This window comes from Perca fluviatilis, chromosome 24 (genome assembly GCF_010015445.1).
Source record: "Perca fluviatilis chromosome 24, GENO_Pfluv_1.0, whole genome shotgun sequence".
In the NCBI taxonomy this organism is placed as follows: Eukaryota; Metazoa; Chordata; class Actinopteri; order Perciformes; family Percidae; genus Perca; species Perca fluviatilis.
This window is the reverse complement of record NC_053135.1, coordinates 8,933,815-9,005,361: the sequence shown is the minus strand read 5'-3', so window position 1 is coordinate 9,005,361 and position 71,547 is coordinate 8,933,815. Positions and strand designations below refer to the sequence as shown.

The 71,547-nt window shown below is 43.6% G+C and overlaps 4 protein-coding genes across 10 annotated transcripts in view; all 4 read right to left on the bottom strand.

The window, feature by feature from the left end:
• cyyr1 (cysteine/tyrosine-rich 1) overlaps positions 1-6,509 on the bottom strand; it is a 7,837-nt gene extending 1,328 nt beyond the window's left edge. The window contains exons 1-3 of the mRNA XM_039793637.1: positions 6,425-6,509; positions 2,635-2,734; positions 1,396-1,553 (exon numbers count right to left, since the gene is read on the bottom strand). Coding sequence (XP_039649571.1) covers positions 1,396-1,553; positions 2,635-2,734; positions 6,425-6,509 — 343 coding nt within the window. The remainder of the gene's footprint in view (positions 1-1,395; positions 1,554-2,634; positions 2,735-6,424) is intronic.
• Positions 6,510-10,374: 3,865 nt separating this feature from the next.
• On the bottom strand, positions 10,375-16,701 carry adamts1 (ADAM metallopeptidase with thrombospondin type 1 motif, 1). Its single transcript, XM_039793636.1, has 8 exons — positions 15,569-16,701; positions 14,407-14,747; positions 14,149-14,281; positions 13,567-14,024; positions 13,240-13,426; positions 12,829-13,007; positions 12,387-12,562; positions 10,375-12,264 (listed from the first exon to the last, which is right to left on the bottom strand). Exons 1-8 carry the CDS (start codon positions 16,191-16,193, stop codon positions 11,523-11,525), a joined length of 2,841 nt encoding a protein of 946 aa, XP_039649570.1. The 5' UTR covers positions 16,194-16,701; the 3' UTR covers positions 10,375-11,522.
• Positions 16,702-22,281: 5,580 nt separating this feature from the next.
• Positions 22,282-35,071, bottom strand: LOC120554621 (A disintegrin and metalloproteinase with thrombospondin motifs 5). Its single transcript, XM_039793635.1, has 8 exons — positions 33,764-35,071; positions 27,443-27,575; positions 27,000-27,167; positions 26,132-26,415; positions 24,622-24,805; positions 24,328-24,503; positions 24,067-24,242; positions 22,282-23,633 (listed from the first exon to the last, which is right to left on the bottom strand). Exons 1-8 carry the CDS (start codon positions 34,868-34,870, stop codon positions 22,928-22,930), a joined length of 2,934 nt encoding a protein of 977 aa, XP_039649569.1. The 5' UTR covers positions 34,871-35,071; the 3' UTR covers positions 22,282-22,927.
• A 4,525-nt stretch (positions 35,072-39,596) lies between these two features.
• LOC120554379 (sodium- and chloride-dependent GABA transporter 2-like) lies at positions 39,597-63,861 on the bottom strand. 7 transcript variants are annotated; one of them, XM_039793261.1, is made up of 15 exons: positions 63,793-63,861; positions 52,781-53,002; positions 50,427-50,561; positions 47,701-47,841; positions 47,528-47,618; positions 47,281-47,413; positions 46,440-46,574; positions 46,092-46,195; positions 45,525-45,649; positions 44,793-44,905; positions 44,512-44,649; positions 44,283-44,385; positions 40,616-40,716; positions 40,119-40,289; positions 39,597-39,885 (listed from the first exon to the last, which is right to left on the bottom strand). In XM_039793261.1, exons 2-15 carry the CDS (start codon positions 52,992-52,994, stop codon positions 39,730-39,732), a joined length of 1,860 nt encoding a protein of 619 aa, XP_039649195.1. In that variant the 5' UTR covers positions 52,995-53,002; positions 63,793-63,861; the 3' UTR covers positions 39,597-39,729. The 7 variants fall into 7 exon arrangements, with proteins under 7 accessions (XP_039649195.1, XP_039649193.1, XP_039649198.1 ...); XM_039793259.1 differs by lacking the exon at positions 63,793-63,861 and adding an exon at positions 59,689-59,840; XM_039793264.1 differs by lacking the exon at positions 63,793-63,861 and adding an exon at positions 54,616-54,735.
• Positions 63,862-71,547: the final 7,686 nt, after the last annotated feature.

The window sequence follows — 71,547 nt, the reverse complement described above, 5'->3', positions numbered from 1 at the left end:
GCAGTGGCACAGGAAAACAACAGCATCTCACATTCTTTGTCAAGACAGAAAATAATGCATAATCACTGTGGCTACATACATATGCATTCATATTGCATGGCTCTGTGTGTTTGAGCAACAGGTTAATAAAACATGATCAGAGCTGCAGGGCAAAGGAAAGAGTGGCGGTCCAGCGTAGCATGAAGGCGATACACAGAGGAGAATGAAACATGATTAATAAATGATGAGCCCCAGAAAAAGCAGCATATTCCTGGAGTGTCACCGAGTACAGACCAATGTACCTACGATGTGGGAACATTGTCGACCGGTTTGCTCCCTTTCAAGCAGGAACAGGGTGTAACAGACATGAAGACCAGAGTGGAGGAAAAAGAAAATCATGCTTACAGGTGATGTGGGTGTTTTTAGGAGCGTAAATTGCTTGAAAAGAGCTCATGGTTAAGTCTAAAGCCTTTCCCTTCTGAAAGAATCAGCTCTCTGTCTTTGTGTTACTGGTACAAGGTGGAGCCTGTAACACAGTACACCTATTCTGCTTTTTTCTTTTCATATCGGGTCGCCATGCAGAGGAAAGGAGATGAGCCGTCACTGTGGCAGAATGGACCACTGTGTGTAGATTGTAGTTAATCATCATGTAGACACTGATAAATCAGTTGAAACCACTGTCTGATTAATCATACTATATGAAGTTGGTACTATTGCATTATAGATATATTCATCAGTTAGTAATACTTTAAACATCAGTAAGAAGTTATCATCCGGTGTATGTCCTTTAAAAGTGTGTGTAATAAATTGGTGCCACTTTTTTTTAATAAGTTTATAAGTTGTGACTAATGCTTTACTAAGAAATAAATTATTAAAAACATACAATCTGAATACATCTGAAATAATAATAATGAAGGACAACTCTTATTGTGAAATAATATTTGGTTTGAGTGCATCCTTTAAAAGTGTCTGTTCTAGATAAGTTGGTATCACTTTCTAATAAGTCATACTTTATATAAAAAAAAATAAAAAAAGGTTTATAAGTTGTCACTAATGCTTTATTATTATTATTAAGTAAATTAGTCATGCTTAATAGACCACTGATCAGTGAGTTTTTTTATGAAAAAATCTTTTGGGTGTATGTTCTTTATGTGATCGACATGTTGGCACTACTTTCTGATAATTTGTATTTTAAAGGGTTATAAGTTGTAATTATTTCTTTATTAGCAAATAATAAATGCTCGGTGCTTTTAAAAACAATGGTAAGAAATCATTTATAATTCTTAATAGATCAGTAATAAATTGTTGTGAAAAATCCTTTTGCCTCATCTATCTCCTTTAAATGTGTGTGTGTGTGTGTGTGTGTGTGTGTGTGTGTGTGTGTGTGGGGGGGGTGTATATAAATGTTAGACTCACCTGGGTAGCCCTGGGTCACAGTGTTGATGTAGGAGGTGCTGAACACGCCGACCCTCGCGCCCCGCCCGTTCTTCATGCACATACACACGCACAGGAACAAGGCCGCCACCGCCCCATCAGAAACAACACACAACGAAAACGAAGAGATGGCAGTGCCCCTGGAAACCACACACACACACACACACACACACACACACACACACACACACACACACACACACACACACACACACACACACACACACACACACACACACACACACACACACACACACACACACACACACACACAGCCACCCAAGTGTGAGAGGAGGCAGCTGTCTTAAACTGACATGCTACCAATACTTCTGAGTTGCTGCCATGGAGACGGACTAGAGCATCTGATGGCTCTAACTCAGCTGTGTGAAGTCTTTTCGCTTCGACAGCAGTACCTCTCTCAAGGTGTGTGTGCGTGCGTGTGTGTTCACTGCAGAGGCGTCTGTTAATTGGCACTTTTAAATATATTAAACACTCGTCATTACGAGGTCGGTTACGTCTTCATAGCCAGCGTTAGTCAGCATGTCAGAATCAGCACACGGTTACTCATAGGCTTTTTGGAAAGATGTTGCATTAACTGAACTTCAAAAACAGCGAAACAGATAAACAAACTTGAACTGTGACATTTCCCATTAATCATTGTTGCCATTTGAACTCTTTTCTCAAAATACGAGAGTACTTGCAAAACGCGATGTGCAAAATAATTGTTATTCTCCATTACATTGTTGTTGTGATAGTTAGGAGCCTGAAATAGCAATCCAAATTCAATTAATTGGGGCGATCGTGGTAGGTCACCTTGTTCAGCATGCGCCCCATGTACTAAGGCTTGGTCCTACCCGCAGGGGCCCAGGGTTCGATTCCGACCCGCGGCCCTTTGCTGCATGTCACTCCCCTCTCTCCCTCCTTTCCTGTCTTCAGCTGTCCTATCCAATAAAAACCCCCAAAAATAATCTTTAAAAAACAGCCCAAATACAAACTTTAACTTAAAGGAAAGAGAAGTCTGAGAACTAGGTGAGAGTGTTAAAGCAGCTGAGCTGAATCAGGGCAAACTGAAGTCAAAGGTCAGATCCTCTGAAGGGGCTTCTGGCTTGTTAAAAGACAGCTGCTGTTCTCGCTCATTTGAACCGTACTGCCAGAACTCTACCAAACCTAAAGGCGGTTGACAGGGCTTATTTTGCTTGTCGTGTCTGTGCGTTAACTTACGAGAGGACGTCCCCCACGTAGGCGTAGTAGGAGCAGCAGAAAGGCGGCGATCCATCGCAGCAATACTCTATACAGCCTTCACACTCGGCTTTAGTGCCGCCTGCAACACACACACACACACACACACACACACACACACACACACACACACACACACACACACACACACACACACACACACACACACACACACACACACACACACACACACACACACACACACACACTTTAAAAGCTGCTAATGCAGAATGTTACACCAGAAATCACCAGCAATTCCCTGAGTGCTGGTGGAATAAAAAACAGAAAGGACAGCGCCATAAAGCAAGAAAAGAACCGTCTTTAAAGAAACAATTATGGTCTTGTCATATGGGAATTTTGTTTAACCTCTCCTTAGATGAAAAAACAACTATAATGAAACCTTTCATGAACTTACACCTCAAAGCACACAACCTCAACCAGCAGCCTCTATTTATTTCTTCAAAGACAGTTTTAAAAGTCAATTTATTATGCGTTCAGAGACCCGGAGAAGCAAGTCGGTTGAAAAAAAAAAAAAAGAGCAATCAATACCTGTGGAGCATCTGGGGAAATAAGAATTAAAAAAAGATCTCTGCAATTAACTCACACAGGGACTTTTTGTTTGTTTTTTGTTGTGTTCTAATAAACCCCGCCACACCTGCTAGCCTGTATTATCGATGTTTAAATGATGTGTTTTATTCTTTGTGATTTTTTTTTCTTTTCTATTTGTAAAGCACATTTCAAAACACAGTTAATGCCTCACAGCAAAAATTAAAACAAAGTCCAATAAAATGGTGATAAAATAAAGCATAATAAATAGAAAGACAAAAGAATAAACTAAAATAAAGTATACGATAAGTTACATGGCAACAATCAACCGTTGCCATGTAACGGCTATGCAGCGTTTCACTCACACAGAGGCATGCATGATTTATTTCCCCATGTCCATGCTGACGGAGGCAGCAAATCAGCCCACATGGCTGAACAGCCGACTCAAACCCTGTAGGCTGCAAACTGGCTGAGTCTGACAGACAAGTCTCTGACACAGCCGGGAAAATTAGCACATTACTGATGAGTTTGGACCATCGTTTAGTTATCTTTTTGGAATGTAATGGCATAAATAGCTGAAAAATGGGTTCAGTCCTATTTTTCTGTATTTTTTTGTAAAAGCGTTCACACATTTGTTGGTTGGTTTGTTTTGTCAGGAGGATATCTTGAGTAGCCTATCTAGGACAGTATTTGGAGAAACCTTAGATAGATAGATTTGGTTTAGTTTAGTTATGTTGTAGCATGTTTAAAGGAGCGGTGTGGAAAAAAATGCAGAAAGGTGCAATGGTATCATAGTGCAAGATAGTGTCAGTAGACAGATCAGAAATATAGTTTTGAGCTGCAACGATTTGCCGATATGTCATGCGAGTCATTTGTCAAGCAAAAATGACAAACATTCACTGGGTCCAGCTTCTCAGATTAATCAATAATGAAAATAACCGAGATAAAGACTTGATTCTAGAAGATTTCTGAAAGATCATCACATAATTTCAATCTGATTTAAAGGACAATTCCGGCGCAAAACGAACCTAGGGGTTAATAACAGATGTGTACCCACTCGATCGTTCTCTGGGATAAGTTTTCTTGCTTAACGAATGTGTTTGTAGCTTTAAACAAGCTGTCGCAGACCGCTGATTAGCTGACACGGGAAAAGTAAAAACAAATTGCTATTTATACCACTAAAAAGGCTCAAATTATCACCAAACTTCAACGGTAGCATAATGAGGGTCCCTAAATGTTAACCGAAGCATTGAGAACATTGTGAGTGTACGGAGTTTATTAAAAAGATAGTTTAGAAAGACAGTAGCTCCCAAGACGGCAGCCAACTGTATACGAGAACGAGGTCCGCGCTAGCTTGTTTCAAGCTACAAACACATTCGATCAGAAAACATGTCCCAGAGAACGATCGAGTGGGTACACATCTATTATTAACAGGGGTTTATAGGAGAATTTAGAATTTAGCCCACCCATGAGAGAGAGACATCATGGCTTTCAAACGAGCAAAGTGGCAGTTGGTCAAGGCCACACCCCCACCCTCCACCTTGCCCCCCCTCTCTCCTCCTCAATAGCTACAGACACAGAAATGGCACATCTTAAGGAAAGCCATTGTGGGACTGGCTCTAGTGGCTGTAATTCTGCACCAAGGCTGAATTTCGGGAAAGAGACTTCAGATACAGTATTAGGGGACCACTGAGCACCATGTAATGGGACCTTTAACGGTAACACAGAGATCTGTTCAGGAGTTGATGTGGGTTACTCTCAAACTGTGCCAAGATACAGAAAATGTCAAATCTGTGCACGATGGACACAGGATGTGAGCCACAGTGATCCAGCATCTGAATTAATTACTTTGAGTGGGAGGTCATTAGAATGGGATGCAGTATGACTGACGTGTGGGGTTAAATTAAAGATGATATAAGAGCTAGCATTTAGCATTTCTGCACAGATTCATGATCCAGCATGATAATTTTACATCTTTATTCCTGCCACGGGCAGACGTGACATTTGCAGGATCTATTACATGCTTTTGTGCGGGTGTGTGATTAATGTAGTTCATTAGCCCCCCCTCCCCCCCCCACCCCACCACCACCACTCTCCTGCTCTGCCAAAGCCTCCATGTTCAAAAGCATTGTACACACAGCTGTGCCTCACTATGTACTCGTCTCAACCTGCTGCCAAGACACGAGCCTTTTTCATCTGAAGGTTTCTCTCCATGTGAGCTGCAATTTTTAGGTTTTTCACTGTCGTGTGGAAGGTTGGCAGTAATTAACAATCCAGAGCGTGCACTTCAAATGGACACTGCAAAGAAAACAAGCTATCTGCAGGTGTGTGTGTGTGTGTGTGTGTGTGTGTGTTTTTGCTAAAGATCTGCTTTCTCTCAGCAATCGCTCACACTCAAATGATGTGTGCCTGGAGGCTTATACAGGCTTGGATTCACATACAGGTAAACAAGTGTTGCCTTTTAATTACTACAGAAGGATGCTTTTCTCAAATAACTTGCACAGCGTTATATAAAGTGGGGATGCAGTGGAGAAAAACGGAGTGTGTACGCGTTTATTCTGCAAATAAGTCTAAAACACAATTTCACGGTGCACTACAAAGGTTTTTTTGGGCACTTTTAAGACAGAAAGTGTTTTTTCTGATCAAAGCAAGTTTTGATGGCTGTTTCCTTTATGATGGAGGCCACAGCCAACCTACCATTTTAGATTTAACACTACATCCCTGCAGAAAAACATTGATATCTCCATGTAAAAGGCCTACAAGAGGTCCCACCAGCAGACTGCTGGCTCTGTATGGGTGGTCCACGGAGGTCCTGGCTCCTGTCTTTCCACACACTGAGAGTCAATGTCCCTTACCCCCCCACACACACACACACACACACACACACACACACAAGTCCTCTCCCCTAACCCCCTTCACAGCACTGTACCGCAGGCTTGACTCAGTTTTAAAAAGTTTCCACCAGTTTTCCTGTTTGGTGTGTGTTTAGTTTGGAGGAAAACGCAGCTAAAGTGGAGGTTCCCAAAAATGGGATCGGAATAAAATCTCTATATTATAACATCATCACTGAAGGATTTTCTTGACTTTGCCAGCACCGCAGCAGCCCATCTGAGTCTGGAGGAGTCACATCATTAATAAAAACATATAGAAACGGTACAATATATGGTCATGTGGCTGCTTAAAAAGCGGGAAGAAGAGTATTTAAAAGGATTGACCCGAAACTCACCGGTGAATAAACAAAGCAGCAGCGAGTTCCTCAGCAACTTCCATCTGACCGCCTGCGTCCTCCTCCTCCTCCAGGGGTTTTCCATGACCCTTCTCTCCCCGTGCCTGCGCCCACTTTCCGGGCTGCTTTTTATTTTCTTAATCAATGGCAGAAGATGACAAAAAGCGCTTCTTTCCAGTCACCTATTTGACTCTTTCGTGAGCATTATTGTGCCCCCCCACCCACTCCTAAAGACAGCAGCCGACTGCTCGTTATGACTTTGGGTTCCTTTAATATTTCCCCTTAAAAGTTAAGCTCCGTTTGTTCGTCCGCGTGTGCGCGTCTTTTCTTTGGCTGTTCCGTATGTTTCCCACACCTCTGACTGACTGCTGAGGTTTTTATTCAACTCCACTCCCCTCCCCTCCCCCGACGCTCCCAGTTTGCTCAAATTACCCTGTTGAGTTTACACCATTATACTGAGGAGGGAGAGAGAGAGAGAGAGAGAGAGAGAGAGAGAGAGAGGAGAGAACGAGAGGGAGAGAGCAGTATGAAGTCAGCCACAATATGAAAAAAACTGGTTGATATTTTCAAAGTAAGACTCTAATTGATATGGCGGTGTAGGCCTACATTATTTTTTAAATAACTCAAATAAATTGATACTTTTCTAACATGCTTTGTCAAATGAATGATTATAAACATTTAAAAAATATATTTAGTAGGTTAAAAGTTTATAGCGTTAATATGTGCAGAAGTGGTCACAGTACCGTACAAACCGTAGTATTTAGTTAAAGTCATATTTAATGGCTGCTGCGTTCGTTTGTGCTTTTATTTTGAAGGCAGAATTACCTGTTTTCCGGTCATGTTCTAGTTATGTTTGCCAAGCTTGCCGCAGCCAGAGGAGAGCCGCCGCCGGTGAATGGGTGTCTACTTATGTGCGCGGTGTGCGCGAGCTTCACATGCTGTCGTCACATCACGACCTCGACCGTGAAAGAGGAATCAGACTATAATGAGGCCAAGGTGGCACAGCATGCCGCTCAACACGTGTGTGTGTGACCACCAGGCTGTAAAAGGTGACGACAAGGTACGAATTACAGGAACAAAAACAACACGTGACGCCCCACTTTCTTGTTAGGTTCCTGGAGCCATTGTGTCACTGTTGGGGATGGGGTAACGTGAAGACTACATCAAATTAACACGTCTGCAACACAGAGGTGTAATGTCAAAAACACTAAACAGACTCATTAGACCAGGGGTGTCAAACATATGGCCCTAGGGCCAGAACCAGTCGGTCAAAGGGTCCAAACCGACCCAAAGAAGTTATTAATTCTAATTTTTTTTTTTACACTGGGGGTTGCACTGTCCAAATAATAGTAGCAGGCCCCATGCTGGATATATGCTATTATAGATCATATTATAGATTATACATGCTTACATACAGGCTACACTGTCAGGCATAGGCTACTGCTCATGAAGCATGAGCCGCCGATGGAAAATGGACATAGGCTACTTCTTCAGTATGCTTGGTGTGTTTCCAGAACCTTCCACTGCTCAAGGAATATAATGTCCGGTGCCACTATCACACTAATTTCCTTTTCCATCCTGACCAGAATGCAGTTAAAAACTAAGACATATTGTTGAAATTGCACGTTTTTTCTTAAGATATAGCAGGCTGTTCATCATCTGTTTTGTAAATGGATTCATCGAGAGCCCCTTTACACTAAAAAGAAAGGGACACTGTTACCATGCACTGGTTGTATTGGTTCAGCCAACTTTAGATCAAATTAGGCTGTATGTGGCCAATGAACTAAAATGAGTTTGACACCCTTGCATTAGACCAAGGACTTACACCTGACAAAATCCTTATCACATTACACGTTCAAGATTACTGGCCCGACCCTCAAGCGAAGTAAGCGGCTGCTTAGGGCCCCGTGGCTACCAGAGGGCCCCCAAGAGCGCTTGAAATGTCCCACAATAGAGCTCATAACAGAGCCGGTCTATTTAAAGATAGCGTTGCGGCTAATAGGTCCCACATTAGTCTTTAAATGCGTATTTGTACATTATGAGTGCTTAAACTAATATTTACAATACACAAGTTGGTTTAGTGCCAAGTGCAGTGGCAACACGTTACAATGTGGAGAGTCCCCAAACCAAATCCTGCTTAGGGCCCCCAAAAGTCTAGGGCCGGACCTGGGTTCAACCATATTTGTTTTTACAGACCTGATGAAGCTTTTGGCCATAATGGATTTATGTTCATAAATATGAATGCTGTTTATTTTGAAGTTTTGAAAACTGGTTAACGTTTGCCATGATTTAAACAAACTTTTATGGGCAGCCAAGGGTGGCAAAAAGATGAAGATAATTTAGTTCTCGGAAATGCCACCCACATTGAGCAGTGGTGATTCATAATGCCTTCCAGATGTTTCTTTTAAGCTGTAATGATGTGACGCTGAGACACGAAAAAAAACAAGCTGGTAAAAAGTAGGCACAAGTTTCATTCCAGGCGTACACATTATGGATGACGATTGTGTGTTTTTCTTTGTCAATCGCAAAGTCAGAAAAAAAACATGCAGGGGACATCCTTGCCTACGCCTGTTGTTTAGGCTTACAGAGTCTGCTGACATATTATGCTATTATGCAGATTACAGAGATGGCCAATCTTCTTCTTAACCATCCATAATTACGGGATAATGATTTCCTTTGTGCAGCAGTGGGAGCCGAAAAAGGCTGGAGATCATCTTCCTCGGGGCCCAACAGGAAGTGCCACACAGGCTTTTGGTCTAGGTATTTTCTGGTCCCGGCTGGGGTTCAGAAAGTTCAGAGGAGCTGCTTGACCACAGAAAATTCAAGCTAGGAAAGAAAAAACAGACAAGAAGGTAGGGATGCAATCAAAATTCGTATGCGCTGAGGCAAAAATACATCACTGACCTTCAAACGGTAATTTCTGCTTCATCAGTCTAGAAAGTAGAGACAGTATTCAAATGAAATTCCTTTCATGGATTCATCACTGAAAATAACCCACTTATTGTAGCTTGCCATACACCAAAAAATGTGTATTAGTCTAGATTTGATTAGAGCAATTTTAGAGATGGAAGAAACAGCAGCATGAGGTTATTAAGTATCTCAGGCTAACATGTAGCTTATTATGGACATAAGACATATTAGCAGGCCACCATATAGCTTTTAAAGTCAATTTAAGACTCAAGGCCTAATTACAAACCAGGGAAATTTTTGCAACTACCCCATAGCCCCAGACCTGGGGCCCCTAAAAAGATGATTAGTTCATTTTTTCGCTCTAGCAGTTTAAGCCATGGATGACTAGACTGTCCTTTTCCTGCAATGTGGAGGGATGGGGTATCCAAATTTGATGAGATGCTGAAATACTCCCATCTAGTGGACAAAACCTGAATTACAATACATGCAATCACATTTTGGGTAGGTACACCCCATCACTCCAAAACTATATTAAGTGTAAGGACTAAGGCTGTCAAACAGCGGCCCCTAAAGCTCACCGGGATTATAGAAATCAATCAGAATCCCTCATTTATTAAGTCTGTGTATATGGGCGTTTATTGCAATCTTTGTGGGGACCAACGTTTAAACCAGTGTGGACATTAATGCATTGTGAGGATATTTTGGCCATTTGAAGGCTAATCCTTGGTTTTAAGGTTAGGTTAGAATTAGGGTTAGGTAGTTAGGTTAGGGTAAGGGTCGGTTAGCTCTTTATGATAAATTGGGTACCTCTCTCTGGTGGCAAATATCAGTGAGCTAGGATGTGAATGTAGATTAGTGAAACTGATATTTAGCAGCCTTGTTCACGTACTGACTGTTACGGTTGGCCGGCTTACCAATGAGAAGAGCTCAACAGCTGGTGAAAGGTTTCTTCCATCTCTGCTGTAACAGGTAGTACTTGGTGTATTTGAATAAAGAATGTGTAGTGCACCAAACAGACAAACCACTCTTGAGACATTAGCTTCACAAGTCATGTGATACTTTATTCATGAACCTAGGACCAAATATATATATATATATATAACACTGTATAAATACTCTATATATTCTACTCCCTTCTGTGATCTCAATAACAAATAAAAATAATATTTTAAAAAGCCACATGATTATAGGCTGTACAAAAATAAATAATGTTTGGATATTCTGTACAAAAGGAAAAGACTTGATAGAAAAAAACAAGGTGCCTTCGCAGAAGGCAGGAGAGACTTACTTATGAAGTAGTAGCAGGAGACAAGTCCCTCTTTAGGTCTCCACACACGCACACACACACACACATGCACACACATACTCACACAGACACTCCTCTTTGGTCCATTAGGAGTTCCCTCATTGAAGGCTGTGTAGGGCAAGATATGGCTAAAGGACAAAGTACAGCGTACTGAGGCATTTAGAGACAACTGGGTGTTACAATGTGCCGCTGGCAAAAACAAAGATGAAGTGCCACAGGTTTGTGATAAATAAACTGGCAAGTTTGAACATATACACTATGACTATTAGCTATCTTATTTTCCATACCTGATGGGGTGAGTAAGTACAATATCAGCTATTTTTTTTCATTTGTTTCTTTATATACTCTGCAATAACCTCCCCCACCCCAACCCTTATGTGTCCGTCCAGCCCAGCTTGGACAAACATCATATACATGCATTAAAACACACATACAGTCTCACACTCACGCACACACAAAAGCATGACATTGGCACAGTAAGCAGCATGCTCCTTTAGGAAATCAGGAATGTCCATGCTTTCTTCCCCCTAAGGGGAAGCAAAATGTGCCACTGCTGCGCTGAGGCCAGACAGGCAGCAAGCCGTAATCAGTCTTTATTGCTTCAACTAGGAGGCAGGGCCACTGTGGACCAACGTCTGGCCCCAACATGGATGGAGGGAATGGGTAAAAATGGGACTTTATTGTTGTAGTCATTGTGGAGCCGTTGTGGGACTGTTAGACTACCTGGAACCCATGAAAACCACTCTCGCTCTGGAAGTAAACATTCATCGGCCTCTTTAGGTTGCCCGTGGGAAAGAGGAGGCAGTGAAGGTCAGAGTTTCTATCTGATGTCTTCCTGAAAGCTGCGGGTATGAAAAGGAGGTTAGGTTGTGGGAGCAGTCCTTAACAGGCACTCTGATTACACAGTTCCAGCAGGGGTCGCGGCCGGTCTTTGGGGTCACAGCTGTCATGGGTTAGTGCGCGCCCATCGTGGCCGACGCAGCGCAGTGGGCGTTTGCGGAAGCCTCGGCCGCAGGTCTTTGAGCATACCGACCATTCTCCGAGAAGCCAGGAGGGACAGGACTGGGTGGCGCACGACCGTGAGGCCAAGGGGCGCAGCTCCTCCGGGCAATCTCTGGAGGGACGACCATGGGGATCTAGACATACCACCTCTCTCTGCTGCATACCTACTCCACAGGTCTGGGAGCACGGACCCCACTCCCTCAGGGTCCACTCGGCTCCACCCACCTCTCTGATGGCATTGATGGACTGGCGGCGGCCTCCATTGATGTTGGAGACCGACGCAGCACTGTTGGGTCTCGGGGCAAAGTAGCTGTACTTAACCCGGGGCCTCGGGGCTTCCCCCACAGACAGCACCTGGATGGTGAGGGGCTCGGGGAGTGGGGCGAAGCTCCGGAGGCGCTCCAGGGTGGCGGAGGAGCCACTGTATCGCAAGAGTGCCCCTTGCAAGGTGATGTCGGTCTCCATGGTCATCAGCTTGTATTCGCCATTTAACAGATAGCTTCCATCCTGGCGACGCACTGCCAAGTAGCTGTTATCAGGACGACCATTGCCTGGGGCACGCTGCTTAACATCAAGGTGGGTGGCACCAGCAGGGATGGTTACAACATCCTGGTAACCAGGCCTGCAACAGAAACAGACAGAGGTCAGACTTAGCCATAACAATTATGTTGACATGCTATGATGTTTCAGTGTATATTATAAGACATTATGTCGTGTATGAGAAAAAGGCTGCTAGATATTTACCTGGCACGCTCCAGAGAACCAGACACTTTCTTGCAGGTAGAGCCGTCTCCACCACACACACCGCACTTATCAAAGCGCTGGTTAGAGCCGATGACGCGATCACATCCAGCCTTGACACACTGGCCTTGAACACAAACTGAGGTGGAGTCGGGGCTGCAGGGTGTGCCATCAGCCACCTGGGGGCAGCAGAGAGACACAAATGGAACTTTAGAGAGATCTCTAGTAAAACTGTTACATAAGAGTCTGAGTCAAAAGGTAGAAAGTACCACAAAAAAAATATTTCACCCCAGCAAGGCAGCAGCCTAGGGGCTGAGAGAAATTACAATAGCTTATCCTTCAACTTGCAGGTCTGCACAAGTAAAATGACTATTATGAGATAAACTAAGACCCTGAAAACACCATTCTAAAACTGAAAAAATAATCAGCATTTAACAACTCTCACCTTAGGTTTCAGGACAAAGAAGTATCCAGTCCCCTTGGCTCGGCACACCAGCTTGCAGCGGTCTTTGGGTGAAACTCCAGCATACTTGGGCACCCACTCGACACCCTCGCCTGAACCCAGAGACACTTGGGCTGACATGTCGTTGTGGGCCAGGCACTGTTCCTCGCGGAATGACAGGCCTGAGAAAGAAACAGAGGGGTCAGATTTACTTCTTGTTCAGGCTGACCCGCATGCTAACTTTCACACCAATGTGCAAGGTACATCAAAACATGACTTCTTCCTGAGAACAACTACAGTATATGGTGCAAAGTCATTTTATTTCCATATAATAAACTTTGACAGAAAGACAGTGTTTCAAACCTTCGTCAAATCTTATCTGAGATTTAGTATGTGATAACAAAGATGTCTTACCATTGGTGTCAGGGCAGGTGTCCGTGTTACAGGAGCGGTATTGGATCCTCTTGCCCTCACAGTACTTGCCCCCGTTCTTGGGCAAAGGGTTGTCACAGGAACGAAAGGAATACTGCACCCCTCCACCACAGGTCCGAGAGCAGTCGCCCCAGGGACCCCACACTCCCCAGCCACCATTGACAGCAGTCTAAAAGCACCGGGGACATGAGCATTACAATTTGAACTGTGTTGGATTACAGCTGCATGCTCTGCTGTAGAACATATTAACTACTTTTGGATTATGCAGCGTTTTTTTAAAAGTGGAATTTGACTGGGTCTGGTCCTTACCTGGTGTTTGGCGGCTTGGCTCTTAGTGAGACAATGTCCGGCCAGGCAGTAGCTGTCATGCCCGCATGCCGTTCCATCAGCCCAGGGGAAGTTCTTAGTCTGGCACACCAGCAAACCATTGGATGTGGTCACAGTGCACCACAGAGCAGCGCACATGCTACTCAGATCAGGGCAGTGTTGGGAGTCTTCGCCAAAGGTAAGCCGACACTGATGGTCGGCATCATAGACCGTCCCGGGCAGGGGCTGAGGGAGCGGCTGAGGTTTGACCGGTTTATCCAGCAGGCACTGACCATGGCCGTTGTCCAGGAAGGTAGTGACCATGAGGGCGGAGCAGGGGGACCATGGCTGCTGCTGGTCCAGGTTGGACAGGGTGGAGGCCATCATATGGGCGCTCCAGTGGGCACCGTTGACCCCGGAGCACAGCTGGGCATCATCGTGAGGCATGTTGAAGACATGGCCTGGAGGGCGGAGATGAAAAAAAGAGTTCTTTGAGTCCCTCTAGTAAAAGTGGCATGTGTGATTAATATATTATATTATATAAGGTGTTTTTACACACAAGAACATGTTTTTTTTTGTACTTACCCAGCTCATGTGCCACAGTAAATGCTGCTTGCAGCCCATCATCCTCAATAATTGAGCAGCTTCTGTCAGGGTCACACACGGTGCCAACATCTGCCATGCCCAGAGTGTCACAAGAGTGGGCACCGCACAGATCCTAAATAGTCAGACAGAAGGCAAAATGAATGTTTGAATACAATTCAATGCTTCTTCTCTTACTCTTTTTTTCCCCCGTCTCTGATCCATACTTTGTCTTAACACACTTCCTCTTCTCCCACTTACCGTTCTGGTGAAGAGCACTGCAGTGTCATAATGCTCCGGGTGGCGGTCACTTGGTGGGTTATGCTGCCGCTGCCACTGGCAGAAGTTGCGCAGAGTCATTGCGGCGTTAGCGGACACCTGAGGGCCTCTCTCCTCCTCGTATACAACCAGCAGCTTCACCACTGCCAGAGTGATGGAGTTGTGGATGGTAGGGTGGCGATAAAGGCGGGATGCCACTGCCATGATGGTCAGTAGGTAGGGCTTGAGCCCGGCGCCGTGGAACTCAGCCATGGACTGGTCGGCCACAAGCATGATCTCCAGGTAGCGAGGGGTGGAAACAAAACGCCTGGTTCTGTGGTGGGCTGAGGGGAGAGAAGAGACACAGAGAGGTCAGACCAAACTAGGTTAACAGCTCATGTGAGCAGATATCAGGTTTCAGTCTAAATTTTACTGCATTGTAACCTTTGAGTTCTTTTTTGATAGAAATTATTTAGTTTGTCTGAAACAGCCTGCACAATGCAAAACTGTGTTCTAAATAGCAGCTACAAAGGCTCATTTTATTCAGAGGAATAGAGGCTCCAAAGAGAGTTCCGGATGTGCCTGGAGGAGCCTGGCTGCCGTGACTCAGCCTCACACCACCGGCGGCTCCTCCTCCTCAGGGTCCGCATTCCGAAAATGACCTTCTCTGGTGGAAAATTATGCGAAGGGAGAAAATCCTTTCTGTGGGAAAATGTCTGCCGGTGCGAGTTGTACCAGGAGGCGAGTTTACACGTCTCAGCACCGCCGGGCTCTGGCCCCGCAGCTCCCCTCCCCTTCCTGCATCACTCCTCCTCCTCTTTCCCCGGAGAAGTTTGCCCCCCCCCACCCAGTCTCTCCTCCCCTCCCTTCCTCATCTCTGGTAGTGCGTAGACGGCGCTGTCAAAAAAGGTAGCTGAGTCGATTGCGCATGCTGTGAAACCTGACACACGCACAACTCCAGCTGACAGCAGTTTGGTCTGCATATTCACTATAGTGAGTTAATTATATAGAAGAAAAGTAATTTGCTTGTTTGTATTCATTCTACAGAGTAAATCAATCCCTTTCTATGGCCGCCTTTAAGTTTGCTGGTGGGATAATTTCAATTTAGTCTAATATTAACTGAGGAATAGCGCGTAAAATGCGCACAGCATTTCTGCAGCCTTACCTGTCTGGTCTGCGTTAGCGGCTCCGTGCTTGGCTTCTTTCTCCAGATTCTTTGGCACCCTCTCCTCGTCCTCGTTGACCCCGCACTTGGCGCTCCCCTCCTCAGCCAGAGCTGCTCGACCTCTCCGGCGGATCATGTGGACATCCTCCTCAGTGCCCATGAAGTCACTCGAGTTAAGGGGCTGAATAAAATATTCTTCCCCCTGAAAGTAGAATCCGCCCCTGAGTCCGTGGCACAGGTTGAGCGCAGCGGCAGAGTGTTCCTCTCTGTTCACAGTGCCAGAGAAGAAACAACCCGGTTCGGCTCCGCTCTTGGGTTCCTGTGTCAGTTCGGACTCAGGGCTCCCCACAATGTGGAAGACGAAACCCGGCGCCAAGAAGGTCTGGTCAGGCTCTAGCTGCAAGAACAGCTCTTTGCCAAATACGTCCAACCGGTACTCCCTCATCTCCGCCTCCTTTTCTTTCTCCTCTGCGGAGAGAGTCCGCCACGGTTCGGTTTCGCTCTCCGACCGGGCCGCCGGGTCTAGTCTGACCGGCACCACGGTGCTTTCCTCCCAGGCGCTGTGCGCTGCGCCGACGCACAGAGCGGCGATTAAACCAATGGAAACGTGTAAACCCCACATCATATAACTGTGAAATCCGACAAGTGGAAAGACAAATTGATAATAAAGTGTCTAGGAGGAAGCAAATAAATCCTTTAAAAGGTTTTCCACTATAAGCTACAAACCCCAAGTCTTTGAACTTCCACAAACTGTCCCCCAAATTACGCACACGAATAACAATCTAAAAAGGGATCAAATCCAGTGCAAAACTCAGTTAAAGTTATGTGCAGGTCTGACTTGTTGCAAAAAAAAAGTCCTTTCATTAAATTAAAATAAAAGCTGGAACTCTGTAGTAAATCCAACAGGTCTCTTTCTCTCCAAACATCAGCAGATGTCTCAGTTTCTAGCTCTCTTTGAGATCGGGGCAGGTTTTTTTTCTCTGCTGGCCCGTTTAGTCTGTTCTCTGCTCTTGCCTTGCAGTCAGAATAGAGCAGGTCCCTCCTATATATGCCCCTGCCTCGGGACCACCCCTTTCCTGAGGGCCCTTTGATCTGAGAGGGGCCAAATCCCGTGCGCAACGAAAACGCACCAGTGACCTGGAGCGTTGCCATCAATCATTTTGGGGGATTGAGAACTTCGGGCAGAGAAACGTTTTCTTACTCAAACTCTGCTTGTCTGTCACAAGATATAGGCTAAATATATACAGCCATAACCCACGGATATTATCACTGAATATATTCTAATATTATCTAGCATAGAGCCTGTAGATCATTTCCCTTTTTTATTTCATTTTATGATATGCGTGGCCAAAATGCAAAAACAAACTCTGGTACTGTTGCAGTGCTCTACTTTCTAACTTCATCACTGAGCTTCATACCACTTATTAAACTCATGCCCATTCCAACATAAATCCGGGTGACAGGCAGTAGTGGAGCTGATGTGGAGCAGTGTTGTAGTGTCAGTGCAACTGGAGAAGGTAGATGGCAGCAGGTCCGGAATGGTAACCATATCGTGCTGGCCAAGTTCTCCGGGAGTCATACTCACCTCCTCCATGCCAAGCCGGCTGTGGTGCGCCGTAGCCGGGTTCAGCAGCTCTGCTCCCCAGGGAGAGGGAGCAGAGAGGGGCCGCTGAGGTCTTAAGGTGGAGCGGTTCTCCCATCGGGCGGACTCTGCGCTCAAACCAAGGCAGGGAGAGCCCCTGTCCTCCGGCTTCTTCCCCCCACCCGCCCGGACTGCTCCTTCTCTCCAACAGACAGGAAGAGTTAACGCTGGAGTTTCATTAAAAATAACTGGCAAAGCAGAAATCCTACAGTGCATCGAGAGGCATCACAAACAAGTGATATTTCATTCACAGCAAATATATATATATTTTTAAATTGTTAAAGGACAACTATTTAGGGAAAGTGAACTAAAGTAATCATTTGATATTTTGAAGGATAGCATAGTAAATAGACCTGAAAGTGCAGCAAAACGTGAAATATCTAAGAAATAATAATACAATAATGACGAAAATATAAGAATATCAAAAAAATATATAACAATGAGGACACCTAGGTGTGGTGTTATTGGTGTTTAAACAGTACATAACAATCTATATGGATCCCAGAGAGCTTATTGGCACAAATTCCACTGCAGTGTGTAACTTTTGACTCAACTGGAGCAAATATAACTGAAGAGACAGATTATGGAAGTCCACCTTAAAAGGAACATGCCAGAAAAAGTGAATAGTTGTAATTTAATAACTTCCCAGTAGATGGTAGGAATGAGTTATGAAAATTCCCCAGACTGCTGCACAGATTTTCCATGACAATATGGACCAGTCACAAGTTTAGCCAACAGGTGGCGTCTTGGCATCACATTTGGGAGCTTGCAAAGGTGCAAGTCGTGAGCCATCGACCGCAGGGAGGCAGTCCTGGTACACTAATGTACTGTGTGGAGAATGGTGCCTCTGCTTGAGGATGCTCCTTCTGGGTCAGAACGGCAAGTTTATGAGATGATAACCAGGTGACATTTGGATGTAGTTTTTCAATTTCATTTAATGTCTGTATGAACACAGATGAAGACACTTTTCACATGTGTAAATATGGGTTGATGTCTGTGTCACACACCGGCCCAAAGCATGGGACAAAGAGGAGAGACCAGTCAGATTAAAGTGCCAAAGAAATTTGTATTGCTAAACAAACAGGATAACTATTTACAAAAGCATGAGGTGTGATGAGTAATGGCATCAGTGTTGCATGGAGTGTATGGGTGAGACCCAAACAAACCCAAACCAGGAGAGCTGTGGAGCCTAGGAGAGAGAGACAGACTGTAATGAGACAGGACTGGTAGCTATAGACTAGGTTGACCGTCCCAGACTGTCAGCTGAGGAGGCCAATGAAGCCACAGCAGGCAAATAGGGAGGGGTAATAACATACGGATGTGACAATTACAGACAACAAAAGAGCTATTCAAGATTGACATTTGTCCACTCAAGTCAATTAGTAACTAACTGGATGAACTGCATTTGCAGAGAGTACTATCAGTGTAAGAAAACCACCAAACTCCATTACCTTAATGTAGTTTTTTAAACGAGGTTTCATGGGGCGGCCTCTAGCTCACCCAGTAAGAGCGTGCTCCCCACGTAGGCTGAGACCTTTGCAGCGACCCGGGTTTGAATCCGACTGCATGTCATCCCCTCTTTTTCTCTCCCCCTTTCCTGTCTATCCACTGTCACTATCTAATAAAGGGAAAAGCCCCAAAAAATAACCTTTAAATGAGGCTTCAGGTGGGAATTGCAGGAAGTGAAATCTGCTCTTATCCAATCTGAAGCTTAATTAAGTGCCATCCTGACCCATGTTTTCTTTATTGTGGAACTATGACAGGAAACTAAAACCACAGAGAAATTGCAATTGAAACATTTTGTAATATAATATTTACTATTCTTAATGTTAAAGTAACACTCAATGTGCTATCAGTAAAGGATGTTACGTGTATTTGCATGCTTCTGTTGCTAGTAAAGTATGCATATTTATTCTGTCCAGTGGTGGAAATTTTGAGCATTAAGTATTCATTTTATTATACTTCTTCTTCTTCTTTATTACATTTCAGGGGGGAATATTGCACCTCTTACTCTACTTACAGCTGTAGTTACTTTGCAGATTAGTATTTTACATGATCAATTTATCAATTTATAAAATATGTTACTATAGATAGCATATATATAGATACAGATTAATCTTCCCAACAGTATATAAGGTTGTTAAAATGAGAACAAAACCCACCATCTACAACATTACAATAAAAGGGCCAGTTTGGATGCGGAATACTTTAAATTTTGATACTTTGAATATATTTTGCTATGTGTATTGTATATATTGCTATTGTATATGTATGTACTTTTACTTAAGTAACAAGTTTTTTACTTGGACTATATTTACCTAGCAACTTTACCTAGCAAGTCTGGCAATGGTCCTCCTATATCTTGTTATATATATATATATATCTTGAGTGTGATGATAGTGACTGAGTGATAAAACTGATGCCGTGACAAAATTAACAACACAGACACAATATTTAAATATATAGATTTTATGTACATTTCATGTGAATGACTAGAAAAGAAACACTGTATTCTTACAAAGGAATGGTTCATATTCCTAAGTTAAATAGTAATTTGATACAAAATTACTATAATAAATAAAACTCATCTCATTGTTTTTTTATTCACACATACCAGTTGTACAAACAATAAATTACAAGTTCAGTGCTGTGTTTCTGTCGTTCAGCGAGAGAGCTTTCCCTACTGGAAGAGTCAGAGTGGGCTGTGTGTCTATGTGTGTGTATGTATGGAGTGTGTGTGAGGGTTTCTGAAATTCTCAAAATGCTGGATTACTTCAGTGTGTCTGTCTGTGTACATTTCTGTGTAAATATGGTTGAATACTAACAGATATATGAAAGATCTAATCATGGTACAAACATGTCTACATTGTGTAAATAAATCGGAATGTGTGAGGGAAGAAGAGAGAACATTTTGTGAGTGGTAGGTTGACCTGGGTCATGTGTACTATCTGAAAATCTTTCTTATGGGTTGTTTTCTCCTGCACAGGTGCCATATGGGTGAGGTTTGCCACACAAAAAAATGTTAACAAAATTACATGAAGGGATTTTAAAGTCAGTTTGATATGTAATGTACATTGTCTACACTCTAAATGCATCCTTGCATTAAATAACAACATTAAAGCATGAGTTCACCAAAATTACAAAAAGCGCATTTCCTTACTTTAACCTAGTGGTATCTAGTGATGCAGATAGTTTTGTTTCGCCTAAAAGAATAGCTTTGACATCATTATTTACTTTCTTGAGAGTTAGACAAAAAGATTGATACCACACTCATATACGTATGTACATTCAATGGCTTCCAGTCTTTATGCTAAGCTATGCTAAACTTCCTGGCTGGACAGGCCTGAGTGGTATCAATCTTCTCATCTATTTCTCGGCAAGAAATGAAAGAGTGTATTTGCTAAAATGTCAAACTATTTCTTTAAATCAACGAGCAATATTCCTTTGCAGCATCAGTGTCCCCCTTTAGTCATTGGGACTATTTCTTCAGCACAAAGTAGTTCCAAAAAAATTGTTGACAGTGAGGTCAGTGAATTGTCTAAAGTAACTGAGACATTGTTTCTGGAGTTTCTGCTGAAACGGTACAAATGTAAAACCTCTACCACAAAAACCACAAAGGAAATTCCATCCATCTACTGGGGCGGAGGCACCAGATGGATATCTCAAAACTCGGGTGAATTGATCCTTTAAAATCATTCTGTGGTACTAACTTAATTGTTGTAATGTGGCAAACACCACCCATCAGGGTTGGAAACAGATTAAAACAATAATTTGTGAGATAGAGTTATGAAAGGAAAGAAAAGGAAGAAAGAGTTGAATTGCAAAAGGACATTAATGACTGCATTAGTATCTCCTTTGGGAGTATCCAGGGCACACATTGTCATATTAGCATTACTTCCTAAACAGATAAAACAGACAATAAAAAACAGATATTGACCGCCACAATAAAACATGAGGGCCGTAAACCTCCCAGCACCAGCTTAATGACCGATACAAATGGAACTGAGAGTGAAGAAGGTTCAAGACGCACACATTCATGGTACATACTGTATGTGCTTAAAACACAGACCAGGCACACGCACGCACACACACACACACACACACACGCACACACACACGCACGCACACACACACACACAAAATCAAGCATTTCCCCAAACCTGTGAGTCATCGTTAACCTCCATAAATGTTAAGGAGTGTCATGGTTACTTTGCCCCTTTGTCAATAATAACTGTTGTAAATTTTGCCCTCTAAAGGCCACCGTACTTTCCCTTTCCATGCCATCACACCATGCGTCTGTTTCTACGCTGTAGAGGTGACTTGTGTCTTTCTTCCCGAGTTGTTGCGGAGCAGAGAAACCTTTCAAGAACATGAGCACAGAAGTGTCTCAACAGTTTAAGACTGGCTGGATCTAGGATGCAATGAACCATCCATGAACCAAATGTCTGGCTTTACCCATTCATTCTTGGTCGTGAAGTCACCCTCCCATGCTGAGGCTTTCTCCTATGCAGAAAGCATCTTTTGGATGTTCTTGACAAAATAGTCAACACTATGGGAAATAGTTTATGATCAGTTTTCCCTTCTTCTTGTGCTGCTTCTTGGTTTTCAGCAGGAGAGTTTAGTCAAATAAAGACACGTAGTGCTTATAGTCGGGGAATATGTGTAGACCTGATCCAGGACCATCATACATATGGATATCTCCTGTAACTCGTAGTTTTCGGTCACTGAGAGAAGAATATTGGTAGGCAATCAGAAAATAAGGAGACCACCATTTCAGGAATAATGCTGCAGAGATGTACTCAAGTTTGTTAATGAAAAAGACATGCCGTGATTTTCCGATTTTACAGACCCTTCTTGGTGTCTTAGCCGTTTCTACGAAGATTGCCGATTGTATGTTCAAAATTCTGATCATAAAACATTTTACGAGCTGTTTAGTGACTGAAATTACCAAGTAAGGGGAGTAATATGGGACGCTAAGGACGATTAGGACGGATGTCGAGGATTGGGCATATGGGGCAAAATGAAAAAAAAGTGTAATAACGAGCTCCCATCCCATTGCGTTTTTATTGTGCTCTGTTCTCCGGATACACTCATGACAAAAGACAAAGGGGTGCGGCTTCTAAATCCCCACAGTGATTAGAACACAGGGAATAGCATAAAAAAACACGACAACAGGCATGCCATTACAGGGCAACACACACTAAGCCTCCAGGGTTTGGAGACTGAAGTAAAGACAATCAGTTACTGTCCATGTGGAAATGACATGCAATTTAAGTCCTTAGCTATGCCAGGGCGATACTTGTTGCTAACATTCGGACACTGTCCTCCGTTCTACTTGTGCTCTGCATAGCTACTATGATTCAACCTGATCTCACAGAATTCCGTGAAATGAACACGGCCCCTTCACTCAAAATCGGTGGCAGTTTCACGGAATCACAAAAAATTCCATGATAGGCCCACGGAAGAATTCCGCGAAATTCTGTGAGACCAGACATTCCTCTGGCATTTAGTCAATTTAGTCGTGACAATCTGTCTCTGAGTCTCTGTGTATCTGGTCCAAGCCCTTCAGCCGACATTCACAGTCCTGTTAAAGGTTCTTTAATTCATCGGTCCATAGTCCTGCATCCAGCACTTAAGACCTTTATCAGATGTACAGATTAAACTTCTTCCAATCAATCGTTTCTTGTCTTACAAATCATTTTTCTTCTGCTGCCGCCTCAACATTTCTTCACCAGACAGTGTTTGAAGGCAGAGGGTCGGGCACCTAACATGCAGCCCTTGGACAGTTTTCCATCCTGGTCCTTACACTGCACTGTCCGGCTCTGCCAGCCAGTGTCACAAGTCCTGGAGCAGGTCATCCAGGATCCCGTTACCCAGTGGGGCCCCGGGGTGGGGGTGGAGGGACCTGGAGCTGTCGGTGGACCCGCGACCAGGACAGGGGAAGCGGAGAAAGATGTAGTGGTGCTACTGGTGGTGGTGGTGGTGGTGGTGGTGGTTCTCGTTGTGGTTGACACTCTTGTAGTGCTCTGTGGAAGTGTTGACTTTGGTTTGGGGATGAGTGGAGCCGATGGCTGCTGTGGGGCTGTTTGGCGCGGCATGAAGTAGCTATAATGAACATCCAGAGGCTTTTTAGCATCTGTTGCTAGAATCTGGACCACCAAGGCTTCTTCGAGGGCCCGGGGACCCATGCTGTGGAGCGACTCGTCCCTTTGGCTCCAGCCGCTGTAGTTAAGCACAGAACCGTTGAGCACGATGATTGTCTCGGAGGTGGAGATCACGAACTTGCCGTTAAGGAGGTACTCGTTGTTGGGCCGTCGGAGGGCCAGGTAGGCGGTGTAGCGGGTCTGGTCCTTGGCCTTGTGCTGACGAACCTTGATGTGGGTGGAGCCTGCAGGGATCTTCACCACGTCAGTGTATCCCTTACTTTTTGGCAAGAGAGAAAGTAGAAGGGAGGTCAGATCAGCACATAAGACAGTGTGTTCTTTGTCAATGCTGGCTTTGCATCAAAATAGAAGCTATTCACTTGTTGGCAAACTGTGACAAATCTTGCAAGTTAGCAACACTCCGCTTGCGAACGCGAAATGGAGGAAATTAGCGAGCCTTGTTGAACAGATCAATCATGACATGTCAGAGATAATGTGAAGAAGCATGCAAGGGGGTGACTATCTTGGAATATTGTGTTAACGTTTGAAATGTTCATGTTCTTCCCATTCCGCTGACATCACGTGTGTAGCATTATCATTTCAGCATACTGTAAAAGACTAAAAACATTTCTCTAAATTCTGCGTGTGCAAACTTACTATCACTAAACTGAGACTCCCCTATGACGCATGTGTACAAAAGTACCTTTTCTTACCTCTTCTTGGTGAAGTTGCCCACAACGCGTATACATCCTGTGCTGTCACCTCCACATATACCACACTTATCAAACTGGAGCTTGGAGCCAATGATGCCGTCGCAGCCTGTCCGTACACACTTCCCTTTCACGCACACCGAGCTGCTATAAGGACGACACTCGGTCCCGTCTACCACCTGAAGACAAACAGTCACAAAATCATTTTCCACATGTTTTTCCATTAAATACACTGCACACTTCTTTTTTTTTTTACTAACTCACCCTATGAGAGAACACCACATAGTATCCTGTCCTATTTGCTCTGCAGGTCAACTTGCACACATCTTTAGGGAGGACTCCAGCGTACTTAGGCACCCACTCAACAAAGGTCTTCACCCCTTTAGGATCTGTCTGGGGACCGTTGCGCACTTCACATTGCTCCTGCCGGAAACTTTTATCTGAAGAAAAGTTCCATTAAAAGAAGTTTGACATGAAAAACTATGTATTTTACATGATAAATAAACATTAGCTTGTACTATTATAATCATGCATGCATTCTCAGGCTGTAACACTCACTTGATGCTGGACATGGTGTCACGTTGCAGGACCGATAGATGGCTCTCTTCCCCGTGCAGTAGCGCCCGTTGTTACGTGGTGGCGGGTTGTTGCACAGGCGTTGGGCGAACTGCACCCCGCCTCCGCAAGTTCTGGAGCACGCACCCCAAGGACCCCAGGAACTCCAGCTGCCGTGGTTAGACGCCTGGGAGAGAGACGAGAGGATTGAAGAGGAGAGGGAAGATGAAAGAGGAGATAAGAGTTGGGGGAAATGACAGCAGAGGAGAGATCAGAGAGTAGAGAGGGATGAAGGGAAAAGAAAGACAAAAAAAAGAGGAGATGAGAGAGGACAATTAGTGCTTATCAGACATGTTGGAAGTCAGAGTGGTTGCTGGCCGAGCCACGTGTCACAGGGAAAGCCCTTTGGAAAGAGATTTGTGATAAAGAAAAATGTGGCATGCATTGTGGTGTGGAAAAGAGACAGAAAAAGAGACGAGGCTATCCCCATGTGATAAAGCCTTTTATTAAGACAGCATGACTGGATCTGTGGTGTAACAGCTCACATGCTTCCCCTGAGGAACAGCCTGAATGAAATTCTTAAAGTACTTATTTTTGTGTTTTTCCAACCGGCGCTACATGAGTCACCCGTGATAAAATATGACTGGATAAGTAGCATTTAACATTTTATGAGACAATGTTGATTTTATAATCCTGAAGTTCTGCAAAGCTTTTCCATTTAGTTCCACTGCCGAGTCTCTAAAGTACTTCTTTCCACAGTAAAATCCACTTAATCTGCAATCATACTACAAGAAATATACATAGAGGTTAAAAGATTCTGAAGTCTAAAATGGAGGGGCTTAGTGTTTCTCTGAGCAGTAAACTGGCCGTCATAAGAGGCAGTGAAAAACTGAAGCGAGTCAGAACTTGGGCCGGATCCACACATGCAGTCTTCTGCCAAAGATCGAGTCAGACCCGTCAAATGTGACAAATAAACACAAAGAATATTCTTTCCCATTCTTTTTGACTTCCCCTCCCACACACACACACACACACACACACACACACACACACACACACACACACACACACACACACACACACACACACACACACACACACACACACACACACACACACACACACACACACACACACACACACACACAGTGTCGACAGCCGCCAAGAACAGATTCGGTCCTTTAACTCATTAAGGTCAAATTCAATTTAGATCTGTTTAAGCAAGGCCAAGAAAACAAATAGCACAGATCAGCAGTGGAATAAATAAAGCAGACCACACAATGAAGAACCAGTGACAAGTTTTTCTCTTCTTCTCCACTATCTTTTTGCCCTGTCTACTATATTACTTTTATTCCTTTTTATGTTTGTCTCTCACAGACAAGTTTGTACAATGTGGAAATGAGTGCTTAAAATATCAGTTTTTGAACTATAAAAAGGAATCTATTTTAGATTTTAGTCCTTTTTTAGTCACCCTCTACCTCCATGTCCGTATCCATATAATGATACCACTTACTGAGTAGTGTCTCTTGCGGGTCTTGTCCACACACTTCCCCTGCAGGCAGATGCGTCCCTTCCCGCAGGGCGTTCCCTCCACGGCCGGCAGCTTCTTGGTCAGACACACCATCTGCCCCTGGCGAATCACGGCGCACCACAGGCGAGAACATACGTCCATGCCCGGGCAGACGGTGTACTCGGGGCCGAAGGCCAGGCGACACTGGCGGACGGCGTCGTAGCTCTGCCCTGGGAGCTCCTCAGGGCCCAGCAGGGGCTGGCGAGGAGAGTCTAGAAGACACTCAGCTGTGGCAGGAAAGAAGGAGGAGGGCATTTAAAAAAAACAAATAATAAAAAGGCGCTGCAAGCTGCATACTGCATACTCTTGGCTGGTCTTGGTGTATAAAAGTTTATTTTGGTTTAGACAAATGAGGCCTGTATGAGTTGTCAGTTAATTAAAGTGCGGGAGCAGCAGGTACTGTCAAGCTTGAAACAATGCTGTTGCTACATGAATTATGCAAACGTGATGTCAACCGACAATGCTTTAGGGCCATAATGAATGGCACGACTTGCTGAAGTATGACTCATCTTGATTTTTCAGCCAAAGATGTCTTTGGCTTCACTGCAACTGCACCCTTTAAAAAAGGTAATAGGATTGTAAATAACTTCCTATTAGAGATTACAGCTTTGTTTGGAAGTAAACAGCCCTCAGTGAAAGGTACTGTGGGAGAAAAGCCATCACAAGTCAAATTCACATGGATACAATATGTAGATGGAGAAAATAAAACTTTTACTGGCTGGGAAAAGTTCTCACGGTGAAAAGAACTACAGAGCATGGAAGCTTTATTTCCCCCGTGCCTTTATTGTTCTGCGTTTTCTCCCACACCCACCATTGCCGTCGTCAAAGAAGTCTGTGATGGTGGCCGAGGTGCAGCGGCTCCAGGGTTTGGAGGCGTCTATGGAGGTGAGGATGGAGGACATTAGCCGCTTGTCGCTGTTGACTCCGAAACGCTCCTCGCAGAACTTGGAGTCGTCATGGGACAAGCCGAGCAGGTGGCCTGAGGCGTGGAGAGAAAGGACGAGATGTACAGAGTGGATGGAAGGGAGAGAAACGATGAGACTTGTCGCGGGTTTGCACATGCAGCAAGAATGAGAAAAGAAAACATACCGAGAGCTCAGTTATCAGGAGTATGACATCAGACAATACTTTTGTGATATTTATCAGCAAGAGAGATGTGCTGACAGATGTGCATGCCCTGGCCTGTTCATAGCTTTGTTTGTGTGTGTGTGTGTGTGTGTGTGTGTGTGTGTGTGTATATGTATCCATGCCTACCTATCTCATGCGCAACTGTAAACGCAGCGTGAAGCCCGTCGTCCTCGATGACGGCGCAGCTTCTCTCCGGAGAGCAGATGGTGCCGACGTCTGCCATGCCCAGGGTGTCGCAGGAGTGGTGGCCACAGAGGTCCTGGACAGAAGAAATGCCCTAAGTTTACATTAATCCGCAAAAAATTGTGGAAAACCTGTTCATTTAAATAGTTTAAAAAAAAAAATTCATCCCAATACTAGCCAGAGCACACAGTATTGATTTTGGTTTTGATTCCCACACACGTCCATGCAGACAAGGCCTCGGGGTGCACTGCTCAGTCCTGCCAATCAGTTAATCGAATTGTTGCATCAGAGTTCACACGCCTGCACATGGGCCTGTGTGCATGTGCATACACACTCACACACACTGCAGCAGAACATGTTTGGAATGCACATGTTCATTCAGGGTACATAGGCACATAAACATATGAAGACAAACGTGTGTGTGTGTGTGTGTGTGTGCAGAACATCCAAAAAAGGGAAAACACACACACACACACACACACACACACACACACACACACACACACACACACACACGTCCTGTGGAGAGGATGAATCGTCATGTTAAGTGGTGCTGACAGGCCTGCTGGGTCCTGTGTGAGAGGGAGGGTGTTTACCCGTTCCCAGAGGGGCGGGTTTGGAACAAACTGCCTTGTGTTTTTCACTCGCACACTTGACTGACTGGGTGGGACCCCCTCTCACAGTCACGCACGCACGCACGCACACACGCACACACACACACACACACACACACACACACACACACACACACACACAACAATTATAGGAAGTGAATGTCAATACATGGGTAGATACTTTCACATATGGAGCACATATAAATGCATACCTGATGGTACACTCGCATACAGAAAACATTCTCTGTTGACGTGAACAGAGAATGAAAACTTCTCTGCTCTCTAAATGTTTGAATATTTGTATCAATGTATTTCTATGTTGTCGTTTCTCTTCCACATCATGGGTCTGAAGAGAGAAAGCACCAGACCTCCTTTATCCTCTTTGCCAGTTGACTGCTGGAGACACTGACTGCTGGATCCGCACACCAAGGGCAAGTCAAACACGCTTGCTGCATGCATGTAAGTTTCTCCTGACTTTTCCATGGGCACACAAGCCAGAGGACACTGGCTTCAGAGAGAGATTTTCATAGTTTTCTCTTTCGCTGTTTCCCACACTCTTTCACCCCGACGTTCTTCACACCTCCCTCTATTCCATTTATTTATTCATTCACCCCCTCCCCGGCTCTATTACGAGAGCTGTTTTTGTTTCCATCTCTCTTGTACAACACGGATTTCAGTGTAACAGGGAACGCGTGGATGAAAAGTAGAAGAATGGTAATATCCCATAAACTCACATCCCTATCTGCGTATTGTTTACTCAGGCCTCTCACACGAGCACAAAAAGAAGGAGGGGAGAGAGAGAAATACATACAGGAATCAGACCTTGGGGGGGAAGGGGGGGGGGACTATGGAGGGATGCCGGATATTAAAGAGAAGAACTGAGAGAACAAGGAGTTACTGAAATATTGGCAGAAATAACAGGAGAACAGGTGGCAAGCTGGTTGTTAAGGTCATGAGGCGATCAGAGCTGTGTGTGTGTGTGTGTGTGTGTGTGTGTGTGTGTGTGTGTGTGTGTGTGTAACAAGAGCACTTGCAATCTAAGCCAAGGCTTGTGTTAAACAAACAGCCAGCCAGACCCAGACACACACACACACACATGAAAATCCCTCTTGCAAGTGAGTTTAGCTCACTCTATGTGATGAAAACACCCTGCAGGCAGACTCCAACAAACCTGCTAATCAAAAGCTACCCGCTCTCCATCAGTGACTGGACAGGTCACTAATGATTCGTCACCAGTGATTGACAGATTGTCAAATACTTTCATTTCCATGCTATATTATACTTAAACTCGATAAATATTGTATTTGTTAAGCCACGCTAGCCACAGAAATCTTTCTGTTTAGTACCTTCAAAGCTGGCAGAACTATTCACAACAAGACGCACGCGAGATCCGAATACAAGAATGACAGCTCGGTGCTCAAAGGAAACTTCAGACCATGATCGTAAACAGAAGTGCAGTCTAAAGTCACTGATGCATCACAGTGTGAAGAGAGTGTTGTTACGGGCAGACTGAACTCTCTCTCTCTCTCTCTCTCTCTCTCTCTCTCTCTCTCTCTCTCTCTCTCTCTCTCTCTCTCTCTCTGGCCAGTCGCGTATGTGGACAGACCCGGCGCTAGGGTTGAGGGTTTGGGATCCAAGAACTGTCTGCAGGTTGTCAACATATACCAGACGAGGTATAGCACGTGTGAAATATCAAGAACAGTTAAAACAAATAGAGGGGCTAGCTGTGACGGGGGCGAGGCCTGGGAAATGTACACTTTAATGTACAGACAGACACACACATAAATACATGGAGGAAGAGGAGGAAGACAAGTGGAAAGGGAGGATTCCAAACTATACACGTGTGCACATTCACCGTCCGAGGGAAAATGACATAACGATGTGTTTAACACACGTGGAGGAAATGGTTTGTTTATACTATACATGCTGTGTCCACATTAGTGTGTATCTTTAATCATCAATACATAAGGGCCCTCTTAGTGTTTCTGCAAACTATTATGGTACTATAAAAGGTCAGCACTTCACTATCACTGGCTTCACAAATACTAAATAGTCAAATGGCAGCATACCCACACGTATGTCAATATCTCTGCAGCTCTCTCTTGCCACCTTACAGTAGGGCTTTGTCCACTGTCCAAGCTCACAACAAGTGAACACAGCCATGCATAACATTTAATGTTCCACGGATACACACTCCGAGTCCCCTCAATGTGCCCGTTGTTTTGTTCTGGTGCTGGTATGTGTGGGACAGGGTGACACCGCCACACGGGTCAGCTCACTGCGGGTACGGGTGTTGGAGTAATTGGACCCGACCACAAAGAGACGAGTTCCCTCCAACCCTGCGCGCTCCTGATGCCCCCTCCCTCCTCTCTCATCTGGGAACAATGGACTGGTCTGACTTCACAGTCACAAAATCTTCAATGAGCTTCAGTTCTAGTTCAGCGAACCACAATTATCAGGTTCTGCTTCACAGTTGCTCCAAATACACAGATGAAAAAAGGTTATTTGTTTTCATACATAAACTAATACTTGACACCTCTGACAGTATGATGGAATATTAGGCAGACCATTTCCTGTAACACATCTGAAGTGAATTTACAGAACGTCCAGGTTTGTCTTTTCCTGTTAAGTAACACAACCAAAGTTATTTTCCTGACAAAAAAAGTAACCATGCCTCATATATCAAACATCTTTTTCTTTCCTTTTTTAAAATCTAAAATGCAGCATGAAAGGTATGAGGTAACTGAGCCAAATCATTTCCAGACTGGCATTCTGTCAATGGAAACTCTAATGGCTCTAATCTGTTTGGAAAGTGACAGATTTTGTGCAGCTCTTGACATTGTATGGGGAGCCAGTCTTGCAAAAAATAAAGTGTGGTTCTCTTAAAGAATAGGGCTAAACGACAATTTGTTTTCAAGATGTCAGCATCTTCCCATTCCACATTAAGGTGTGGAATAAGAGTGAATACAAATTAGTCTGTTTTCCTGCTGTGTTTAGCTGTAAACAAACCTCAGTCCTGCTCATCTATCCGTTAATGCTATACAAGGTAAAGTAACAGCAGTAAAAGCACTCAGCCAAAAGACAGACGCCTGAAAATGGCCTTTAATAGTCAAAGAGTTTAAAGGTCAAAGTAAGGCGGTGGCTGCTTTCTATGACTTATTAAGGTTGCGACCCTAAAGTGAAGTCATGCATTACCTGTCTACTTATTCTGCACACAGATTTAGCTGCAAGAAATGCAATAGATAGGGATCAGAAACCCGCCTTGTAATGTTTCTCTGGAGGCCTGTACTGGGTTACAGGGGCCATAGTAGATGATTAAATGCTCTGTGTGCGACAGAGTGGGATCACCTGCTTCTTGTGCTGACAGGTAACATCTACAGTATGCCCTCCACCTTCAATAGAGAAGGTGAGATGTGTGAGTGTGGCAGGAGACAGGTTTATGAATAAGTGCTGTGACAGGTGAGACACAAATTAGGTTCTGACTGATATACTGGTAATATTGGCCTTTTATTAGCTTCTGTTATGATGGAGGTTGGATCTTTTTGTTTCTACGTAGTTTTAGAGGCTTTTTCTCCTCAATCACATCAGTTATGAAAAGTGTCTAATTTAATGATATCAATGATATTACGAGATACAGTCTGAAACTATGCATAACTGTAAAGCCTTGACATTGACTGCTATGAGATGAAAATACATTTTAAATCAATGGAAAGATACAGAGTGTGGATGCTTTTTTCAGGATGAGCATGAGCATGATGCCTTTAGAGCAGGGGTCTTCAACGTTTGTTTTAAGCCAAGGACCCCTTAACTGAAAGAGAGATGGCGCAGGGACCCCCCTACTAAATATATTGTATAAAATAAAGTTGCATATTAAACTGGGCCTACAATAACTTATAGAGCGGCCTAAAGCCTTTATACATGTTTACATAGAATACTAAGCTATTAAAATAGCCTAATAATTGTTGGCATGGTTTTATAATCATGTTTTAATGTTAAACATAAACACTTAGGATGAACTGTATCTGTGGATGCTACCTTAGTGACTACCTTACATATAGGCCAGTAAGCCTATCATCAGTGGGGATTTACATTTGCAAATAATATGTTGGATTCATGTTAAGACTTTTAAATGTTGGAAAAAAAATTCACAATAATTTGAAGCCCCCCTCCCTGCATAGACTCTGAGGACCCGGCCCCTCTGTTATAAATTCCTGCTTTAGAGGTATCTGGATTGCTGTTCGCCGTGACCCTGCCCACCCGGCTGCCAAACCCAACCACCGGAGGATGGCACCGTCTTGTCCGTGCAGGTGTAGTGGCAACAGATGTTAGTAAGGAGCCACGAGGTGATTGGCACACAGGAACTGTGCCACTTTGCCAGCTTGCTGACCTCAGCTATGCACAACCGGCTGCCTTGCCAATGCATGACGCCGCCAACTTGCAGCCGATGCCAGGAGATCCGAGGTAATACCACTGGTGCTTGCTTTTTTCCGCCCAAGCCACGACAAGACCCTGCATGAGCTGAACACACCGCAACCCAAGGCGAGCTATCCGACTCGTCAAATGGAGCTAAACCACCACACGAAGCCACACCCGGAGAGGTGAAAAATGCATGTAGATCTGCTGCTGCCCTGCGGCTTTCGACCAGGCAGGGAGGGAAGAGGAGAGAGAAAGGGACGGTGAAAGAAGGGATAAATGAGTGTGGTCTCGGTAAACGTAGGGCTTCTCACAGGGTGGATGTGTTTGTTTTTCTTACAGCTCCCATCACCAGCTGACAGGCACTGGAAAAGTAACTGGGGGAAAATGTGCAGACTGGAGTGATGACAGAGAGAGAGAGAGAGAGAGAGAGAGAGAGAGATAGGCTGGGATGACTATCTAGTTAACTGCAGTTTCAAGGGAGTTTTAGGGATATTTCTGCAATGCATCAAGCAGCTGATTTCAAACCTCCCTCTCACCCTGGGAAGAATGTGCGTGCGTGGCCGCGGGCACGCGCCTCAGATCACACAGACTTCGAGGCTTTGGGACCGCCAGGGGACTGGGAGGGGGAGGCTGGAGACAGAAGAGCCTGCCTAGAAAAACACCAGGCGCAGGCGTATGGACTTTTACAGACGCTGCGCTGCATTACGCACGAGAGATTCGGCAAAATGAAGAAACGGAAGGAGAACGAAAAACGCACACAAAAGGGGTGGATATAACCAAGGGCGTGTGGGAAGCAGGGTGTTCAGTCTTCACTTCTGATTGACTGTGATGCAAATGCTGATATGGTTCACAGTCGGCCAAAATAAAAAAAGATAGTGTCGCTTACCAACAAGAGGAAAATGCCGTACAATTAGGCAATTACGTTTATAGAATATAAACAGGGGTGATGTGTGTCAGTTCCTTTTCATGACAGCATGTGTTTTGCTAAGCTATTTGCAATAAGCCATCCAAGGCTCAATCTGCCAAGTGCTTAGCTGCAGCTGCCACCTCGTGCACCATCAAAATAAAAACAAACCGTGGCGTCACTCCGCCGCCTTGGCATCACACCGGGGCGCTAACCGCCTCTTTCTCCGCCGTGTGGGACAGGGAGGGAGGCAGGCGGGAGACCGGCGCCTGCCAGGTGAGAGGATTAGCGGACAGGTGGAGGTGCGCAAAGAGAGGGAAGTTTGTTTACCTGCCTGGTGAAGAGGATGGCGGCGTCGTGGTGGTGGTGGTGGTCGTCGTCCAGCGGGTTCTGTTGGTTCTGCCACTTGCAGAAGCTTTTCAGTGTCGCCGCCGCGTTCTTGGACACATCGAGCCCCTTCTCCTCCTCAGCGACCACGGTCACTTTCACCACCGACAGCCGGATGGGGTTCTCGATGCTGGCGTGCCCGTACAGCTTGGACGCGATGGAGGCCAGTGTGAGCAGGTAGTGATTCAAGTCCTTGCCGTATTTCTTGGTCATGGTGTCGTCGGCCACCAGGAGCAGCTCCACGTGCCTGGCGCGAGAGACTGACCTCTTGCTCCGCGGGCCAGGTTCCGCAGCAGCTGCTGCTTTGGCGAACCGGCTCCACCATGTTCGCCCGCGCGCGCCGTGCTCATCTGCGCTCTCCTCCGCGAGTCTCTCTTTGCCCAGTGTCCCCTTCCCGCGACCTCTGTGCCGGCGTTTCCCCGCCGCATGTCTGCGTCCCCTGCGCCCGTCGCGCGTCCCGCAGCTCTCGCGCCCCTCGCGCATGGCCTCGAAGCTGAAACTTTCGCGCGTGAACACGTGGAGCGCGCTCTCCGCGTCTTTGTCGTGCAGGGCACGCACGTCGTGCTCGTGTCCCTTCGCCCTGACGATAGGCGTGATGGAGTAGCGCGCGTGGTCCACGGCGAAGAAGCCCTCGAGACCCCCGCCGCAGAGGTTGAAGACGGCGAGGGACTCCGGGTTGGAGTCCACTGTCCCACGGTACACGCATTCCCGCTGCAAAGGCGCAGGGCTGTCCCCCATCATAGCGAGCACATACTGGGGGCTGAAGTGATGCGACAGCACCGACTCGTCCCGCTCCATGTCCAGCTGAAACCGGCTCCCATCCAGGTACACCAGGTAGCCCACCTTCCCACCTCCGTGGTAAATCCGGTCAATGGTCCGCACGACCCCGTCTGTCCTCCGGGCAGGTGCGAGAAGCGACCCGTTCGCAGGTGGAAGATAGAAACCCTGGAAAGTAGAAAGCCCGGCTCCCAGCTCCAACTCCACGACGCACAGCAACAGTAGCCGAAACCAGAGCATGTCCTCGGCCAGAGCACCAGGGATCCGCACCATTGTTCATTCCAACCTGAAGAACATGTATTTATCCACTAAAACAACCCGGCCGAAGAGACAACTTTGAGTATTTGTTCCTCCAAAAAGCGCATCCTCCCGGTGTCCGAATCCCCAATGAAAACACACACACACACACACACACACGCACACACACACACACACACAGTAGTAACCAACAGGCGAGCAAACAAAACCATTGAGGGGGGGGGGGAATGGAAATGAAAAAGAGCAGCAGAGAGGAAGTGTGTCTAGGCTGGAGAGCACTGAGCTGAACTTGGAGAACAAAAACACAAAGTTTGCTCTTAATAGGACCCGGAGAGAAAAAAGTCCTGCCCCCTTTGCGCTCAATCACCACCCCTCCACCCCCCTCTTCTCTCTCTCCCTCTCTGCCTCAAATCAGAGTAAAGTCAAGTGCTGGAGGAGAGGAGAAAAACTTGAACAATGCTGTCACTGGAGTATTTCCCATTGCCTCAGCAAAGAAAGAGGAGCCTGTTAGACTTTGCAAGTCCATCAAAATCCTCATGAAACACCTCGAGAGGCAGAGAAAAAGGTGCAAGCAAGTAGCTGAACCTCCAAACAATCACCTCTGGTTATGACTCAATTATAAAATCTACCTTATCAGTGGCAATCACCCCCTTCGTCTTTCTCGTTTTCATCAATTGCAGGATATCAACATTACTTGTAGCCAGCATAAAACTATCAGCAAAACAAGTTCCCAAACAGCAACATGCTGCCACTCCCGGGACCAACACCATTTATCCTAACCATTAAACACCAGCCTGTTATTTTTACACTTTTACCACTTTGACTCCTTTAATAATTGAAGGCTAAAAGTCCAACATGGCTTGACTGGAGAGTTTCAGGAAACTAGAGGGGAATAGATAATTTATGGCTGTTCGTGTGTCCGAATAAGAGTTCTGGGAGTTCACTGTTCCCGTGTGAGACATTTAATGGCGAGTGGAGGGAATCTGTGAGCATGCATACAGTATATGCTGTACTTGGGTATGAGAAAGTAAAGGGGGAAAACAGTGTGTGTGTGTGAGTTTGCAGGTGTGTGACTGGGCCTGAAACTGCCCTGGGAGCTGTCTTGATTATTTATTGTACCTTTAGGGAAGTGTATGTTGCGTTGCCAATGGGATGTCATACTTTTGTGCTGAGAGGGATTGAGCCATGCACACCTCACTGGAGCTGAAGTAGCTGTGTCTCACACAAACCTACTGTCAAGTCCTAAAAGTTCCAAAACACTGCTCATTTGCTGAGTCACCTAACAGCTATTACCTCCGCACACCACAGAGGGGGTTTCAGTGTGTGTCTGCATGCCAAGAGGGAGGCCTCTCTTTGTGGATGCACACACACCCCACGCAGAACTTGAGCGCAGATATTACGTTTCAACTCTGCTGCGTCAAACGGTTTGAGCCCATGTCGGCTCTCCTAAAGTGGCGCGTTAATCCAAAGGCCCTTCTACGTGACTGAGCAGCGTGGGTAGTATTGCATGGCGCTTGCAGGAAAGCAGCCAGGGAGTGGGCGTGTGGGCGGACGCGCAGCCAAAAAGAGGAACACTGTGTGCTGCCATCGTAAGCCTCGCCGCCCCTGTCAAATCCCACCATGGTACGATCCACACAAAACATCCCACACCAAGGATACACTCTGCATTTAAATAAGCCTCCAGAAGAATGTTGACAGGTCCTCAACAGGAGGGTTGCGATGAGGGGCCATGGGCTCGCTCAAAATCTCTGCTACGGCCCTGCAACCTAATATTGAACGTAAAAACACCGTGCCCTCGTCCAGTATCGAGCTTAACCTCATGTCCAAATCAACCGTTATATAATGCACCTCCCACCCCCACTACCCGTCTCTTTTTCTCTCTGTCCTCAAGTCTTGTCCCCATCACCCCACCTCCAGCTGCTTCTCCTTTACACCGATCTGTCAAGTGTATTACCTGCAGTAAAAAGACACCTATAAAGACTGAGCAAACCAGAGCTGTGCGTGAGAGGATGTTTGACCAGGACAGAGTGATGTCATGATGGACCTTCGGCGCTTGTGTATGAGTGTGTGTGTGTGTGTGTGTTTGAGACATCAATATGCATGTTAGTATTTTGAGTTCATCCCCATACATGTACACCCAAAGGATTAATGTGTTGAAATGTATTGCAGCTGCAAACCAGTGGCACTGAGCCTGAGCAAAAATTAGGCAACTTTCCACAGCATATTTAAATGCTACACTGTAATGACAGACACACACACACACACACACTCAAGCACGCTTTAGCTTATTTCCCTACAATGTCCTCTCCCTCCCTCTTCCCCCTCCTCTTTGAATATCACACACTCAGCCCATTGGATCATTTTTAATCCCCATCATCTGAAACCGAGATGTATGCCAAAGCAACCATATGGACATAAACCACCCCCGTTATCCCCACAAAACACACACACACACACAGTAACCCAGATCACATGTGCAAAGCAGTCTGCATACAGTATTGAGCGTCACCAAAACAAGTTGTGTGTGAACCCGCGTGCCGAGCCACGTGTGTGGGACCGGCCCACTTTCTACAGTGGCTGGGAGGGGAGGCAATCCAATACGGTTAATTGACAGGCCGAGCCTTTTACATAACCACCAGGATCTATCTAAGTGGTGGTGTCAGAATCCCCACCCCCCCGGGCACTGCAAATCTCACTCCCTCTCCTCCTCTGCGCACAAACGCACACACCATCCCTCTTTTGCTCCATCTCCCCCCTCCGTCCTACTCTTCTATCCCTTCCTGGATGTTAAACCAGTAATTCCCATCAGGATGAAAATGCTTCAGATGAAGGGAACGGCAATCAAAGTGCTTGTTCTTGTGATGGTTGAATGGCTGATGGTGTGTGTGTGTGCGTGTACTGTCCCTTTTTCCTCCACCTCCCCTTCATTTCCTCTCGTTCTCTCTCTTAGAAACCAGGTGTGTTCTTAGCATCCGTTACCATGGTGCCAAGGGAGAGAGCAACATCTCCTGGGCGACAGCTATAGCCTTCCACCACAGGTATACTCTGCTCTGGGGAACACACACACACACACACACACACACACACAGCTTCTCACCTTTTTGCAAAAAATGAACACAGTCAACACAAACTTTAGCTTTATCCACAATGTATGTATGTAAAAAAGAAAATGACACATACAAAAGTAACGCATTTTTACATACAAAGGCACATGTATACATCTGTAAACAAAGATAATACAACACTTGGATCTAGTTGAAGTAAATGATTGCCTTTCATAAGATAGCAGATGGGTTTTAAATTAATCTCAGAGGAGCATCCAAAAGATGAAACCTGATCCAGGTCTGAAGGAGAAACAGCTGTTTCAAGTTTGCAAAAAGGAACCTTTTATCTTCAAACATATTAAATACATCACGCTTACTCAGAAAATATTGCTCATCCTTCTGGTTTTAGAGATTTAAAGTTAGAGTTCTCCCAGTGAAGAGTACATTCTTTCACAACTGAAACCCCGGAGACACTGGAAAGTACATTTTAAAAGTCTGTAGTTTACGGTTAGTGATATATGAAAAATATTTTTTTATTAACAAGGCTGCAATTATTATAAACTACCCTTTTTAGGAAAGGTCTACACAGTTCCAATTGTCCTTCATTTTGATAAAACATAGCACTGTCTTCCTGAATCAGGTCAGTGAAAGAAAACAGAAATAATAAAAATAATTATAAAATAATTATAAAAAGAAAGAAAGAAAAGAAAACACGTTTCTACAAAACCAACTTGATTCTTCACATTCTGCATTTGTTCTTCTTCTGATGAATATAAACATCCCTACACTGCATAGAGGTCACTTCTTCATTTGCCACTTTAGATTTGCACTTCAAAGTTGCACTGCATGTTACAGTGAAATATACTGTAATGTCACACTGGAGTGCCAGAGGTATTTTCTTATTAAAAACCTACTTCAACATTTCACGTTAAATGTTTTGGGCTTAGAATAAAATAAATAAATAAATCAGTTTTGTCTACACAGCAGCGGCGACATTTCAATATTGTGTTAATACATGCTGATTCAGACACGATGATTGCATGTTTCTCAGCTTGATAAATGGTAGTTATTTTTGGTACAGTACAAAGACGTTCTAATGACGCCTTTTTATTTAGCAGAAACTGCACTAACAACAACTAAAAAATAACTAACAACTATCTTTCCTGCCTACTTTCTTTCAAACGATAGACGAGTATAATTGATGCAAACAGTTAACTGCACATTTCGATCATTTCGTTATTGATTAAGTGTAACCATGACATCAAGTTAAGCACTTGATATATTGGCAGTAAAAACGTGTGTTTTGCTAACGCAAATCTTGCTCTGGGTATAAGGCATGTTATGAACCATTCAAACTCCATGGTATGGCGATCGCAGAGGGTAAAGCGCATACAAAAACATTCGAGGCAAATCGCTGTATAAAACATGTCAGACTCATAGAGTCATCAGAGGATACCAGCACCCAAAACGGAACAACAAATATTCAGTGGAGAGTCAAAGCTGAGCATGCAGTGATCTCTCATAGAGAGTAGAGCGCCAACTCCTTCAGTAATGCTGGCAACAGCAGAGCCTTAGATGGCTTAAGGGGCTGTGATGAAATGGTGCACAAGTACAGTGATATCCAACTGCTACATAAAAGAAAAGCTATAGATTTGAAGCAGATAGGGTTAACAAGATTAGCCGGTAACAGATGGGGAGGTAATCTTTTGAACTGAAACAGGCCTCTGCCGCTCTAGAATCCTAAACAGCATTAAATCGAACCTTGACCCTCCCCTTCGCCACACCTAACTGCCTGCCCAGCATCCAGTGTTACGGCGCCATTGACCATCATCAGGTGATAGGACTCTGGATGAGGTCTGTGATCGGCTCCTTCTGCTTCTCGGTCAGGGGCAGTCCCGGGCTGTAGAGGAGCGCCGGGGTGCTGGCGGGAAAGTAGTGGAGGGCCTGTGATGAGGTTTCAGCAGGACTGCACAGATGTTGGAAGCGCTGGGGTGTGGGGGGGCAAAATATACAGTTAGTTGATTGTTTTAACCTCTACTCACCACTCTGAAGTCTTTTATTCGGCGTGTTACGTTTTAAAATCTCGCTTCCTTTTAATTATCTGAGGAAAATCCACATGGTACATGTGTAGATTTCTTTAACATCTCTGGGTTAACTAACACAGCAGCAGCAGCAGCAGCACACGGTGGTAAGTGCATTAAAGAGAGTGCTGGTATAACCTGTGGCAGGGTTCCCGGGGTGGTGGCCAGGGCGTAGATGGCCCAGATGGGAAGCAGGGAGACGGAGGAGAGTGTAAGGAGCCAGCCCAGCGCGGTGGCCCAGGCTGGAGCCACCAGGCCTTTACCCAGCTTCAATGGAGACCAACTCACCAGGGAAAACACAAAGGTAGCCTGTGGGCAGAAAGACGGAGGTCTGGGTCAGTTAGTCTTTGCGCATAAGAACCCAAATCAGTACAGCATGCGTTTGGACTGAGGTATATCAGGTTGACACAGTAACACCATCACAGTCCATCACAAGTTTTGGATGTCAGTTTTTATTTTTTTATTTTCAAACCGTTATGGCTTAGTGCAACATATTTAGACACATGGAAAGACCACATTTGTCATGCGAAGACTGATTGACAGGCACATGCGTTAATGTGTATATTATTACACAGCAAGCAAGACACAAAACAGTGTGACAACAGGTCAGCAGGGAGGGGGGGCGGGTCACTCACAGTGCACACGGCCGGGGTCAAATATTTCCAGCACAGCTTGAAGACAGGCAGGGGGCTGTAGCCGGTCATATCCCTGATGTTGGCACTGAAGCGCTCGGCTCCTGTGGCCAAAACAAGAACAACTTCACCACGAGTGGTTGTGGTTTGGTTTGACATCATGGTTTGGTTTACGACCGGCTTGTTGTTTTTGGTGGCAGTGGCTCACTCACTTGGAATACATATTGTTTGCCAGTATCCACCGCTATAGAGGGAAGTACTAGAAAAAAGGTCTTGAAATAACAAAAACCCATGGCTTTAAACGGACGTGTCGTTGTAGCAGTAGTGCCGCCAGAATCGGTGGTAGTCGTGGTACAATGAGAGTCGTGGATTTAACAGGAGACGTAAGCATGGTAGTAGCAGCAGTATGTAGGGTTTATGTTGTTCAACGCCCAAGTTAAAACAGGAAGTTGCTCTAAAAGATCTAACAGACATTTACTGAAGGTAATTTGTGTAATCATTTTAATTTTCACATTGGTTTCACTTAATAAAAAAAAAAAGAAGCATAAATTAGGATTCAATTATAGCATAATGAGTCTTGCCCTACTGGAATCTATTTAGGTGATAATGCTATGTCACCATATCTCAGCTATTTAATTGGCAAATTAAATGTTGTCACAACCTATATGAATGATGGTCAAAACTCCAAAAAAAAACCAAGACCCAGGTTGTAAGAAATATATACATTTCCTTAAAGGTCCCATGGCATTAAAAATGTCACTTTATGATGTTTTAACATTAATATGTGTTCCCCCAGCCTGTCTATGGTCCCCCAGTGGCTAGAAATGGTGATAGGTGTAAACCGAGCCCTGGGTATCCTGCTCTGCCTTTGAGAAAATGAAAGCTCAGATGGGCCGATCTGGAATCCACCTCCTTATGAGGTCATAAGGAGCAAGGTTACCTCCCCTTTCTCTGCTTTGCCCGCCCAGAGAATTTGGTCCACCCATGAGAGAGAGAGAGACATCATGGCTTTCAAACCAGCAAAGTGGCTGTTGGTCAAGGCCACACCCCCACCGTCCACCTTGCCCCCCCTCTCTCCTCCTCAATAGCAACAGACACAGAAATGGCACATCCTAAGGAAAGCTCATTGTGGGACTGGCTCTAGTGGCTGTAATTCTGCACCAAGGCTGAATTTCGGAAAAAGACTTCAGATACAGTATTAGGGGACCACTAAGGTCTATATAAAAGAGACTTCAGATACAGTATTAGACTTCAGATACAGTATTAGACTTCAGATACAGTATTAGACTTCAGATACAGTATTAGACTTCAGATACAGTATTAGACTTCAGATACAGCAATTAGGGGACCACTAAGGTCTATATAAAAGAGACTTCAGATACAGTATTAGGGGACCACTAAGGTCTATATAAAAGAGACTTCAGATACAGTATTAGGGGACCACTAAGGTCTATATAAAAGAGACTTCAGATACAGTATTAGGGGACCACTAAGGTCTATATAAAAGAGACTTCAGATACAGTATTAGGGGACCACTAAGGCCTATATAAAAGAGACTTCAGATACAGTATTAGGGGACCACTAAGGTCTATATAAAAGAGACTTCAGATACAGTATTAGGGGACCACTAAGGCCTATATAAAAGAGACTTCAGATACAGCATTAGGGGACCACTAAGGTCTATATAAAAGAGACTTCAGATACAGTATTAGGGGACCACTAAGGCCTATATAAAAGAGACTTCAGATACAGCATTAGGGGACCACTAAGGTCTATATAAAAGAGACTTCAGATACAGTATTAGGGGACCACTAAGGTCTATATAAAAGAGACTTCAGATACAGTATTAGGGGACCACTAAGGCCTATATAAAAGAGACTTCAGATACAGCATTAGGGAACCACTAAGGTCTAATAAAAGAGACTTCAGATACAGCATTAGGGGACCACTAAGGCCTATATAAAAGAGACTTCAGATACAGTATTAGGGGACCACTAAGGTCTATATAAAAGACTTCAGATACAGTATTAGTGGGACCACTAAGGCCTATATAAAAGAGACTTCAGATACAGTATTAGGGGACCACTAAGGCCTATATAAAAGAGACTTCAGATACAGTATTAGGGGACCACTAAGGCCTATATAAAAGAGACTTCAGATACAGCATTAGGGGACCACTAAGGCCTATATAAAAGAGACTTCAGATACAGTATTAGGGGACCACTAAGGCCTATATAAAAGACTTCAGATACAGTATTAGGGGACCACTAAGGCCTATATAAAAGAGACTTCAGATACAGTATTAGGGGACCACTAAGGTCTATATAAAAGAGACTTCAGATACAGTATTAGGGGACCACTAAGGTCTATATAAAAGCATCCAAAGAGCACCATGTCATGGGACCTGTAAAAAAGATTTCTATTAAACAATAACTGAACGCTATTACTATGTAATAGCACTCATCTCTCCTTCTACATATAGTAATGACTAACTGCAGTAGCAGCAGCTTTACGTTGATCTGACGAATATTCAGTTACAGAAATGTAGCTGTCCCTTTTCTAAAATAACCCAACCCGTGGAGCGAGTCATAGCCAGCAACAGAAGAGTGTTAGTGTATGTTTGAGTCCTTACAAAAAAAAAAAAAACACTGTACACTCCCAGCCATAAAAAGGTGCACTGGGGTCCTGACCGCTGTTACCCAGTCCACTAAAAACCCCTCTGCTAAACTGTGCTGCTCCACTCACCTCCTGCTGGGAGAGCCATAAAAACAGGCTTCCTTGGTATTCACACACACACACACACACACACACACACACACACACACACAATCTACTTGACCTTTTTGTTATCACCTGCGATGGCACTACTCTTTTTTTAACATGTCACAACTTTTCTGGCTCTTAATTCTTCACCAAATACAAGGTAATCGTTATTGTATTGTCGTGATGTATGTGCGGGGGCACATTCCACCCATCTCACTCTTAAACAAACATTGTTTTTTGTAAATGATCTAGAGCCCCCAGGTTTGGCTGGGATAGGGGCTCCCTGGGGCTGCCAGACTGAGACTGAGAGGCGACGGGGCCCGGGGGCTGATTTAGGGCCCAGAGGAGACAGACAGGGGCCTGGCTAGGAGCCAGTCTCCTTACAACAGTGGGTAGCTGCAGCCATGTTAATATACTGTCTACTGACTCCAACTGGAATGCAGAAGGGAGGGGAGGACGTGGACTGTGTGTGTTAATCAGATTTTAGGAACTACTTTCATTAGTGGAGTGATAAAGTGTTTAATTCTTGGCACTGCTCTTTCTTTATATTTTCCGTGTGTACTGACAGCAGTCAACCTAAGATTTATTTAGCCTACTGTCAGACTAATGAGCTCCGACAGAATTTCATTAAATTCAGACATGGAATGCGATGGTAGGATATTTCCGACATGTAAAATGTGTCTTTGATTAAAGGTAGAGGAGAGGAGAAGGTGGAGGGGAGATAGAAAAAATAAAACAATAAAAAAGATGAAAGGAAAGACTGAGAGGAGGAAAAGCAATGGAGAGACAGAAAGGAAACAAAAAGAGAAGGTGGGGAGGAGAGGAAGGAAGGAAATGAAAGGGGAGTATAGGAGAAGAATGAAAGAAAGAAAATGAAAATAAAGAAAAGAGGAGTTGAGATGTGTACCGTAGACCCAGCCGATGGCCAGAGACTGGAAGATGGAGAGAAGCAGCAGGCTGGCTCCACTGCAGGAGAAATGGTCATAGATCTGGAACACATACAGACCACCCTGCATCGGGGTGGCCACAAAAGAGAGAAAACTCCATTATTCTACATCATTAAAACCAATAGAGGATCACAGAGGATCACGTACACCTCACCTACCGTACATCCATCTCTGCTGAGTGGGACTTACCGGCGTGACCATGACCAGTCCGAGCAGGAAGCAGACGATGCAGACGAATAGCAGCAGCAGCTCCCTGCGGTGGCCTCGTCGGATCAGATGAGGGTACAGGTCGGTCACGGACGTCATCAGGGCCTCCAGACTCACAAACTGGGTGGCAGAGGGGAGACGGGGTCAGCGTGTGTGTGATGTTAGTTTAGCAGTTGACATAATACATCAATAACCATCGCAAGTGATTGATCAAAGTTGGTGTGTGTAGGTGTATGTGTGTGTGTGTGTGTGTGTGTCTCTACCTGTGTGTCCAGTCCCAACATGATGATCATGAGGAAGAAGCAGACGGCCCACAGTTGGGGTACAGGCATCATGGCGACAGCTCTCGGGTAGGCAATGAAGGCAAGGCCAGGTCCTGACAGGATGAACAAAGTAAATACATGTTATTGAAACAGGAGAAAGATTGGGTGTCACATACCTATGTGATGTGATGTATCATATTATATAAGAGGAAGAAAAGAAAGCAATAACTTGACTAAAAAACTATTTTCAGCTAAATTAGGCTATAAAGGGTGAAGTCTTTTGTAATCGTTTTTTTGGTAAAATAAAGAAAAATATAAATAGTATTATAAGGCCGGTGTTCCTTTTCCAACTGAAGGTGTAAATCTTTAAAAACAGGACACACTATATTTAATTTTACTATAAAAAAAAAAAAGGCAAAGTCATTTCCCAAAGCAACTGGGCTCTGTCATTTTTTTAGCACACATTAATCAAATAGGATTAAATACTGCATTTGAAAGGGACTATTTTCAGCCGTGGATTAATACAGATTAATAGTTTTTGGACAACAATGGAGCTCTGTGGCACAGAGGAATAAGCTATTTCAGGCTTTGGCTCACAGAGGATACCTGTTAGTAGTAGTACCTGTTGGTCTTTCAATGGGATTTGTTGACATTAAGAAACATTTAGAACATAGTTATTACTTATGGCACAGTGAAATTAATTCATTTCGGTTTTCCCCACTTCAGTTTCACCTGACTGGGCCACGGTGGCTATGTCCACGCCCTGCTCCTCAGCCATGAAGCCCAGCACCGAGAAGATGGCAAAGCCCGCCAGAAAACTGGTGGCGCTGTTAAGGAGGCACAGAAGGAAAGAGTCCCTGGGGGGGCCATACAAACAAAACACAATTGATTTAGCATTATAGCAAGACACAACTTCAAAAAGTACATGTAGACAAGTGGCCGTAACCGAATCCACAGAGATCTTAATCAGGGTCTTTGGCCTTGTATTGTGGAGCTCTGGCCTGTTACTGTAAATACAAGCTAAGAGTTAAGTGCTTTACTCTTTCTGTGTGTCTGTGTGTGTGTGTGTGTGTGAAGTCCTAGAGTGTGGGAAACATGGCAGCGAGGGCTTTTCTTTAAGGTGTGGCTGTATCATTGTGTTTTCTCTGTCCATTCCAGCCATTCCTTCTGGAAGCCCTCTGACCGGTGGGAGCTTACATCGTACATTTCAGTGAATATGGTTTGTCTGAAGTGGAGTGGAAGGAGACGCTGTGTGGCTACACTTGCTGCCGTGTGTTTGTGTGTGACAAAGGCGCTCACTTGTAGCAGTCGTTGTTGTATTTGTTGTAACTGCCGAGGGCCGTGAGACTTCCCAAACAGATTCCATATGAGAAAAATACCTGGGTACCTGCATCCATCCATACCTATAGAAAGAGAGGGAACTTGTGCATTAACACTGAGCTTTTATTAAAGCCAGAATAGAACAAAAAAAAAAAGTGGTAGTTAGACCCTATTCATTCTCAGTATCTAAGCTGTAAGATATGCAATAAAGTCAATTTTCGTTCACACAAATGACAAAATGTAATACACAAATAAATCTAACTCACTTCCTATATTGTCTAAAATGAGGCATGAATGTGTAGGAAAGCGTGTTTGTGTTTTTTGTACCTGTGGGTCTGCCAGGCGGGCAGAGTTAGGCTTGAGGTAGTAGATGATGCCCTGGGTCGCCCCAGGCAGGGTGGCACCGCGCACCAGCAGCACAAACAGCATGACATATGGGAAGGTGGCTGTCAGGTACACCACCTAGAATGTACACAGCATGCAGGGATGTGGTCAGGACAGCACAGAGACAGAGAAAACAGCAGGGACACAGCTGTGATGTCCTCAAACAGAGGTGAAATACTGAAAAGGAACCGTGGAAAGTTGGAGTCTTAAAACCTGTTGACAGATGGTGGCAGTGACACAACAAACAAATCCTACAAAATTGCTGCAGGGCCCAGGCCCTTATTTCATTTGCCAACCATATAAAAGAACAGAATTTATGTTTTGCTTCTAACTTTGCCAACACTCAGTCACACAGCTCTGTACCTAGAGCAAGACTACTTTTCTGGCCTTGTGCTCTCTGCGCTCAGAGGACTCAAATAAAAAGAGGATTAATCGAGAGCAGGGGGTTTCAAAGTCTGACACTGTGGGCCCCCCTCAGACAAACTTAAGAGAACTGTGCCCCATTACATCAGGTCAAATAAGCACCATATATAATATGCCGAATTAGCTATTAGCCATTCCTGTTTATAATGTAGTCATAGATGTACAGACAACTACCAATTAAAATGTGATGATGCTCAGTTAACCTCTGGGATATAAGGAGTGTCTTTTTTAACTGGCTTTATTAAGTTTTATACACAAACAATTATATATATAATGTCTGCGTGTTTAGATTTAACTGAGATATGAGTTTAAAAGGAGTACGGCAATCAGGCGTGATGATGGTGGTGTGTTTTCCGCTCACCTTTCCGGTGGACTTGACTCCCTTCCAGACACAGAAGTAACACACGAGCCAGATGACGGCGAGACACAGAGCAAGCTTCCAGCTGATTGGACCCAGCTCGTCTAAACTGCTGGAGAGACGAAGCACTTCCCGCCTACAACGCGCGCGCACACACACACACACACACACACACACACACACACACACACACACAGCTGTTAATGCATGAACGATACCACAAAAAAAGGTGACAAACCAAGGAACTCACTCCCAAAATTCTATGACAGGGGAGGTGGCGTTCTCAGGCAGGCTGCTCACATTGCCTGTCTGGTTGTGGCGGTCAAACAGGACACACGCCTCTGCAGGAGAACACATGGGAGGTTTTACACAGCGGCCTCAAAGTGCAATGACAGAAGCGTCTAACTTCCTGTCTCTACTGACCAGTGTTCCATGTGTTGTTACAGTGCGACCAGGGCAGCTCCGCCTCGAAGCTGTAGGTCAGGTAGAAGAGAGCCCAGGCCAGGATGACGATGTAGTACACACAGCCATGCAGGATCATCACCTGGCTGGCGTAGCCGAGGCCTGCAGAGACATAAGACGCAGACAGACCGATATATAAAAAGTGCGATGGTTTACACAAGCAGAACCTACCATTGGGTGATGTGCAGCAGGATTACAGACTGATACACGTACAGAGTTGCAGTTACACAAATAAATGAGCTTCAAAGCACTCAAGCACACACATTCTATTATCAGTTCCAAGTCACTTGAGTTTCATATGAGAGCATCCATTTATTGAGACACTCGACTCTCAGCCCACATCTAGTATATCTTCATTAAGGATGAATGATGGTCTTATGAGGCCTTGAGTGGGTTGGAAAGTGTGGGCTGTTTGCCTAGACAAATGGCTGTTTGTGGTGTCCTCTAATGAAATTCAGGCCTTTATCTAATGATGGCATATTAAAAGTGACGAAATACTTACAGAAGCATTTCTTTGTTTGTGGGTATACAAACAAATGTGCCCGAGTAAGTACTGCATATTGTTGACATAGTTGTCCCTGTGCTAAACACATGGCCTTCACACGACCAGCTGTCAACAAAATACTGGTAACCCTGTGTGCATGTGCAAATGTGCGAGTGTGTGTGCATCTGCAGGCCATATGGACCAAGGAGCAGAGGTAAACAGGGTAAAAAAAAAAAAAAAAAAAGGAATGCAATATGGAGCACACACATAATCTGTTTTCAATGTGGTGGTCCAGCTGGCACGCTACTGGCTGTAGCTGCACCTGCACGCCAAATGGACTTTGTGTTGTTTTCTGAACTTCATTAGTTCAGTTTTGTGCTTGAAATTTGCATAAATCTAAATTAAATAGAATGTCCTCCATGGATATTGACCCACCAATTAGTCATTCTGCTGCACATATGAATAAATACAGCCAGGAAAGTCCTGAGTCCTCTATAATGCCTTTACTGCATGGGCGGTCCAACTTGATATCCAGAGGAAAACTGTAAACAGTGTGCAGGTCTACTTAAAGAAGAAGTAAGCCTTTCCTTGATACTTCAATGCATTCCTACCATCCAGATGTGTAATTGTCTAAACCTGCTCTTCCATTCCTGACTTATACAGGATCACAATTTAAATAACTTCACACAGTGTTTAATTTCTCTTAAAAAGCACCACGCGGAAGGTTCTGTTTCACTGGTGTAATTGCGTGTTAAGGTAATGCTTAACTTTGTTTGGATAGCAGGATAGCATGAAAACAAGACATGCAACCTCAAGTGGGTTTTTATTGGCGTATTGGCAGGCAGGGAGCGCGTTGCCTTCTGCACTCTTGAATTGTTTTGATACACAAGCTGAGATTGAATATGAACTGTGCACGCATGCAGCTGGCAGGGCATGCCAAATAGTGGTCAGATTGTTAATATGGGTTTTGTATTGATGTGGACATAGGAATTCTTTGAATGCTTGCCGTAAGGAGAAAGATGGGCGGGGGGGGAGACAAGGGGAAGTATAGTAGAGAGTACAAGAAAGAGAAAATTAAAAAGACAGTGAGAACGAGTAATATAATGATAATAAATAATATAAGATAATAAAAGATAATATATAAGATAATAATAATATAATGGCTCTTATATAGTAGACGCATCCAAGGTGGCGCGTGCCATCGTGACGTCAAAATGACGTAATATCCTGCCGGTGCGCCCGATTTATAGCGCGCAAGCAGAGGTCGCAAAGTGGAAACAGGAGGCCTGAACGAGTTCGCCGACAACCGGATGCCAGGACTCTCAGAGTGAATGCAAGTCTGTCTTGTAAACGTACTGGGTTAAGATGAGCTCTTTTATGGTGAATGAAAGGCTTGATCCGACAAAGTGGGTCATCCAATCAAATCGAAGCATTGACGACAATGCTGCTGCCAGTTCTGCCGTATTTTATCTTTTTCTTCTTCTTCTAGTCCGTAGAAAGAGCAACGTCGGTAGCCTTTGCTAATTAGCGCCACCGCTGTTCAGGAGAAGACTGCAACTAGTGTCGCGATCACCAGCGCGGGTATAAATAGTCACGGCGATCCCATGACGTCACATTTGCACGCGCCAGCTGGGCTGCGTCTAGTATATAAGAGCCTTAAGTGATATTGGCCATGTTGCATCCATCCAATTAGATTCGGAGTGGGCAGCTAACCTGCATCTTATGAAACCGCACTTGATAATTATCTCGTGGGTCATAGGAGCAATATCATGGGATGAAGGTATGCGAGATAGGTCTCCCCCTGCATCAGGTTTGGAGGCTCAGAGTATACGTTTCCCCAGGGTGGAAGTAACGGGCGTCACTCCCTAATCCATGCTGTGCTGACCTTAGTGTATCCTACAAGGATACATCAATCCCTGCTGTGGCACGTACTAGTAGCCAATAATCGACTCCTATAAACTATAATGGCAGTTTTTTACACTTTATGGAAGAACATTAATTGATTACTTGAGAGAATAATCTGTAGATTAAATCAATATTTAAAAAAAAGAATTGTCCCTGCTGGAGCTGCTCCCCCCGCGACCCGACACCGGATAAGCGGACGAAGATGGATGGATGGACATTACAATATGCAATGCAACACAGCAACAAACCAAAGTGAAGCTTCAGATAGTCTACTGATGACATAATTAGATAAGCGTACCTCCAAATAATGGGCAGATAGTCCTCCAGGCGCTGACCCCTCCCATGCTGGTGTACTGTCCCAGTGAGGTCTCCAGGAGGAACAGGGGGATGCCGCACAGCACCAGGAACAACAGGTAGGGAACAAAGAACACACCTGGACACACACACACACACACACACACACACACACACACACACACACACACACACACACACACACACACACACACACACACACACACACACACACACACACACACACACACACACACACACACACACACACACTCTTGTGAGGACCTTCACTGACTCACTCAACCCAATATCTAACCCTGAAATCACTTTTGCACCAGTTTTAATTCTCAAGTAACAAAATTAACCCTTACACTGAAACTTCAATGATTTTAATATTAAAGGAAGATGCCGACTTATTGGGACTTCAGCTTATTCACCGTATCCCCCAGAGTTAGATAAGTCCATACATACCCTTCACATCTCCATGTTTTCATAACTCTGTCTGACGCACCCACCGCTAGCCGTTTACCTCCCAGCATCTGTGCTAAGCTAGGCCAGCGGTGGGTGCGTCAGACAGAGTTATGAAAACACGGAGATAAGAAGGGTATGTATGGACTTCTCTAACTCTGGGGGATACGGTGAATAAGCTAACGGAGTGTCTATTTGCACCCCCGGTATGAATAGCCTCGGCCACACAGCTGAGCTATTCACACCAACCACACGCAGAAACTGGCATATATTAGGAAAGTTTTGTCTCTAAAGTTTATAACAATTGAATTTCTAGCGGAAAATGGATACTACAGTTCGGCTAGTACTTATATGTAAACAGTTTTTTTTGTATACAGTATGGTTACTAGGGTTAGGCATCGTTTGGATAGTAACGATTCTGATTCCAATTCCGATTCTTCCTTTCGATTCCAGTTCTTATCGATTCCGATTATTTGTGTGGTGGAGTTGAAACGGGTCACATGCTTATTTCACAAATAAGAGGAAAGTTTTATTTTGATTCAAAGGTGGGTTGCAGTTTGACGGGGCTTTTTCAATGTAAAATAAAGCCACGCTAGAGCACCACTTACTGTGCTCCATGGCTGCAACACAACAAGCGCCTGGCCGCTACGGAAACCATAACTTGCCATGTTAAATTTGGAACCCATGATCAGATTTGAAACCAAATCCTCCAAACGATTCCAATAAAGAAACGATTCCGATGGAATCGTAATTTTTGAAACGATTCCAAGGAGGAATCGGTTCTCGATGCCCAACCCTAATGGTTACCGAGCAACCACGGCTTGAAGACACCAAGTGGTAAACAGTTATCCATCATTCTGTAAGAACTGGTAGGTGAGTGGTTAGAACACTGAGTTTTGGTCTAGGAGTCGGGAGTTCGATTCCCTGGTGAGCTGATTTTTTTTTCCCTTTTGGATTAGATAATTTGCATGCAATTGCGCAAATCAGGGCCAGCGAACGCGACATTTTTTTTGCAGGTTGGTAGGGGAAGACTCATGAATATGCCTGCTCTGGTTGGGTTGGTTAGGTTTAGGCAACAGGAGTGGGATTGGTTTTAGTTAGGGTAAGAATGTCAGGGCGATAATATTCCAAAAAGGTGTAATACATGAGTAGTATGGATAACTGTGTGTAAATATATGCCAAGGTACTGTAAATGCACAGTGGTACAAATAGCATACATTGATATTTGTACCAGATGGGGTATTAATAGAACACATTGCTGTGTGCACCGGGGTATGAATAGCATTCATTTCTAATGTCACCAGGGTACGAATAGCATACACTGCTAATTGTACCAGGGGTGAAAATAGCCTCACCCATAAGCTAAAGTCCCAATAAGTCGGCATGTTCCTTTAAAGTGGCTATATGTAACTTTTCAGTTTGTGTTGATGTGGCTGCTTCGGCCGAAATCTGTGTTCTGAAATAGCTTTCTTTTCACTGTTAGTCTCGTTTGCTGTTACGGGTCATTTATGATCATCAGATGAAAAATTACAGTTTCAGAAACATTTCAAAGTTACATATAGTAACTTTAACTCTAAATAAAAATCCTGGTCACCAATCTGACCCGATAAAATAGTAAAAATCAGTGTAACGGACACATTTTGGAGAACTTCTATGATATCATAGGTGTAAAAATACAAAATACACATATCCCCAGCTCTAACAAACACCTTGCAAATGGGATCCCTAGTTTTAGATGATAGGAAAGAGGGAAGAAAAAAAAAAGAGAGGAAAAGACAAGGGCAAATGACAGACTGATAGCCAAGAGACGGGGAAAGAGAGAGAGACAAAGACAGTGACAACTTTTAAGCTGAAACGTCCTCTCTTCTCCCCATATCCCACATGCTGTACCTCCTCCGTTCTTGTAGCAGAGGTAAGGAAACCTCCAGACGTTGCCCAGGCCGATGATCTGCCCCGCCACGGCCAGGAGGAACTCAGCCTTGTTAGCCCACTGTCCCCTAGCATGCAGGCCGTCTTTGGTTCCTTCTTTCCCATTGGGGAGGCACCTTTGGTAGCACTTATTCAGCAGCGGGTCTCCTTGCTGTGAAGGCAGCTGGTCGGCCATCACTGGTTCTGGCAGAGACACAAACACACCCCTTAAGAAAAACACAAGTCATTAGGAAAACAGTTGGGAAGAGGAGGACAAATGTCTACAGGAAAATACCTGCAGTGTGTAAACAAATTTAATCCCTCTAGCAAAACTTGACATATTGTGAAGTTATTCAAAAAAGGAGCACAGAGCAGGGTTCACTCACATCGTCGCAAGACGGGATTATACAGCTAGAATTTGGGTGTATTTTCTGACTGTTGGTTTGGCTGCCTCACTTATCTCAAGGACGGACTTATGTGGGTGTGTGTCCTTTATCTGTACTCCGCAGCACACTCAAGGACCAGATGATTTCCACTTGTGCATCTGGCGGGGGACTATTTCTCTCACAACACTATTTTATACTGCAAAAATACAAATCTTTGTTCTATAGACATTTTTTTTATTTATTTTTTTTAACAGCATGTCATAGTAGGAACAACACAGGTGGATTTAATAACAATAATGAAAGCTGCATTACACTTAGACAAGGCCCTGGTACCGCACATGCTGGCTCACTGGAATAGCTTACAAAATGGAACTGAGCCTTCATTAATGCTATCAATTTCACCTGCGCCTTTCCTCCTATCTATCTATCTATCTATCTATCTATCTATCTATCTATCTATCTATCTATCAATCTATCCATCTATCCATCCTAACCCAAGTACCTCAAATAACCTAAAACATATAAATATAAATATTTACAATATCCAATTGAAGTCATGTTTTTTAGTATAAGTCATTGTAGGATTTTGAGTATTTTTGTCTCCTGTTACAACAAAAACTCCATATTTCAGAGAGGTTTTATAGGGACCTTATGTTGTAATCCAATTAATTAGTCGGTTGATAATGCTCTTTTCACACTTATAATTCCCTCATTTCATCTGATATTATTTGGGGTTGTTATGGTGTATTTAGAATAAAACAGTCACGTTTTTGGCGTGCTTTGTCAATATACGTTATTTCCATTCTTTCAAATTCATATATGTCCATTATAGAAGCAAGGGTTGTTGCATCTTGAAATTCTTAAATTTTGTTTGTGGTGTTTTGAACGTTTCGTAACCTTACACATTTGCGTTTCTTCCTAGGGCGGCGAAGACATGACCCGCTCTACTCTGCCTCTGATTGGCTAGTCCTCGTTGGCCTCTTGGTTTGGATTGGTTAGGATAAACTGATCGGAGGCAGAGTAGGGCGGGACATGCCTTCGCCATCCTAAGAAACGCAAATTCGCGTCCCGTTATCTCGTTCTCTCCACCGTTGTCCCCTGCACGTGCAGATGCGACTACATTATGCTGATACAGCGACCAAAAGCCGCATTTTATAAGCCACCTGACCCGCCAATGAACAATAAAATAGCATAGCGGGATAAATGGTAGCGACACATGTGCTAATCTACAGGTCATCCCTCTCTACGTTGTAGGTGAACACAACATGTAACACTTTCACGAGAACGCCACGCTATCTTTGCGGAATTAAACAAGAGAGGCGTGGTGAAGTCTCTATAATAAAAACGGTGAAACAGTACATTCATCTTCGCTTGGTGTGTCGTATGAATGGAGACGTTGTAGAGAAATCGACATTACCTTTGGTTTCCTACCTCTGCGTTTCCTGTAGTTCTCAATCTCTACACTGCGATCACCCCCGTCCGGGTGGAAAAATGGTTTGTTCCGGTCAGGGGAGCACTGTGATGGGCTGCTGGCATGGCTGCTGGCCGGTGCAGCCGCAGCGCCTAAATCCAAATTTATAGAGGGACTATGATTCCGTCTATAGGTCTAGCCTGGCGCGTGGATGCTCTGATATTTACAGAATATATTAGTGACCGATATTATTAATGAGATCTTCTGCATGGCTACGAATGATATAGCCTAATGATAAAATAAAATATCATTATTTCAACATTTATATTAGTACAATGTACGGTATATGGCTGGAAACAAGAAGTAAAAGATTGTAATTCCTTTATTTAAAATTCTTATCCTGCTGCTACTCAACTCAGATTGTGATGTCATCATGCAAAGGACACACTTTCCCCACCCCTTCCCTACCACACCCCTATAATGTATTTTTCTTATGGACACATTAGAATTTAATTTGTCTTTGCTTATAGACATTTTTCCTGATGTGTCTGTATATGTATTGATATTTCTGTAAATAAATGTGCTATGTTTAACCCGCTCTAAAATAACTAGGTTGGATTTCTCTTCATCCATATAGGCCATTGCTTGAACTTCAGAAACACCAGCCTTCAGGTCCATATTGTCCATATTGTTGTCCTGTTCATGGTCTCGGCGTCTTAACCATTTAGGCCACCTCAAGCAGCTCTCAGCACATTTATTGGGCTGTGTCATTGCCTGTGCTCATTCAGCTGAGCATTTATTGCCACAATAAAAAAAAGTTCAGGCTCCAGCTAGCAATCTGCTCCAAGGACTTCATTCAGAGAATGACATTCCCCTGCATTGACACATTAGGTTATATTAGTATAGTCTTACATTGCCAGACCTATCTCCATAGTACTGTGTCAGCGATGGAGCACGGTCTGGCTACACCACCTATCTATTCTGGGATAGGAGAAAAAACGCTTTGGCTGGTTTGTATTTCTTTAAACCAATCACAACCGCCCTGAGTAGCACTAAGCCCTGATAACAGTGATAGCAAGAGGGGAGGGACATCCGGCACAAGCTTTATCCCAGCAATGTACATCCGTTGAACCAGACTAGTAGGTGTATAAATCACATGCAAAAATGATCATTATACACTTGTGGAGCTGTGAACAAATGCATAAGTGTGTTTTAGCGAGGAGAATGACCAGTTTTAAACTTTTTAAAAGCCAAAAATTATCTAACGACGATTACTTTGATTACAGGGGGTAATTTATTCCCTGGATACATATATTCTACATTACATGTAATCATGTAACATCCAATTCAAGATCAGCCTTTATGTAGATGACATAATATTACCAATAAGTACCTTCAAATTTCAAGGAAAAGCTGCTTTTACTCGAAAAAGACTTGGTTTGATACAGCATGAACAGTACATCAGGGTGCTGTTTCTCTTGATTACGATACATTACAGGTCTTCAGTAATAACAACTGAGGCAGGGAGTATTACTGCCAATTACATTTCTCCCAGGAAAGATTTGTCTTCAGACAAACAAAGAAACTTGTTTTTGAAAATAGATTTTTTTTAAATTTCAAATTCTGACTTACAGGCTAATGACTAGATATCATTCAACCACCTTTAGCAAAGCCACTGATTACATAAAAGCCTGTATACCTACACTTAAAACAATCTCTCAACACACCCACAACCACACATATACATGTACATACCTAACAAAGCACCGGTGCAAATAATAGCGTTTCGGCAGAACTCTATATCCTACATTTCTGGGTGCATATCCAAGTCTCCATAATTGGAGAAGTGATAACTTTCGGAATGATAACCAACTTCATTATAAACCTGTATTAAAATTACTTCTTACTGTGAAAAGTAAGAATCGCAGAAAATCCACAATGATACCTTGTAACACGTACATCAATCAAGCTTAAGATTTACGGAGTTCTTAAAATGACTGTAATTTATATAATTATATACAAATAATAAAAATGAAATAAAATATGTTCCTTAAATTTGTTACAATTTACTTTTGCCCTCATTAGTGGATAACCCCGCCCCCCCAAAATAAAAAATCTAACCTTGAGGTCAAGAGTCAGGAAGTGGTAAAATGTCTGCAATCATATACAATGCACAAATTCCTCAACTACACTTCTACAACGAATTCCAGTCACACACACGGTTGCATGTCCTCTCTCCAAATGCAGACTCTGCTTTGCTGCCCAGGGGCTAAATAAAATCCCAGCGTTAAGGGCCCTTCAATACAGTCACCATTGTTCTGTCCTGTAGCCCCTGTAAATGTGGTGCCACAGTGTGTAACTCAGACCAGGCATAGCCGTACACAATTTGTGCATGCTTTATGGCGGCTTTTATTGGTGTCTGGCATCCAGGGCAAGAGCAGTGGGCCACTGATATACAGTGGTATGCATTGTCAAACTATTCCAGCCTGTGTCTATCAAAACACAGAGTTAGTAAGCAAGAAAATGCCTTTTAATTGTGTCATGTTGCAGGAAGGGTGTTGAAGTACTCAAATTACAGTCACCCTCCCCATCGCCAATGTTGGTAAGTTGGGGATTGGTTAAAGAGATCATCTGACAAGCGGAAGGTCTCTGGTTCACTGCGTCGTCCAACAGTGATGTCTCTTGACCGCAGGAAGGATACCCAACACCTGCCTGCTAATTCATTGTAAGCCAAACTGGGTACCTGCCACATGTCTAAGGTGACAGAGCTATACAGACACACCTCTGATCTAGGGTCACTGCGGACATCCCTTGTAGCGCTAAAAATGCTGCTTCAATCACTTGTGTTATTTGAATAGAAAGCCTAATCATAACAAGAGCTATGTGTGGCACAAAGGATAGTAAGTGTGTAAAGACAGCACGACAGGTTTCCACTGGTAATATTTTGTAATGTTTTCGTTGATGATCAGATGAAGAATCCATGTACTTAATGAAATGGCGATGCAGATGAACTTTGACAGCTTAACAAAGGGTTTAACGAGTTTAATTGAGTGAAATAATGATAATGTGTTACTTGACAGACTTCCTTTTTTACCCCCTTCAGGGAGTTTAGAGGTCAGGGTCATTACAGTGCAGCTACCCTGCAGCTGACTTGCTCAAAAGCACCTCAACAGCGCAAATGTTTGACAACAGAAGGCCATATATTTGATTATAGTCTGCCAACTATCAGACCAAAAAGGTGAATGTAGTTCAATATTTGGAGGATAATTCTATTGTTTTATAGCCTGGTTGACACCAGACCCTCTGGTGTCAGGTTCATTTACAGCCCATTTCCAAAGGGACCGATGCACCAACGGACGCCGCTCAAATGCCTCTGGGCGCAATTGGATAGTCCTTCAACCAATCAGACCAACGTCACCCTTGTGACGTAGCATCAAAGGGTTGCTGCGCTTCGGTGGCCATCATGTTGAATGTAAACAAAAAGCTGCTTGCTGTCACTGCGCTATCGTCATCATGTAAAGCCCGCCTCAACGGTTGATTGGTGCCACGATTTGGAGAAAAAAATGGAAATGGGCTTGAATGGGCTCTTGGCCAGACTGACTTGCAGAGCAAGAAGTTCGTCAGGGTTTTCCCAGGCTAATTATTTTATGCTGTCAGACAAGACAAATTAACCTGCTTCTTCAAACTTTAAATAAAAGTTGTCTTCTTGCCTCGTTTGAACCCTTTGAAAGAGGAGGTCCTGATGTGGTCAACATCAGACCTCTAACTCCTTACCTCCTTCCCATACTCTACTTCCCATGTCCTAACTAGGTAAACATTCCTGTGGCTTAACCCCCTTCCTCTTCAACCTATGTGAAAAACATACCTTGTAAAAGAGGAGTTTTTTAAATGTAACCTCTGGCCTTATGTCCACACTGTACAGGGCTCCCCTGAGGCTTGTGGTAGGCCAGATATTTGGTGCTGATAATCTTTCCTGGAGATTTTATGGGAATGTTTTGAGGGGCAATTCCCTACATGATTCTTTTAACCACAGTGGGTAGTCCCGTGATGTGGCAGTGCTGCTTTCAGATATTTGCGGGACTTTATTGGAAATTTAAGGTCATTTATCCAAATCTCAGTATGCTGGTTTGTTATTTTTTTTGTCTTAATTCTTTCCCTGATGCGTTTCTGGTCATCATTAATGGTCACCTGAAAATATCTAAATTTAGAGATTTAGCATAAAGACTGGAAGCAGTAAAACACAGCTAGCTTTGCTCTGTCCAAAGCGAAAAAACTAAATCCGACCAACACCTCTAAAGCTCACAAATTAATAACAAGTTATATCGCATTTCTTTCAGCTGTACAAAAATTAAAATGTAAAAGGTAATTTCCTTTGGACAGAGCCAGGCTAGCTCATCTAACTCACGGCAAGAAAGGGAATAAGCACATTTCCCACATGCTGAACTATTCCTTTTAATATTTTGGCTAACTCATTCTCAAACCCATCAATGATATAAAAGGGCGCAAAACCTACAGGACAGAACATTGTATCATTCTTGAGAACTTCTGAAACTAAAAACAAACAAAATACACAATAAATGTGATTCATAACAACAGTCAATCAGTCTGGCTCCTGTCTGCATGCTAAATTCATCCCTTTAAATCCCCCTTATGGATCCAGATTTTAGTGGTTTCATTAGTAGCATATCATAAGCAAGAAACCAACTGCTTGTAATCACAATACATAAAGTAGGCTACCTATGTGGCATCTTTACTCCAGACCAAAAGTAAAATACATTGCTGTTTAGGAAACCTACAAATAGAGCTTGTATTGATTGCATGTACCAAATAAGTTTGATAGCTATTCTGAAAATATAGATGCGTCCGCTTGAATTGATACTAGTTGGATTTGAAGATCTTGCTTCCTGGGATGGCGATTTAATCAGTCTTAGAGTTTAAAATGAGCCGCCACTTGTTTCTAGGCAACGATGCAAAAAGTTGTTAGGATCACACATTAGAGTTACAAAAGTTAGTTTTAGATAAAATCATGCACAAAGAAATATATTTTGAGAATTTGAGACTCACTACGAGGCCTGTCCTTATGCTGAACTTACCTCTGTTTATGTGGATGTGGATTCTCACTAAGCCTTCAATGTAGCGCCTTAATGAGATGGATTAATTAAGACCCTGTTCGTCCGGATGATTTTACAGCAAAGTGAGTACACCCTGCTTCTCCCTCGCCCATCCAGCCTTTGCCTGTGATGAAATGGGCTCCCAGGGAAATCTAGGCAAGCTAAACAAACCCGGATTCCTGTTGCTCATTGAGCTTGACGCTAAGGGCTAAGGAATCATGGGACACTTCGATTCACTTTAAATGTAGCATTAACCCTTCAGCAACATGAACAGTGGTAATTGTGGGTCAACTGAATAATGTTTGCCAGTGTGACAGCTAAACTTAGCACTGCTGTAACAATGATACATTATATTTTACAATATATTGCACAGGACAGCAGTGTATCAGGCGGTGCATGTATGATTTTGAAAAAGGAGTACAAAAGTAAGTGTGGAAGTTAAGCCTCCAGTTAGCAAGTCAGCTGTACAGGGATTAAACCATCTAATGTGGTTGTGGCTCCCAGACCTTCACACTCTGGGCTGAGGTTGCCCCAGGGAGGAATGTAGCACTGGATTAGCTCAAAACATCAAATAATAAGCACCCCCCCCCTTCCCTTCTGCCACCACTGACTGCAAAAACGAAATGGAAAGTTAAAGATATGAAGAAAGCTCTGCGGGAATCTAACTTTGAAGGCAAGCTGATGGAAGCTGGACGGAAGCTGCAATTGTGAAGTGACTAGTACCCCACATAGCTCCATTGTTGTGCACATAACAACGTTGTGTGGTACCTGCAAGGTAATTATATCATTACAGGCCATCGCATCAATTATAAACTGGTTTGGTTATTTTATTATTGTGTTCTGTGCTGACTGGCAGCTCTCACAGGCGAGGTTTTGCATTCCATAGCCAGTCGTTTCATACGCTTGGATGCCAGGAGACTTAATTGAGGTTAAGCACCTCGGTCAAGGGGCTCCAAGGGCCACACTGTTCCACTGGGGGTTTGGGAAGGGGCCCCTTGATTCTTTGACCTGCCAGGTTACAGAAAAACATGGCGTGTTGCATGGTAAGTGGTCAGACGGGGACATTTGGAAATAAAAACGCACGTCCTCTCTCATGTACATGTTGTACTGTAGGGGGGTATTTTAACAACCTGAGGAGGAGCTTACTTTCTATAGTGACACACATTAATTAAAGAGTTTTTAAAGCCTGATTCTGACATTTATTGGCGTCAACATTTGAATGATTAGGCCAAAACCACAAATCAAAATGAAGGAATTTTTTTTCCCGGTTTTTTTTCCTTTCCTTTTTTTTCCACCCCTTTTCCCTTTTTTTTGGTACAGACATTTGAGGAACATATATTTAAACAACTAAATTAATATAGAAAATGGGGAAAAAGAAAAATTGGTGTGTGCATTGGAAAAGAGCATTATTCGGTATTTAGTTAACTAGAGCCTGGGGATATATTTTACCAGTCCAAAAATTTCTCTGTATTATGAGGTTAGATTGCACACTTGTGAAAAGGATAGAACTAACTGCACACAAGGTCCACACAAGGTAGCATAAAACATTGACAGACAATTTCTAGCTGTTGTTTATTAACAGTTTTATGAATTGTGTCTTTAAATACATGACTGAGGCCTCAGAATGCTCACAATGACAATGCTAACACGCTGTTTACATTCTTAGTTTAGCCTGTTAGCATGCTAACATTGACCACTCATAGCATATGAACCAAAGAATATGGCTGAGAGTGTCTTTTGCACAGTCAGCTAAATTCAGATGTTACTCTGCCAAGAGGCTGTCCATGCAAAACTAGGGCCCAAGGGCCTGTATATCATGGTAATGTGCTGCTGTCTGGCCTTCAGAGAGGAAACCTGTCATTTCTGTACAGCAACATACCAGGGAGGGGAGGGGATTGACAGGTTTAAAAGAATGAAAAGAAGTTCAGAGCTACACATCACATACCATAGTCTCTTTTTTTAAGACATCCACATTAGCCTGTGGTTGGTCCTCTGTCATGACTGTCTGACTATTGTGGTATGTTGATGATCCCCCTACAGCTTTAAAAGCTCAACACATACCGGGTTGCGCTCATGTAAACACAGGTTTGCAACATTTCTGTGGGTCTACAGCTTAGTGTAGCAAAAAACAGGGCACGTAAATATTGGAATCCAGTAGAATTGCTACAGTATTCGTCAAGTGCTTCCTGTAATGTAACTTACTACTCAAGTGTGGAAAAAGTTTCCTGACCCTGGATTAGTGGCTCTATTGGCAGTACAGGCAGTCCTAAAATATATAAATCAGCTTGATTGATGAAGCAAGTGTTGAAGATCTACCTGTCAGCCAATGCTTCCTAAAAAACATTATGGCTTCTCAAGCTGGCGTGCGATGTGCAGCTCCTGTGTATGTGATTGTACTAGGCCTGTATCTGATTCATATGTAGATAGTCCATCTGGTTTTTGCTGTGATATGAATGAGTGCAGGCCAGAATGCTGAATCACAAGCACAATGATAAAAGCTATAGTAGATAGCATCTTTAACTCACACGTTTCCAATGCAGAGGCAACATACTATTTCCATAATGGTAAAATGACACAATACATTTTCGGATACAGCCTATATTAGCTAATTAGTACACAGCTATGGTTCATAAACACACCATAGCATCAGGTTCCTACTTGTCCCATAGACAGTGGAATTACGAGGATCTTGGCAACTGTTCAGTGCAGTTGGGGGAAAACTGGGCCCATATTACTGCTTTCAGTTATTCTATGAAATCCTCCTGCCAACAACCCATCAAAAGGGGCACATTGCTACCTTTCAAGCCAAAATCCCACCATACAGTGATGACAGAAAAGTGCCTTTGCCAAATCCAAGTAGCTGCCTCAGCACTGTGGTCGGATCAGAAGAAAGGGTTGGAAACATCTGTGGTGCTCTTTGGCAGGCGTTTTCAAAGTTCATGCAGCTAAATAGGGACCACAAATAAAACACACATGCGAATGACATCACTCTGTAGTAGCACAGAGAGGTGAAGCAGGTCTGTAGGTGATGGGTACACTTAATGACACATGAAAATGTTCAACATTGATAGAAACAAGACAACTTCTCTAATACAAAGGTTTATTTCAAGACACAGTCGGCTTCAGTTCATGGCCAAAGCCGTGCTTAACGTCTGGGGGACAGATTGGGGCTTATCCTGTAGACCACCAGCCAAAATAAGTTGTTTGTCACAGTATGTACTCCCTGACTACACTCTAGTTAATGTTTGCATTCATTAACCCAGTGTCTACAGCGCATGGTGAAGGATCCAAATTCCAGAGAGCCAGGCATTATCATCCGATAAAAATAAGCCCTACCATAAACCCTGTTCTGATGTGTGAAATCCATCAATTACACGATGTAACTGTATCACATTACTGTTGTTGACCATCTCCTACAAAACATTTTGCTGTGTCATCCAGGTATGGGCTGGAGAGCGGAGCACAAGGAAGTCATACAGTCATATAGTAGTGACTCACTGCTGAAGGTACAGGTCAACGAACCTGCTTAACACATCAAGTTTACCAGTAAATAAAATACTTTTTTTTAGGAGCGAGTTGTTCTTTTTACCGGGTGTGATTCATGACTCACTGCTACTTTTACTAGTAAATGAATACAAGTAAATGATTTGAAGACTTCTTCCACCACTGACCATCAACTTGTATATATTATATTGTGAAATTATAATACATCATATTATATTACATGACAAACAGAGGTCCGCAAACATGACACGCGGCATTGTAGAAACGCAATATTTCCTTTACTTGTTTTAAAAGTCGTTGCATTTCCGTCACAAATTTAAACGTTATACTTAAATACAGACACGCACACCTGCATACACACAATATCTTGCATCTAGCAATGCAAATTTGATACTGTAGTCCTGCCAGGTGTCGGTGCAGGAGCAGAAATATAATACACACACGTCACGTGGGAGGAGAAGATAAGCTTCCAACATTCAGGTGTGGCAGGTTTTTTGTTGGTTTTGTTTTTTTGATTCCGAGCCAATTTTGACAGTCAATGAAACACATAATAACATAATAAACATAATGTTTCTCGCTTACCTTTGGGGCTTGCAGCCTCCAGGTAACACTTCAGCTTGTGTCCTGTCCTGAAGGAGGAATCAACTGACGTACACTGAGAACATCCCAGGTGTATTGGATAAAGGAGGAGCCAAGCTTTACATGTAACAATCACATTACTGTCGTTGACAACAAGTATTTTACATTTTGTCGACAAAACTTACGCCCTTGGGGAACAGGTATGCAGGTGGGGGCGGAGATGGTGAGGTGATGGGGAATGTCCGGAACAAATACTGCAGATAGTTAGTATATGGCAAGGGAAGAGAGCAGTTACTACTGTATATTATATGAAAGGCTTTATGAGACAAATACACTTCTTGATCACATAGCAACAGCATGTCATCTTGCAGCCTGCCCATTAGACATAGTCAGAATGAGTCAGCAAGTTATGTAGCCTCACCAGGTGATATTTCAGTGAAGTAAAAGTATATTTATTATATTTAATAACTGATATACCTGTATAAAAATGTGACCTACAGTACCTGTAGGAGAGAATGTTTGACATGGGGGAGCTATAAAATATTATATTACATTTCTATTTAAGCTTGACAAAAGAGATACGACATGGGTTTGTCAGGGTTTCATGGACTTTATGTCAGGTTTTCATGGACTTTATGTCAGGTTTTCATGGACTTTCACTTTGTTTTCATCATCTCTGTCTTCACCTGTTTAGTTAATTAGGTCAGTGTCTTCACCTGTTGGGTTAATTAGTTCAGTGTCTTTACCTGTGTCTATTTTCGTTAATTATCTTCACCTGTTCTGTTCTCATCACAATCTGTGTATTTAAGTTCCTGTTTCTCACTCCTGAGTTGTCGGTCAATGTTTGAGTATTTCACTCACTGTTTCGAGTTTGGATCTTGCCTTTTTTTGAATAAACCTTTTGAGTTTTGCATCTTCGCTTGGACCTCCTCTCCATTCCTCCCCTGTGACGTTACAGGGTTAATGTTACCTCTTCAGTTTCATATTGTGATTGCGCATTGGAGAAGAGAAAGTGTTTCCTGTAATGTAACTTACTACTAAGTTTCCTGACCCTTGATTAGTGGCTCTATTGGCAGTTCTCAAATGTATAAATCAGCTTGATTTATGAAGCAAGTGTTGAAGATCTACCTGGCTGTCAGTCAATGCTGCCTAAAACCTTTTGGCTTCCCAAGCTGGAGTGTGATGTGCAGCTCTGTGTGTGTGCTACATACTGCACACTGTGTATGTGATTGTAAAACCCCAATTAGGCCTGTATCTGTTTCACCTCAGTGGTTTTCTGGGAAAGCCAGAGAGAGATGCCGACTGATAGAAGCCAAAGCAGTCTGTCATTAAGAACGCCGGGCCCCATCAAAACAAGACCAACATGCTCTAATAACCAGCTTTCCACTGCGTCTTTGTGGTTCCCTCGGCATCTCTCTCTGGTTATGGAGCCTATTTTCCAGCCCTAATTCTTTTGTAGCTCTATTTTAAAGAAAGAGGTTTAAATCTGACCCCACACCAAACCTGTATATGATTTCTTTATCTGTTATGTCAATTATACAATTAGAGACAATCGAGTACGGTCGAAATTGAGAACTTTTTTTAAATAAGAATGTATGTGTGTGTACTATTTAACAATGTCTATGTAACATTAAGTATAGTGCCAATAATGATGTTTTCATGTAGTCAGATAATATCTACACTCACCACAAATGACAAAAGGTACGTATTAGACAAGTAGGTAGATAAGTAAAATAAGAGTCTACAGTCACGCTAGCTGCTGTATGAGGCTGTACTGAGGCACAGTGGTGCTTTGAGCCAAATGCTAACATGCTCACAGTGACAATGCTTCCAATTTTGGCAATGTGGCTGCTAAAAGGACGGACTGCTTGAAGATGCTTCTGAAATGCTTCCAGTGGACATTGGACACTACTTCTACTTCTGTCTGCTCAATGTATCTTTGTCTCAATCCTGTAGGACAACATTATGTAACCTCTGCTCAGAGTTGGCATCTTGTATTGTCTGGCTATGTTGTCTCAACATTAAATTATCTGGGATTCTCCCAGTCGCCGAACCAGAGGTTAGACTTTTGTGCAACGCAGACACGTCCTTGAGGAAGGCATTTCCTAAACTTGTCCAAAGAGCTCTGATTTTTCACATGACAGTTTCTTGCAAAATGGCTGAAGCTGGAATAACCTCTTAAAATATGCAAAAGATGATTGCTCTAATCTGTCTGTACTGTGATATTTGAGGCTGTTAATTGTGGTTGTATTGGATTGTCTTGATTAACAGCTGTTATTTTACACACCCATTGTGTGTTGCTAGTAATGTGGATGATATATTCATACCTACTGTAGGGTGCCTAATTCCAAATTAAAATTAACAAATTGCCCATTTTTGCAAGGCCAAGTTAAATCATTAATGCTCAAAGTGTGAGGCTTTTGGTTCCTCTGCAGACCCTGAACATAGGAGAACCAATAGTTGTTGGTTTCTTTTGGTCTGGTCCTTTAGTCACAGAGTTGAAATGAGGATGGACAGACAGTGATGCAGAAAACCTATTTGGCACAGCGCTGTGGTCACAGAGGCAGAGGGAAGGGAAAATATGCAGAGAAACTGGGTTGGTCAATAAAACGGCAAAGAAGAGGCCAGAAAAGAGGGGAAAACATGGTAATTAGTACGTGGTTAAATTGTTTGCTTCATACAGTAGCCATCAATACAGTCAAGTATGTAATGTGCAGCCTGCTTAAAATCTCGTTTGTCCCAAACAATGCAATGTTAAACCTTGCCACACCACAGCGAGCAGCTGCCAAAACTAGAATTTGAAGCTCAATATTGTTCCTGTTAAGCTTGATTTTGCTGCTTACTGTTTACAGATGAAATAGAAGTCAGATTTGCTGTCAAGGTTTTCAGAAACACGAACACAAACATGTGGGCCTCTGAATATTTGCTAAAGCATAATGTCTGTCCTCCTGTTGTGGATCATGTCCTGTGCTCTCGGTTCCCATAATAAATAACTTTCCATCACTGATGCCCTATTTGACACTAGGACATTTGGAAAAAAAAAAAACATCAACAAACTCCTCCCTTAAACCAGCATAATTTTGAACAATCAGGGATGACATGCTTCGCTCCTCTAAGTGTTGATGATGATGATGATGATGATGTCATACATGGTGGATGGACAAAGGAAACCCAGAAATGATCCTGCAAATTTCACTGGTGCCAATAGTTTTATTTTTCCGTTTCCATTAGTGGGTAAAATTAAGATTTTAAAAGACCGACAGTGTTGACGGAAAATGAAATCCCCCTTTAAGAAACACGCGCATGTGCTGAACTGTCAGCTGTAATTACTGTATTATTAAAGTGAGATACCGAGTCATTTTTGGCGTAATTATACCCACACCCTTTTCCCCTTTGGGGGGGGGGGAATGCATTCCAGGCATCTCTGCACGAGCGTTTACTACAGTCTGTAGTTGCATGTTCCAGGCAGAAGGCCCTCAGCAGTAAAGAAGCATGTGAGCCCTAGTGTTATAAAAGCAGCTAATGATAAGGACAAAACGCAACATCACACTTTTAACTCTAACCTTGTCTCTGTCCAATCTTACTTACAACAGTTATTATAACAATGAGAAGGGCATATGTCTGCCGTCTATCTTGCCTCTGTTCAAACACAACTCTCCTGTGCATGTCCGTAATCTGGCTCAGAAGTATTTTGTTCATGGTGAAATATTTACAAGCACTCATCCGAAGAAACAAGAGCTGAGAGTCCTCTATTAGACCCGTCAACTTTCAACAACCACTTACTTCAAATGGAGTAGGTGGAGGAGAGGAAACTGACGGGGTTTCTGTGAGGAGCAGAGCCTCGCTTCCTAATGACACATTTGGATCCCCGAGCAATAAACAGAAAGGGCTGTGATCAACAACTGCAGTCCTGGACATGATTCCAGTCTGTTAACATTCTTTTGGAAAAAATCTGCGGATTATAAGGAAAGACAAGAAGACATGGGTGGGTAGTGGCGTAATGGAATGAGGCATTTGTTTTTGTTTTTTTGGCTTTTTAGACTGTATGTCGGACATTTTTACTCCCTTGCATATTTTATTGACTCTGTAGTGCAAAGGTTCTGTCAAGAACGAGCTGAACAGGAGAAGAAAAATAAGATTTGGGAGCTACAATGTGTTCGTATGTCAGAGCAGCAAGAGTCAGAGGAAACATTTATGAGGACTTGAGGGAGGGTCCACTTCTCTGGTCCAAATCTAGGCTTATAACCTCACTATGGTCTGCTGGGACCTTATTTATAAAAGTGTTTGTGTGGTTTCTGTCCTTTAGCCCTAATCCAAGCCAGGGTTGTGATTCATGAAAAACCCAAGTGTTTCATTTCAAAAAGAGCTACGTAATAAAATAGTAACCTCCTGCACGCTGTCTGCATTATAAAAGTCTTTGTTGCTGGACCAACTTGTCACTACATAGATTCTCATCAGACACCAAGGAAGCAATAAAGAAAGCGACATAGTCTGACACTTCATCATCGTACCACGGAAACACCAGGACAAACAAACCAATACACACGAGTCAAAACCTCAAGCCCATGGGGTAATCATTCAATGTGGAGGATCAAATTAAGAAGAACAAACTGAGGAGAAGGAAAAGAGGAAGCATGGAAAATGTTGAAAATATGACATGATATAGTGAAAATAACATCTTAATACAGCAGTGAAGGGACATAAAAAGATGCACACAGCTCACAACACAACGGTAGAACTGACTTTTGTGGGCTCACTGAAGAAAGAGATAAGTACAGATCCTTACGCTGGCCGAGAGCACGCACAACTTAAAGGCACCATGTGGAGTTTTTGTCTATTAGTAGTGCTATTGAGCAATATTGCTTTTAGGATTTGGTCTGTTTTGTTTGCATCATACAAATGGATGCATCTGCACGCATAGGGGGCATGCAGGCCACACAATAAATATAAGGCAAGACTGAAAGCCAGCAAACGTGGATGTAAACAATGCAAGATTTAAAATATTCATAAATCAGCTATACGAATGTATTATGAGAGAGGAAATGCGTTCAACACATCGGCTGTTTTTGTTTTTGTCTTTTTATATTGCTTAAATGGAGTTAATGATAGTATCAGAAAGAATAATGCTCTAGAAGTGAGGAGACACACACACACACACACACACACACACACACACACACACACACACACACACACACACACACACACACACACACACACACACACACACACACACACACACACACACACACACACAGCTCTTGCCTGCAGCTTGTTGTGGCTTGGCTAGATTTACAGTCAGCCCTCATGTCCCCTCCAGGCTTTTTATTACCCTTCCCTTGTGATAAATTGCTCCCAGACACAATGGACACCCGCTGTCCTTTCACCCGTTTCTCTCGCAAAAGTGATGGCACTCTTCAAGGCGAGGAAAGGATTTTGTTTTGGATTCTTTTGTGATGGTGTGACCTTAAATCCATCAAACAACAATTAGGAGTGTCCCCGGGGCCCGTTTCAGGAAGGAGGTTTAACAAACTCTGAGTCTAACCCTGAACTCTGAGTTGATTTACCCTGAAATTGGAAACTCTGAGTTTTCAGTTCCAGAACGGCTGATTTGAGTTGATTCAATCAACTCAGAGTAGGTTGACTCAGAATTAAGCGCGTTCACCACCACTATAAAAAGGCAGCATGAATGGAGCCATGATACTACGATTCACCATGGTAAGAACCACAAACAAACTGGTCGGCGAAAACACTCATGCGCACATACAGCGAGTTTGAACATATATTTTGTTAAAAAAGCAACACAGCGGCTGCTGCAAAAGAGAGAATTTGCGTGAGAGAAAATTGCTGCAAGAGTAAATGCGTAAGTTCCAATATAGTGTATTCATTTCATATTTAATCATAAGTATAATATTACTGGTGAATTAACCTCCCTTTCTGAAACAGAAAACCCAGAGTTTCCCTCATCTCAGGGTTAACAAACTCTGAGTTTTCACTAGACCTGCTTTCTGAGACGGGCCTCCGTACTGCTGCTTTGTCCGTTTCTTGATAAAAACCACTGCTGATTTTACTCACAGGAATGCCCTCAAAGCAATAAATTAAGAGAATGAACTGGACCCCTTGAGAGGTCAGATGAATTTTGCTTTAAACCCTTCATCTAGTAATCTGGCGATATTCTATTACATACTTGACCTTTCACGACATCCCGCTGCTCACGTTTTCTATTAAAGTTTTTCCTTTTTCTTTTCCTGAACTTAAGGGCCTCTTTCCTATCTAAGCTCTTAATAGCCAGCCGAATAGCATTCCTCGACATTGGCACGTCATAAAACCAAAGAGCGACTTTCCCCGCGAATCTGTGGCTCCCTTGTGCTCGTGGTGTTCGCTCGGCAGCCTGCATATGAAGAGTTTTACTCCAAATCAAGCTTCTAATTTCAGCATTCATGCTGTGGTTGGAGGTTTGAAATGGGGGTTGTCTTATTCTTTCACGTGTCATCATATAAACATGGATAGTGACGTCAAGAGTAGACAGCTCCTTTGAATATGTACAGTTTAAACATGACGTCACTAACGCAGCAGCTAAAACAAGTAACGCTATCTGTTTGTGGCAGCCAGTGATTTTGTGGTATGCTGCCCTTGGGAGAGAAAAACAAAATGAAAGAAGGAATGAGAGAGGGGGAAATAAAACAGACAAAATGTGAGGATGTAAGGAGATCTGTCTGGAATGTCGTGTGAGAGAATGCATGACCGAAAACCACGGAGGCAAACTCTGCCCTGCGTCTCGCCTGGCCCGCACCCAAAATACATGAGCTTAGGAGACAGAGACCCAGACAGTGGTAGGAGATAGTGGAGTGTGCCCTACAAAAATGCAGCTTAACCCTGGCAGAAACATTGCAGATCCCCCTCCCCTCATCATAAGAAAACACAGAGTGGCCTCAGGTTATCAGTAATGAGAATTTGTGGTTGTTATCTGACAGAGAAGAATTTAGCCCAATGGAATAGGAGCCCTTGAAAAGTACAATATACCTGTGGGAAAAACTCCAACATATTGCTTTAGAAAACAACAACAGTAACATAAAAACAATATCGGAACTAAAGGGTTAGTTCACCCAAATTAAAAAAAAACATTTTTCCAGGTCTTAAGACATCTGCTCTGTCATTTCTTCCCCAAATACAATGGAGGTGAACGGAATTTTGTTGGTAAATAATACATAATAAAATGTTTACTGAGCCCAGTTTCTCCACTGTGAGTTTAGTCTCTAACGCCGTGGAGCTCCTTTTCCTCTGGGAGGATGTTGGACAGGAAATGGAACTGGCTGGAATCCCTCACGGGGTTCAGGCAGCCATTTCCTGTGCCAACCTATACCAAGCCATGCCAGCTTACGGCTCGGCCCAGACCACCGTGAGAAAAACTGCCTCAACATCCTTTGGGAAATGAGGACAGGGCCTTCCCTTTCCTTGCTGTAGTCCGAGAAAAAGCGTTGCAGGGTACAGTAGATGTAAAAAAAAAAAAAAAAACTAAACAGATTGAACATTGTTGGATTGGCAAAAAATGGATATAGATATAAACAATGTAAGAACGTGCAAAATGTTGGAGAAGGAAGTAGGGCAGAAAGATTAAAGATGTGCTAAACAGAAAGAGGATTCTTGATGTTCTGTGACTTTGAATTAACATGCGTTGAAAGACAAAAGGACTGAGTGCTAGACATTTGAGCAGTGAGACAGCAAAAAGCTGATTAAAAAGGAGGAAGGAAGCAGAAA

Excerpts from the sequence above, each read along its gene's own strand:
- LOC120554379 (XM_039793261.1), bottom strand. The coding sequence starts at position 52,994 with ATGGCCGACCAGCTGCCTTCACAGCAAGGAGACCCGCTGCTGAATAAG. Across the intron at positions 50,562-52,780 it reads CTGCTACAAGAACGGAGGAG|GTGTGTTCTTTGTTCCCTAC; the intron begins GTACAGCATGTG and ends GTGTGTGTCCAG. Across the intron at positions 40,717-44,282 it reads GGCCATCGGCTGGGTCTACG|GAGCCGAGCGCTTCAGTGCC; the intron begins GTACACATCTCA and ends TTTTGGCCACAG.
- adamts1 (XM_039793636.1), bottom strand. The coding sequence starts at position 16,193 with ATGATGTGGGGTTTACACGTTTCCATTGGTTTAATCGCCGCTCTGTGC. Across the intron at positions 13,427-13,566 it reads GCCAAGCCGCCAAACACCAG|ACTGCTGTCAATGGTGGCTG; the intron begins GTAAGGACCAGA and ends CGGTGCTTTTAG. Across the intron at positions 12,265-12,386 it reads GGTTCTCTGGAGCGTGCCAG|GCCTGGTTACCAGGATGTTG; the intron begins GTAAATATCTAG and ends TTTCTGTTGCAG.
- LOC120554621 (XM_039793635.1), bottom strand. The coding sequence starts at position 34,870 with ATGGTGCGGATCCCTGGTGCTCTGGCCGAGGACATGCTCTGGTTTCGG. Across the intron at positions 27,168-27,442 it reads TACAGTTGCGCATGAGATAG|GCCACCTGCTCGGCTTGTCC; the intron begins GTAGGCATGGAT and ends TCCACGCCTCAG. Across the intron at positions 24,806-26,131 it reads CCCGCAAGAGACACTACTCA|GCGTCTAACCACGGCAGCTG; the intron begins GTAAGTGGTATC and ends TCTCTCTCCCAG.